This window comes from Phyllobates terribilis, unplaced genomic scaffold (genome assembly GCF_046119375.1).
Source record: "Phyllobates terribilis strain yellow unplaced genomic scaffold, ASM4611937v1 Scaffold_2__4_contigs__length_985480577, whole genome shotgun sequence".
Classification (NCBI taxonomy): domain Eukaryota; kingdom Metazoa; phylum Chordata; class Amphibia; order Anura; family Dendrobatidae; genus Phyllobates; species Phyllobates terribilis.
Window position 1 is genome coordinate 154,737,193 of NW_027362762.1, and position 72,089 is coordinate 154,809,281.

General features: G+C 43.0%; 2 protein-coding genes across 3 annotated transcripts; both read right to left on the minus strand.

The window, feature by feature from the left end:
* Nucleotides 1-6,696: 6,696 nt before the first annotated feature.
* On the minus strand, nucleotides 6,697-43,205 carry LOC141198805 (gametocyte-specific factor 1-like). The gene is made up of 10 exons (XM_073663162.1): nucleotides 43,121-43,205; nucleotides 38,084-38,172; nucleotides 32,765-32,891; nucleotides 29,623-29,720; nucleotides 29,355-29,481; nucleotides 26,745-26,825; nucleotides 19,443-19,500; nucleotides 14,889-14,977; nucleotides 12,159-12,183; nucleotides 6,697-10,084 (listed from the first exon to the last, which is right to left on the minus strand). The coding sequence occupies exons 2-9, from the start codon at nucleotides 38,162-38,164 to the stop codon at nucleotides 12,170-12,172; spliced, it is 675 nt and encodes a 224-aa protein (XP_073519263.1). The 5' UTR covers nucleotides 38,165-38,172; nucleotides 43,121-43,205; the 3' UTR covers nucleotides 6,697-10,084; nucleotides 12,159-12,169.
* A 6,240-nt stretch (nucleotides 43,206-49,445) lies between these two features.
* Nucleotides 49,446-64,459, minus strand: LOC141250613 (protein D7-like). 2 transcript variants are annotated; one of them, XM_073670036.1, is made up of 9 exons: nucleotides 64,394-64,459; nucleotides 57,999-58,096; nucleotides 56,016-56,142; nucleotides 54,681-54,755; nucleotides 54,517-54,607; nucleotides 54,368-54,426; nucleotides 53,856-53,916; nucleotides 52,124-52,182; nucleotides 49,446-49,524 (listed from the first exon to the last, which is right to left on the minus strand). In XM_073670036.1, the coding sequence occupies exons 1-8, from the start codon at nucleotides 64,416-64,418 to the stop codon at nucleotides 52,143-52,145; spliced, it is 576 nt and encodes a 191-aa protein (XP_073526137.1). In that variant the 5' UTR covers nucleotides 64,419-64,459; the 3' UTR covers nucleotides 49,446-49,524; nucleotides 52,124-52,142. The 2 variants fall into 2 exon arrangements, with proteins under 2 accessions (XP_073526137.1, XP_073526139.1); XM_073670038.1 differs by lacking the exon at nucleotides 64,394-64,459 and adding an exon at nucleotides 60,365-60,465.
* Nucleotides 64,460-72,089: the final 7,630 nt, after the last annotated feature.

The window sequence follows — 72,089 nt, forward strand, 5'->3', positions numbered from 1 at the left end:
TCCACACTGTTTCGGGCAAATGCCATACTTTTTAGGCCACATTCACAAGTTCAGTATTTTACCTCGGTACTTGTAAGCCAAAACAAGAAGTGAGTGAAAAATACAGAAGTAGCGAGGTGTTCTATTATATTTTTCTTCTGATTGTTCCACTCCTGATTTTGGTTTACAAATACTGAGGTAAAATATTGACCAAATACTGAACATGTGACCATGGCTTTAGAAGCACTATACGCCATGTTTTGTTGGGAATATTCCAGGTATATTTAGTACATACAGGAAAATGTCAGAAATTTGAACAAGCTCATAGAATATCAGCTTAGTAGTTTGTTTATTCTCTGACTGCGGGGACCCCAACCAAACCCTGATGCGTGTTTAGACCCCCAACCGCCCCTTTCCCTTGCCAATAATATACCAGACAATGTGAACTGAGGTCTAAGATGGCAGACATACAAGAAACAGAGGCATGTTCACACTAGCAAAAAAGAAGCAAGACAAAAATATATCTCATACCCTACCATAATTATATATAAATGTAAAGCAAAATTGCATAATAAATATAGGGTACTTAGTGAACTATTTTTGATCAAAAAAAGTATACAAGCCGTCCCACCAGCGGCAAGGTGACCCTAAATTGGGACGGTACCTATACTGCCTATATTAAAAACCTTACTGTATATCAAAGTTGAAGTAATGCATATAAAAGGGTAGACAAATAGGACCCTATATTTATTATGCAATTTTGCTTTACATTTATATATAATTATGGTAGGGTATGAGATATATTTTTGTCTTGCTTCTTTTTTGCTAGTGTGAACATGCCTCTGTTTCTTGTATGTCTGCCATCTTAGACCTCAGTTCACATTGTCTGGTTTTTTGACTTGTTTGCATTCTGTGCAATTTAAGGGTGTGGCATGCCCTTGGTTGAGCTGATTGGTATATATGTAGCTTACCACGGGCCTAGGTGGTCTGGAGTTGGGACCCGGTCCTATTTGTCTACCCTTTTATATGCATTACTTCAACTTTGATATACAGTAAGGTTTTTAATATAGGCAGTATAGGTACCGTCCCAATTTAGGGTCACCTTGCCGCTGGTGGGACGGCTTGTATACTTTTTTTGATCAAAAATAGTTCACTAAGTACCCTATATTTATTATGCAATTTTGCTTTACATTTATATATAATTATGGTAGGGTATGAGATATATTTTTGTCTTGCTTCTTTTTTGCTAGTGTGAACATGCCTCTGTTTCTTGTACGTCTGCCATCTTAGACCTCAGTTCACATTGTCTGGTTTTTTGACTTGTTTGCATTCTGTGCAATTTAAGGGTGTGGCATGCCCTTTGTTGAGCTGATTGGTATATATGTAGCTTACCACGGGCCTAGGTGGTCTGGAGTTGGGACCCGGTCCTATTTGTCTACCCTTTTATATGCATTACTTCAACTTTGATATACAGTAAGGTTTTTAATATAGGCAGTATAGGTACCGTCCCAATTTAGGGTCACCTTGCCGCTGGTGGGACGGCTTGTATACTTTTTTTGATCAAAAATAGTTCACTAAGTACCCTATATTTATTATGCAATTTTGCTTTACATTTATATATAATTATGGTAGGGTATGAGATATATTTTTGTCTTGCTTCTTTTTTGCCAATAATATACCAGGCACAACTTGATGGGTGAAGATCGGTCACAACTTAAATTATCCGTTTATTTTCGTTAGAAAGGCATTTAACTTCTCAAACCCGCTCGTTGCCAAATGCCATGTGTTTTGTCACAGGCAAGTCATCCAACAAGCAGAACTTTCCAACATGTCCTTTATTTCCAGACAGCTGAGACATGTAAAGTCTCAAAATTATCCATTTATCAGTGTTGTCAAAGGGGAGGGAGGGTGGGACAAGTGATTCCAGGACCACAGGGGAAAGGAAGGAGGTTGGGACATCTCTAGATTTATATACCTATGGGACGGCTTGTGCCAGCTGTCCCTTTTACTTTATTGGTCCCTTCGGGGACTTACCATTTTTCTCTGGCCAGTAAGGGGCGGCGGTGGGGACCACCAATCGCCACGGCCTGCGAAGGGGCACCACAGTCAGAGGCACTCTCCTTACTTAGTGCAGTGCCTGCCAGACTGCGGGGGCCCCAACCAAACCCCGACGCGTGTTTAGACCCCAACAACCCCTTTCTCTTGCCAATAATATACCAGGTACAACTTGTTGGGTGAAGATCGGTCACAGCTTTATTAAATTATCCACTTATTTTTGTTAGAAAGGCATTTAACTTCTCAATTCACTCGTTGTCAAATGCCCTGCTTCATCACAGGCAAGTCAGCCAACAAGTGGAACTTTCCAACATGTCCTTTATTTCCAGGCCATGGAGGATCCTGGATCCTACTTGTATGCAGGACTCATATCCCCACCCATCTCCTGTAGTGCTTGTTTGACTCAGTCTTGGAGTCCAGACAAGAATATGTTAAGTCCAATGTCCGTGAGGTGTACTCCATCGGGCCTTAGAAGGTTAGCGTTGTCCCCTTCCAGTTGGCGGTGCCGTATCACTACTCAGCCTCTGTCCCTTACGAATTTTGCCATCTGTGCATTGATTGTCCACCTCGTGCGTTCGATGGCCGTGCTGTCTCGTGCTCCTTGCCACACCGCTCTTGGCACGATCTCGGACCACACTATTGTCAGTTTGGGGAAAAAAATGCTCCGTATCTAACTTCATCATTGTGATCAATTCTGCGATCTTGTGATGTCTGAGGTAATTTCCCCTGGCATGGATGACCGGACCTGTTGCTTCCCTCCCAATGTCGACCACCTCCAGGAGTACCTGTGGCCACTGCAGGCCTCTTATGCCTCTCCAATTAGTTTTCCCAAAACCCCAAATTCCTCCCGCCTGGGCGGCCTTTTGCCTGTTGTTCTGCCCAGTATACGAATGAGTGGCCTACTACCCAAACTGTTGGCCTTGTGTCTCTCCTGTAAGAAGACAAACCGCGTTAGGCTAACAAGTCCGGTTTTATTTATCTTGTGAAACACCATCTTCTGAACTTCCGTTTCTGGCAATCCTGCTTTTGTTGCTTCCATGGCTGCGCCTATGCGGAATGAGTATGTCCCATAATCTTTGGGCTGGTTTCCTGCCGTTGTTAGGCATTTATTAAATATTAACTGGTACCTAGTTAGTGGAGAGCCGTCGAGATGGGCTACGAAGAAACTGCCTTGTGGCCTAATAAACTAGTCAAAACATATCTAGCTATCTGGGCAAACTCCCCAGTTTGTGGGGTGTAATAACACCCAAGTGCCCCTGCCGGATGGATCCACTCTGGATTTGTGTAAGTGTATACCGTTATTGGCTATGACTACATCTTTGTGGATTAACCCTCTGCTGGCGCTGTTCTTGGATCAAGGGACTAATTCGCTTATGCGTAGCGCCCCGAAGAAGGCAAATCGCAAAGGCGACAGCTAGGAGTGTCGCTTCAAATTGGGAGTGGCATGTTACCGACGTTATGGATATGATGTGGGTAAGCAATCTTAACGACACGGGTCGTCTACACTCCTTGCTTGGTTGAGTCCTTTTAATGCTTGTTTTATGATGAATCTTTCTGTCGCGTGTCACCAATTCAGTAGCTGGAAATGAAATGCACTCCGGCCAGTCACTGCTGTGCCAACGCCCCTGATATGCCTGTCTTTACTAGCTGGTGGAGAAATTCGATGGTGACTTCTAATCTGGCTTGGTCACACTGATCAACTCGTCTGCCTGCCACTAATCGTTTCCACTTTTCCCATGCCTTACCCTATGCTTGCACGTCGATGGCGCGACTAAAGCTCAGATAAGTGGCAACAGTTGTTTTTAACTAGATCCCAGAGGGAGCCTGATGGAATGGGCGTTGGGGAGGAGCTCTCTGAAAACCTGCCAATTAAATTGCGGTGGTGCGTTAACTACATTCGCAATAGCGCTATTCCTCTCCGGGTCGTGGGTAGCGTGGAACCATATATTGTGGTTTAGGCACAGGAGTGCTAGCCGTCGTAGGAGGCCTAGCACTGGGGGGGGGGGGGGGGGACAATGATGCCATCTTGTTTATGCAGTGGGCCAGGCTGGCATTTTTTTTTGGAAACCGATGTCTTTGTTAGCCAGGCGCAAGCCTGAGAGTTCTAGTGCTTCCACTATCGGAAAGAGTTCGAGGAGCGTCTGTTTTTATGTCAGTCCTTGCTCTGCCCAATAGGGCGGGCATAGGCCTGTCCTCCACTGGGTGTCTAGTATTGCTGCGTAACCACCCGATTCTGCCACCCCGGCGAGTAGTTTTAGGTCATGGTTGGATGTTTCTACTGACATAAATAACATGTGACCGTTGAATGACTGTAAGAAGGTCTTCCATACTTCTAAGTCCGCCCGTAGCTGCCTGTTGATTCTGATTTTATGACTCGGTTGAGACGAGCCTTTTGCGAGAGATAATCGACGAGAAAAGACCCTACCAACTGGCATCACCGGGCTCACGAACACGAGGAGCCCTAGTAACGCTTGCATCTGTTGTAGGGTTACTTTCTGTACTGCACAAAAACCTTCGATCAGGTGCAATGTTTTTTGTATTTTTCCCGTGGGGAGGCGGAACAACCTTGCCATGGTGTAAATTTCGATGCCCAAGAACGACATCTTTGTTGTGGGGCCTACGTTTTTTGTTGGACAGTGTGGAACTCCGAACCTTTGCAAGAGGTTTTTAAATTCATTCAGTAGTGATTGCATTGGTTTGAGTTTTTGGGTCCAACAAATAGTAAGTAGTCTAGGTAATGGGGTGACTAACCTATTACTAGTTTCGTGCCTCAGCACCTATTCCAGGAAGGAACTAAATAGGTCGAAGTAAGAGCAAGATATTGAACAACCCATTGGGAGACAAGTGTCGTAGTAGTCGTCCACTTGGCATCTCAACAGGTGGTAGCAATCTGGGTGTACCGGTAGTAGGCGAAAGGTGAATTCTGTGTGATTTTGCAGCGTTACTGCTCTGTCGAAGAACGAGTGGGAGATCGAGGCATCTTCCGATGAAATCCAGTCATTCATGGAATCTCATGTGGGGTACAATAGATGGTGGATCAGGCAGAATGAACCTGGCTCTTTTTTGGGGATTATTCTCAATGGGGAAACTCACAGGTTGCTGAAGGGTGGGTTTGGGAAGGGGCCCGCTATTCTGCCTAGGGCTACTTTTTTGGATTTTTTTTTTTTTTTCCAAGTATTTCAGGGTGTTCTCTTGCGGATTTTAGGTTATTTGCAAAAGTGGGTGATTTATTGAGCTTGAATGGGATTAAAAAAATGTGTGTGAAGCCAAAGCGTAACTGTCCCGCCACATCTTTAAGATATTGGTCTAACCAGGGGCCCATCTCTGCTATGCTCTTCGGGGTCCTTGGATTCTGACTCTGGGAGTTTAGTTGATGCATTGCTTGTCGGGCGAGAACATCTTGCAGCGGGGTGGGCGCCCCTGCAGGCTGAGCATTCGTGTTTCAATCTGCATCATCCGAAAAAACGACAATGTCCCTCGGTATACAGCCAGCAGGCCCCTGGTCTACGTACAACAACTGAATTTTGACCTGCTGTTGTCCAGTAGCCGCTGTTGGAAAGGGATGGTGCTTTTGTGACATCAGTCGCAGAAAAGTCGGTTGCTTTTACCCGCCAGCCCAGCTGGACCAACCGCCTCCGGAACTCTTAATCGTAGCGCCACCATGCGCCGTATCTTGGTATATGAAGTGTTCCAAACAGCATTCCGGATGCTTTTTGCCCATAATGCAACCCAACACAGAGCTTGTAACCAGTTGCTCAGTTTTTACGACCTTTTGTCTGTCGGATATCTTTGTAGATTGTATGCTGGTCAGTGGATACGAGTGACCATGTCGATGTACTAGTCGTTCCATATTTTTGTTTTGGCTTCCACATCTGTGTAAGATCCCAATAATCCCACAAAAGAATGCGTCCATGCTCATGCCTGCTAATTGGGGATGTTGCTTTCGTGGTATTATTTACCGTGCCTAGTGGCACAGATATTTGGTCCACTAGGACCTTAAGTAGGTGTTGCTATTTCCCATTATAGCGCACTCGCCAGTTCCTGCAGCTGGAGGAGGGACTCAGACATATGGAGGAACTCCAACACCAGTATCATTTGAGGTGTGTGGCGTGCCTTGGCTTGAAGCCCTGGAGGGTACCCTTCGCTCGCTTCTGGCCCCCAAAGGACGAGATTGATGCAACCGGTTGTCGGGGCTCGCCGATGTGATCGACCTCTCTGATGTAGAAGATGGAGAGCGCCACCTCAAGGACAGAGAATTGAATCTCACCCACACAGATCATGGCAGCATAAGATGTACAAGGTAGTAATGCCACCCTAAAGGGAAAGGCATTCTTTTATCTAGTGAGCATACAGATGAGTTGTCTGAGCCTGGAAATTTTTTTTTTTTTTATATTGTAGGGTTTCTTGTGTTACAATCTCCCAATATACTCAAAGAAAAAAAAAGGTGGCCTTCTAGGCTCAAGTTTCCAAATATTTTACTAGCCCTTGTGAATATTGATTAAAAAAACAAACAAAATCACATCACTATTTTACAAAGGTTGGAATAATATGGAACAAGAAAAGTCTAATCAAACTCAAAGCCAAAACAAATTTAACAAAGGTTTTATTTTTACAGAGATTTTTGACAAACTTGTAATGCAATCAAGTAATTAAACCAACCAGTCAGTCACAAACTACAATAACATACTTCAGTAAATAAATGACTATCTTTGATAGTGCTAAAACTTTCTAATATAGACATTGCTAAAATTTGGACCAAGGAGCAGTGGATAGTGTGATCAACAGTGAACAGGTAGTGTCAGAACAATTTTAAAGTGGTTGTACAGTATTAGAAAAACCAGGCAGCTTTATTGTAGAAACAGTGCTATACTTGACAATGAAGCAAAAGGGGCTGAACTACAATACCACAAAAAACTAGCATGCAGAAATGGCACAGTTTGAAAGTAAATCTGGCAGAAGGATCAACCCTCCTAAGAAGTCTATATGGGCATATAGGTCATAGACAGCTGTCTGGAATCAGGCATCGAATCAGATATCAAGGTATCATTTTATGCAGAGAAATCTACATTTTTCTTATATGTAAAGGGCTGTTAAGAGCAATGACCTGAACACTGATCTGGCATGAGAATCTGCCCCGAGCGCTTATATTAAATAAAAGGGGCGTTACCAGCGTGAGACATGTAACTAACACAGAACAGCAGAAGTGAACTTTGTCTCCTTACAAACACATTTTCTGCAGGTCTCACAGCTCTGCTGTATTGTAACCCTATCTGCCTGTGAGATGAAAGCTGAGATGAACCTGCAGATGTGTCAGGTATAATCACACACAGCTCTGCAGTGAGATCACATCACACTGGTAACTCTCCTTGATGTAAAATAATCTTTGGAAGCAGAGTCTCATACAGATCGGTATCTGGCCCATAGTCCTAAACATCTCATTTACATATAAGAAAACATTGATTTCTCTGTAAACAGACATCAGATTGCAGATATCAAGGTGTCACTTTAATCAGATTCTTATGACTACATAGATAGCTTAGGAGGGTTGATTCTTCTGACATTCACTTTTAGAAAGCACTTTTTTTTTTTTTTAAACTCTGCAACTTAGAAGGGGCTGTCCATTCTTGCTAAAAGTGCAGTCATTCTACTGCAGATTTAATTCTCACAGCGCACGCACACACACACACAGTCGTGATTCTCTGGTGAACGCAGTGAGACTTAGGCGGTCACGTAATAGTGAGTAGATCATTTGCATATATTTAACCACATTCCAACTACACGTGCACAGCCTCTCTCAATACAAGTAAAGGTCAAGCACATCTAGTTGCAAGTGAACTGGTGTCAGGGTGACTTCAAACTTTTAGGAGAAGACAACCTTTTATAGACAGGACTATATAAACAGACTTCTATGCAAGCGCAACAAAGCCATGCGTATGCGTACAGCTCGCATGTTGCAGTTTTTATTTTTATTAATGAAAAGATTAACTTTGTCCTGTTATAGGACAGAATTTCAACAAAAAGGAAAGTGACCAGATTCATAAAATCAAATATAATTTATTTCTTGGCTGTAAACTAAAATACTGCTTGAAGCAGAAATATAGCTATGCAAAGCCAACATATACATTACTTAACTGTAAATACTGTATTAGTGATCAGGACCCAAAGTAGTCTAGTTTTTCTAAAAATTCACATATAAGAGGCAAAGAATCTGCCATGCTTTAAGACATGTTGAATAGGGATGAGTGGACCCGTGAAAGTTCAAAGTTCTGGTACCAGACCAGAACTTTATCCCAAAGTTCAGTTTAGGTATAAGAGCTGTACCCAAACTTGAACCAGAACCATGTGGACCCGAACTTTTGATCTGGAAAATATTCTCTCCCCTCCCAGACTTCCCCAGAACTCCAAACATTGCAATTCACTTCCGTGAGAAGTCAGTGTTCGACTTTTAGCACCGGACACCAACTGTCCAGTACGACCTTGAACTTTCAAGTTTGGGTTTGCTCATCTCTAATGTTGAATTATGGCAGATCCTAGAAGCTCTTGAGGCGCAGACTGCCCACATGATATTAATTTAGCAAGGATTATATTAGAAAGTGAAAGCATTAGAAGTAAACACATTTAAACTTTGTTTTTTTTAAGAAACCACTCACCCTTCCACCCACAAAGTGTCTGTAGCTTCAAGAGCTCTACCAGAAGATCCTAAACTCACAATGTGCACTAGTATGAAATATTAAAACTTCCCCTCGCACATCTCTCTATATGATCCACTTCTGGTTTTGGGTATACAGTCAGTCTGCACTGTGAGTTAGGCCACCACCGAGGGTCCACCTGCAGACACTAGTAGCTCTAGAACATGTTCCAGATGCATTAATTTAAGGAGCTTTGAGTGTGCTTCAGCCATCTTTTAGGACAAACTCAAAAACAGACCGGCTTGGAAATACTTCCACATGACAAAATTCAAATAATCATCTCCTCCTGCTGTGAGCTTTTACACATTAGTCTTTGTGAATGGGCAGGATCAAATGAAAGCAGATTTAACATACAGAAAAGGGAAACATATTGCATCATAAATGTGTCCTTAAACTGAGGCAAAAAGTCTCATCACAAACCAAAAATCATTGACTGCATTTGTGACAACCCCCTGCCTCCTGAGGCCATGACAACTACAAACAAGTCCCTGGAGAATTAACAGGGTATTTTAGCTTTCTCTGCAAAACAGGAAAAATAACCTTATTCCTTCCTGTGAACTCCATGGACGTCTTTTCCTGTTCTCCTGCAGGCAGGATCACGTCTGTGCAGTGTGCATGACTCCGCTGCTCCCTGACCAGCCTGCTATTGCGGTCAATTGCTCGCACACCATTAGATCTGCTTGCTTCTTTGGCTTCAATAACAAGTTTTACCAGTACAATGAAGATATGTTCTGAAGACCAGAGTCATTGTAGAAAACAAAAATTTGTTTGTTTGTTTTAATTAAAATAAAGGGTACTGATCACACAATTTATAGGCTGGGATATATGCTAAATAATGATATGCGACTCCATGCATCTACAACATGGAAAAGTAACTGATGTGTATGTCAAAGCAGCATCAAATCAGTGTCTGATCAGTACCAATGGCATAAGTCACCATCTAGTCAAGGCCTAACATGCCCAAGGTATACAGGTGCAGAGCTACACCCCGGCTTACAAACATGTTCAGAGGCCAAATCAGAACCGAAATGTTATAGTATGCAAACGAACGAACTAGTCCTATAAATCATATGTAACATTGTCATACATAACAGGCAAGGACCATGCTCCAGAGGAAACTAAATGATACCGCAACAGACTTGCATACAACTTACAAATGTGTAATCTGGAGTGAACAAGTCTCCATTGCTTTAGCCATCTGTATTTTAATCTGCCTATTGCTCTGCACCAATAATGCAATGTGGTCCAAAAAACATCAAGATCGCCCTCTAAAACACAAACCATAACAGATCTAGAACAACAAATTCACATGTTAACGCAACATGCCAGAAGATCAACCTTCTCCTTACAGGTCCATGGATCTGAAAAAACAAAAATATACGTATCAAACAAGAAATGCAGCATCTTACATCACTATTACATAAAAAAAACCTAAATCATGTTACCGGTTATATCTTATAATATTGAGTGAGGCTGGCCATTCACATTAGACAGCCGTCTCTTGTTAGGCCAACTTTTATCTACTGTGTATGGGAGTAAGGGGGAGGTGGCCTTTACGTTAATAAACTACTATTTTTGCAAAATAAAGGTTGAACAGTAGTGGACGACCACTTTACTTCTCAATCAATAGAAGATAAAGGCAATGTATACTCCCCCCTCTTGCAGTGGCGCCATTCCAGCAGGTGATCACATTGTTGTGTCAAGTGACCGCTGTAGCCAGACAGACTGAATACTGATTAGCTGCAGGTGATCGTCGTGTTATGCGACTGTAGCAGCCAATCTCACATCAGCCGAAAATAGCACCAACGAGATCGTGCCAAGGTGGGAGGCAAGTATAGATTGTTTAATCAAAGAAAATTAAAAACAAAATTTCAAGGAGCTCCATGACAAGTTTTTAGAAAGCATTTGTATTTTTAATTACTATGTAAAAAGGGGTTGCCCAGTAGCTGGTGCATAAATATCAAATCAGTGGTTGGAGGGGGGAGGTCTGTTTACAGACACCTCCACAAAGCAGCATATTATAAATCTGGTCACCTTAGGAGCTGCACAGTTGTGCAGAGCAGAATTCGCACGGCACCATACACTGTAGTGGCCGCCTCAGGAGCTGCATTTCAGCTGCTACCCAAGGGATCGGGGATTGGTAAGGCTGTGTGCCCACTATGCGTTTTTGCCACGGAATTTCTGCAGCAAAAAAAAAAAAAAAAAAAAAAAAAAAAAACACGCTTGGTAATGTGTGCCCCATGATAATCCGCATGTGCTGTGCGCATGCTGCGGAAATTTCCGCTGCGGATTATCATTGCGGAAAAATACGCAGCATGTCCATTAATTTTGAGGACACGCAGTGTAATTGCAGCCATTGAATCGCATAATATCCGTATGAGCACATTTGCACAAGTGGATATCATGCGGTTCAATGTGCGGATGGTACCAGGGTCTGGAGAAGAGACTCATCCAGACTCTGGTACCATAGAACCTGTTAAAATAATTTACAATGAAAAATAAAGATTATACTTGCCTTCCTATGGCCCCCGGTGTTTTCTCCGCTACGTCTGGTCTGTTGTATGGGTCGCGGTGGGGTGAAAGGACCTGCCATGACGTCATTTAGTCATGTGACAGGTCACGCGACCGCCGACCTGTCACATGACTAAATGACGTCATGGCAGGTCCTTTCACCCCACCGCGACCCATACAACAGACCAGACGTAGCGGAGAAAACACCGGGGGCCATAGGAAGGCAAGTATAACCTTTATTTTTACCATTCTTTTTTTTTTTTTTTTAACTATTACTTGGTCACTCTATATAAATCCATGCCGGTTGCATGGATTTATATAGTGTGACCAAGTTGTCAAGCACTTTTCCAAGTGATGCTAAAATCGCTTGGAAAAGCGCTTTATAAGCCGCATGCAGAAATCGCATACAAAAACGCTTGACAAACACTTCTACCTAGTGGGAAAACCGCATATAAAATCCAAATGCCTTTTTCCTGCCAGGGAGAAGAGGAAAAAATATGCAGCATTTCTGAATCGTGGGCCCTTAGCCTAAGGGTGCCAGGAGTAAGACCTCCACTAAAGGGATATCAGTATCTAAGTATTTCATATTGGTTCCAAACTATGGATCTTGTAGGTATGGACTTATCATTGATACAAAAAAAGTTTTAAATGGCGTTGGCCTCAGGAGCTTTCAAGCAGGTATAAATGGGAGCATTTTTGCACCCATATTACAGGACCCATCACCCAGACTTTTCATGCTCAGAAACTGAAGTTAAGGCATCATTGGCTTCTATGTAGCATTTGTGACGCCTGGGTTTATCTGTTATGCAGGATCAAAGAACACCAATATAGAAGAGAAAAGGCAGAGAAAATTCATTTCCAGACACTTGTCAGTAGGAACTCCATGCCATGGTTTCATGCCACATGATCTCAAAGTATACTTACATAATACCGAATCAAAACGGGTTATCTGCAAAGAGCAGAATGTTCTGTTAGTTGGTTAAAGAAAACAAATGCCAGATTGTTTCCAAAGATACAGCTCCTATTTACATTGATCAAGCCTCACCACTGCCAACATATTTTACTAAATGATTGCGGAGCATCTAACGCCATGATCCAGTGCTCTTCCTTCTGAATACAGTGACATGGTCACCACTGATTGCTCGCTGTCAGGAGTATAGAGAGGAACAGCAACAAAGGCTCCAGCAACGTTATTATTGAAAATACAATTATTTAATAAAACACGCATGTTCGAGTGGATTGGTGAGAGTTCAACACCCGACAACCCCACAAATTAGCCAACATCTGTTCCTGCACTTTATACCCCATTCAATTAAATGAGACAAAAAGCAGTACTTTGGCACGTGTAAGACCAAATAAAAGTAAAATTTATATTTAACTTATTTTAGCTAAGTATTGTGTTGGTTAATATTCTATATCTACAAGAACCATCTTTCGCCTTTAAAGCCCCTCCATAATTTAATATAACTTAATGACATAGCATTTAAAATAAACAGAACAAGCATACTCGTGAGATGTACAGATATGGCAAACTTCAATATCTGAATTTATGAGCAGAGATTGTCTGGATTAGCAGTAACAATCCATACAACAATACTCGGCATATAGAGGAGGCACGGCAAACCGCATCTACATTGTGAGAGGTCTGCACTGCCATCTAGTGGATAAAACCTAAACATATGACTAACCCAACAAACATATTCCTCAAGAAATGCAACAATTCTGGAGCATAGAACTATATAGTCCAGAGCAAATTAAGATTTCATCATATAAACTGCCTATGCCATCACAGTGGATGAGGCTGGTGCAGCTCTTTTCCAACCATTGTGCCAGCCACAGGTGTTCAGGACTACAGAGAGCAGATAGTTTCTGCAACTACTATACACTTCAATGGAAATTTCCTGCTGAAGGCCCCCCATTGCAGCCATCTTGGAAATCCTGATTTTAAGAGTATGTACTTCAAATACTGGAGCATTGCAGCATGTAGACCAGGTAATAAAAATAGCAGGTTTAAGTCCCCAATGGGAACTAAGCAAGAAAAAAAACAAAAAAAAAAAAACAAAGAAGTCCATAAAAGTGTGATTATAATATAATGCCTTGTCTGTCCATGAAATGTTGTAAAGTGAAAAAAAAAAGTAATCAAAACTCCAAAATTGTGGTGCAGTGACAAAAAATAAATAAATAAAAAGCTAAATTAATACATACCCCCAAATAGTATAATCTACTGATCGGTATGTAAACATCTCAAAATGGTGACAAAACCAAAACATTTTTTTTTTTTTTAAATTCTGAATTTTTTTAATGCTCTGAAATTGTAAAACCATGCATGTTTTATAACTGAAAAAAACAGCCTGATCTTCCAGAGCAGTACGATTACGGCGTTACCAAACATGGCTCACAGAAAAGGACAAAAATGAAAAGAAACCACAAGGAGAAAAAAAAAAAAAAAACAGCCTTACCAAAACCAGGTCAGATTACCAATGCACTAGCAGGACGCAGCAGACCCCACGATAAAGGCGGGGCCTGCACAGGTGCGAAATACTGATGCGACAGCCCCCCCCCTCCATGAATTGGCAGATATGAGTGGCTGTGTAGTATTAACACTGCACACAACTGCAGCTTGTATAGGACGCTAGTTTTTTCTGTGATTTTTTACATTTTTGTCCTTTTCTGTGAGCGTAGGGACTCGCAAGTATGGGGACCTGTGACGTGGGTTGCGAGCTTGTGTATTTTGGCCAAAATATCGACAAATACCTCATGTAATGTATTTATCTTATACATTATTTTTCATCTTTTTTGCACATTTTCCGTTTTTTTTTGCAGGACGCGGCCAGGCCCTTCATTTTTGGGTGGGTGTATTGGGGAATCTGTCCTGTGTGGTGCACGTATATAGTGCCAGGCAGCCCGCTCGATTTAAAGTTATGGGCGTCATTAATTGGCTGTAAGCCAGACACTGTGCACCACACCTATCTGTGTGACTGGCGTCCTATATAAGCTGCAGTTGTGTGCAGTGTTAATACTACAGTCACTCACATATCTGCCAATTCATGGAGGGGGGGGGGGGGCTGACGCATAAGTATTTCGCACCTGTACTGCCCCCGCCTTTATCATGGGGTCTGCTGCGTCCTGCTAGTTCATTGGTAATCTGACCTGGTTTCGGTAAGGCTGTTTTTTTTCTGTGAACCATGTTTGGTAACGCCGTAATTGTACTGATCTGGAAGATCAGGCTGACAGGTCAATTTTACTGTACAATACACTGTAAAAGAAATAAAGGCTGTGTGTGTTCATCTGTACATCGGACAAGTGCAGGAGCAGCCTCCTACTTACACTAAAAGTATTGCATACAGTGATTATTTCCACGCAGGCCATTGGTGCATGTGGAAAATCAGCTATGTGCACTATCACACTGGCTATGATGGGTGCATCCATGAGACACGCGCCCATATAATCTGCCTTTTTGAATGAGCCCCAAGATCTTGGGTCATTGTTGCAGACATAGCATAGCAGCCATATAATTCGGGAATAGTGCATTATGGGTTATTGTTTGTTACTGTAACTTTTATAGATTATTCAGACACTGAACGTTATACATATATGAGCGCATAGTCACAAGACTCTGCTCCACTTCACTAGAGGTAACAAATAGCGACTTACTCATTTTCCAAGGCAGGACATAGGGCAGAGATTTAGGAGCACGAAGATTATCACCAAGAGCATTTTTTGGATCCATCAAAGTACTGTTACTAGAAAAAAAGAAAAAAAAAAGAAAACACTGTTTATTGGTGTTATACAGCAAGAAACCACATGCTTTACATTACAATTTTGAGAAGGTTCTGTTCATAATCACATTTGTACTTCTGGTTTGGGCTACAGTAAAGCTCCCTGGGCTCATGCAGAGCATGCACTCCGTGCCCCCAGCATGTCTATTCTACACTGGTGTAACGAGCAATTACACATAGGCATCCTATTTTTAATTTTTTAAGGTACATGTTGGAAAAATGCTTACAATGTATAGGTCTGATGAAAGGGGGGAAAAAAAGAGCCTAATAGATAAAGAATAAATGTGTAGTGATGGAGCTAGCAAAATTTATAACAGGCAGGACAACTCTAAACATGACAGACAATACTTAGCCTGGTGGTGGACTGATCTGCTCAAAGGATTGTTTTAGAGCATTACTGGGAAGTATTTTTTTTACATCCATATTAGTCACAAATTCCTACATGACATGATGAGAAGCATCACGCACGGCTCTACAGCTAGGTCAAATCTGATCAATGACACCACCTTCTAACAGTATTTGTCACAGGTATTGAAGTTCTTCTATGCCACCCCAGTGATCGGAGGATGCCGTACAGAACCACAGTGTTGTATAAATGATGCACGGGAGAACAAGCCTGTCCCTCCCTATCTGCACTGAGCATAGCAGTACAAGAGTTGTAAGGCTGTGCGCACACGTTGCAGATTTGGTGAGTGTCAAGTTTTTTTCAGCGCCGATTTGTGACAAAACCTGATGCCAGCAAAGTGAATAAGAAACCTGAAGTGTCATGCACATGTTGAGTATTTTTGACTTGCAGATTTTGTGCAGAAAATCTGCAGCATATCAATTCTCTGTACATTTTTCACCCATTGAATGCACTGAAAAACCGCAGGCAAAAATCGCAATGTTTTTGAGGCTGCGTTTTCCTGCCAAGAGATGTAGAAATTTCTGCACCAAATACTCAATGTGAGCACATACCCCTAAAGCCTCTTTCACAGATTTTTTTTTTCCCCAAATATTTCATGTTTTTCCCATAGCATTTTTGGTAGTGTTATTTATTTATTCAAATGTAACAAAAAGTTGAAAAACAATTTATAGAGAGGCCCATGGACAAAAAAACCCTCCAATACCCACAGACAGAGGAGGAAAAAAACAAAAAAAAACACCCCCTTGCTGACAACTTCAGAAACCAAAACCACTTGTAGATAAATGAATTTTACATTTTAAGAGCTCTTTCACACGTCCTGATATTTCATGTACTGGAAAAAAAAAACAGTACCAGAGATATCCACATGACAACTGTGTGCCGCATTCAGTATCACACGTACCAGCGCCTGGGAATCAGCGGTACAGTTAGAGCTGTTCCAAAGCGCCAAGTACTAAACACTGCCCTCATCCTTGTCCCCTGCAATCAGGGGACAATGTTGAGAGTAGTAGTAGTCTGTTCCCGCAGTCCAATTGTAAAAATAGAAAAATCCATAAACTCACTTGTTTTAAGTGTCCCCCACTGTAATCCGTGCGACCGCTCACTCCGGGAAGAATGATGCGCTGCAGCGAGCTTCCCCAGACCTCTGCTGAGCTCAGTGCGCGGTGTCCTGTCACTCAGTGAGCTCAGCGGAAGTCCGGGGCATGCTCGCTGCAGCACGTCATTCACGGATTACAGCGGGGGACATGTGAGTAGAAGGATTTTTTATTTTATTCTAATTTTTACAGTTGGACACGGCAGGAGCAGACTACTACTCTCAACACAGACTCCTGTTGGTGCTGATTGCAGCGTTTAGCACCTGGCCTTGGGAACAGCGCTAACTACCGCTGATTGCCAGGCATCGGTATGTGTCACACAGATGTCATCCGTGTGTCACTGTGGGACATTTTGCGGACCGTGCAGCGGATAAAACGGTCATGTCAGCGTGTTCTGCCCACGGACACACGGTCCGTGGAAACACTGACATGTGCACAGACCCATTCATTTGAATGGGTCTATGTAACTCAGTGTCTCTGGTATGTGTGGAAACTGTCACAAGCGTGTGAAAGAGCCCCAATATAAACATTGACATAAGTTAACTGAGTTTTTGTAAAGCAGGGCTAGAGCAATGTTTTTCATTATTATTTACATGGTATGCCATTTCTGAGGCACCTGCCATCATAATTCCTTTATTCCACCTCACAACGTAGCCTATATGTCCCAGCATGTCACTGGTTTTGCAGAGGGGCAGAGACTGCAGTCTGTGCTCTGCTTCAGTTAGTATGTGCAAAAAAAATATTAAGTTACTTTCAATTATATCACCTATTTTATACATACAGAACAGACCAAAAGTTTGGACACACCTTCTCATTTAAAGAAATTTCTGTATTTTCATGACTATGAAAATTGTACATTCACGCTGAAGGCATCAAAACTATGAATTAACACATGTGGAATTATATACTTAACAAAAAAGTGTGAAACAACTGAAAATATGTCTTATATTCTAGGTTCTTCAAAGTAGCCACCTTTTGCTTTGACTGCTTTGCACACTCTTGATGAGCTTCAAGAGGTAGTCATCGGAAATGGTCTTCCAACAATCTTGAAGGAGTTCCCAGAGATGCTTAGCACTTGTTGGCCCTTTTGCCTTCACTCTGCGGTCCAACTCACCCCAAACCATCTCGATTGGGTTCAGGTCTGGTGACTGTGGAGGCCAGGTCATCTGACGTAGCACCCCATCACTCTCCTTGATCAAATAGCCCTTACACAGCCTGGAGGTGTGTTTGCGGTCATTGTCCTGTTGAAAAATAAATGATGGTCCAACTAAACGCAAACCGGATGGAATAGCATGCCACTGCAAGATGCTGTGGTAGCCATGCTGGTTCAGTATGCCTTCAATTTTGAATAAATCCCCAACAGTGTCACCAGCAAAGCACCCCCACACCATCACACCTCCTCCTCCATGCTTCACGGTGGTAACCAGGCATGTAGAGTTGATCCGTTCACCTTTTCTGCATCGCACAAAGACACGGTGGTTGGAACCAAAGATCTCAAATTTGGACTCATCAGACCAAAGCACAGATTTCCACTGGTCTAATGTCCATTCCTTGTGTTCTTTAGACCAAAGAAGTCTCTTCCGCTTGTTGCCGGTCCTTAGCAGTGGTTTCCTAGCAGCTATTTTACCATGAAGGCCTTGTGCACAAAGTCTCATCTTAACAGTTGAAGAGATGTGTTTGCTGCTAGAACTCTGTGTGGCATTGACCTGGTCTCTAATCTGAGCTGCTGTTAACCTGCGATTTCTGAGGCTGGTGACTCGGATAAACTTATCCTCAGAAGCAGAGGTGACTCTTGGTCTTCCTTTCCTGGGGCGGTCCTCATGTGAGCCAGTTTCTTTGTAGCGCTTGATGGTTTTTGCAACTGCACTTGGGGACACTTTCAAAGTTTTCCCAATTTTTCGCACTGACTGACCTTCATTTCTTAAAGTAATGATGGTCACTCGTTTTTCTTTACTTAGTTGCTTTTTTCTTGCCATAATACAAATTCTAACAGTCTATTCACTAGGACTATCAGCTGTGTATCCACCTGACTTCTGTACAACACAACTGATGGTCCCAACCCCATTTATAAGGCAAGAAATCCCACTTATTAAATCTGACAGGGCACACCTGTGAAGTGAAAACCATTTCTGGTGACTACCTCTTGAAGCTCATCAAGAGAATGCCAAGAGTGTGCAAAGCAGTCATCAAAGCAAAAGGTGGCTACTTTGAAGAACCTAGAATATAAGACATTTTCAGTTGTTTCACACTTTTTTGTTAAGTATATAATTCCACATGTGTTAATTCATATTTTTGATGCCTTCAGTGTAAATGTACAATTTTCAAAGTCATGAAAATACAGAAAAATCTTTAAATGAGAAGGGGTGTATAAACTTGGTCTGTACTGTAGTTTGGATTAAAAATAAGTATTCACAGTCCGTTAAAAAAAAAAAAAAAAAAAAAGAAATTACCATTCATTTATGGGTCAGGAGGGGAACATTAATTTTCAATGACAGATTTTTTCCTAACAGCCCAATTGACATAAAAGTCACATTGGTTACAACTGATCCATTCCCTGTGTGCATGTATTGAGTTGTCCATTTCTAAGAAGCATTCAGTAAGAACCGTAAACGCATGAGAAAGCTACTATTAAATACTACCAGGGTCAACTAGAAACATCCCATCTCCTTTTACTCCTCAACGCTGACGAATAAATTTCCTGCAGCAGCTGTATACTCTTGTCTATGGGCATACAGTGGGGCTGTGCCATACACCGCCTATTCGGGAGCAACCCTCACCTCCCCCTAACTTCCTATACTGTATAACCCCATGTGGGCTTGTCACTTTTTTTCTCTTTATTTTCCCATGTGCAGCACAGTCGGGAGATTTGCATGCTTTAAGCACCAAGACCAGCCCTGAAAAAGAGGAAATGCATCACACGTTCACTTACCATGGTCCTGCATAAGAAGGTGTACCCCACACAAATGTGGCTCTCTCACTCTGCAAATCTAAGAGATAGTATTTCCATAAGTAGCTTACACAGAGGTAGAAATTAATGTACCGTATATTCCGGCGTATAAGACGACTTTTGAAGACTGAAAAATCTTCTGTCTAGTCTGGGGTCGTCTTATACGCCGGTAATGCTTTTGAACTTTCAGAAATTGACATGCGGGGATACTCTGGGGGTGTTAATAAGCTGCCGTGGCCGTATCCCTGCCATGTTGGAGTTAATATAAGGTGGAGGGAGTTAAAATACGGCGGCGGTAGGTCCAGACAGTCAGCGCTTCTGTGCTGAAACGGACACATCGCTGCGTATTCCCAGCTCCGGACACAGCGCAGGGCTTCTGTGCCGACAGTTTTCACTTGTCACAGAAGCGCTGCGCTGTGTCCGGAGCTGGGAAGTTCGCATCGCTTCTGTGACAATATATGAAAAGCCGGCAATTCAGCAGCGGCATAAGCCGGCACCCGACAATTTAGAATAGAAAGAATAGAGCATCACACATAGATTAGATAGATAGAAACATGTCAGTCACATATATATGAAGTACAGTGACAGTATTGCTTACTGTACTTGTCATTTAGTGTAAAGGATTTATTAAAACAAATATTAGTGTTTTCATGCACCGTCTCTTTAAAAAAGCCGGCCGGCAATTCAGCATCTGTACCCGACAATTTATAACAGAAAGAATAGAGAATCACACATAGATTAGACAGATAGAAACCTGTCAGTCACATATATAAGAAGTACAGTGACAGTGCTGGTTACTGTACTTGTCATCTAGTGTTAAAATAACGGATTTATTTAAAAAAAAATTGGCGTGGGGTTCCCCTTAATTTTAGTCTCTAGCGGAGGTTAAGCAGACAGCTGGGGCAGATGTTTGAAGCCTGGGAAGGGGGTAATACCCACGGAGCTTCCCAGGCTACTAATATCAGCCCCCAGCTGAATACTTAGCCTTTACTAGCTATTAAAATGGGGGACCCCCCAAAAAAAAGGACGTGGGGTCCCCCCTAATTTAATAGCTAGCAAAGGCTAGGCAGACAGCTGGGGGCTGATATTAATAGCCCAGGAAGGGAGCCATGAATATTGGCCCCCTCCCAGGCTAGAAACACCAGCCGCCCCAGAAATGGCGCATCCATAGGATGCGCCAATTCTGGCACTTAGCCTCGCTCTTCCACGCTGCCCTGGTGCGGTGGCAGGGGGTAATAGTGGTGGGGTTCATGTCAGCTTATAATGCCAGCTGACATCAAGCCCAGGTTAGTAATGGAGAGGCGTCTATAAGACACCCCCATTACTAACCCCATAGTCAAAGTTAAAAAAAACACAAACACCCAGAATAAAGTCCTTTAATTGAAATAAACACACAATTCTTTATTGTTCTAAATTAAACCATACTTACCATCACGCCCATTCCAGCTGAAGCCAACGATCTCCTGCAATAAAAGTAAAATAATAAAGCAACCTCATCCTTACCTCTCCATGGTTCCCAGGACCGGTCCAGCTCTGCTACATTCACATGACAGGCTGGACCGCAGCAGAACGCTGCCATCCAGCCTGTCATCCCGCAGACACTGAGAAGCGCAGGCATGCTTGCGCTCTGCAGTGTCTGGCTGTGACGGCATCCAGATGAGCCGACAATGAACTCAGCTCACCTCCTGGACGTCCGTCACTGACAGCGTGGGAAACTTCTACTGCGCATGCGGGGAGCAGGAGAATTTTCCCACGCTGTCAGTGACGTGCATGAGGTGAGCCGAGTTCATTGGACATGATCTCGGCTCATCTGGATGCCGTCACAGTCAGACACTGAGGAGCACAAGCATGCCTACGCTTCTCAGTGTCTGCCGCATGGCAAGCTGAACGGCAGCGTTCTGCTGCGGTCCAGCCTGTCATGTGAATGTAGCAGAGCTGGACCGGTCCTGGGAACCATGGAGAGGTAAGGATGAGGTTGCTTTATTATTTTACTTTTATTGCAGGAGATCGTTGGCTTCAGCTGGAATGGGCGTGATGGTAAGTATGGTTTAATTTAGAACATTAAAAAATTGTGTCTTTATTTCAATTAAAGGACTTTATTCTGGGTGTTTGTGTTTTTTTTTAATTACTTTACTAGAAATTCATGGCGGTCATGTCTAATATTGGCGTGACCCCATGAATTTCGGGCTTAGGGCCAGCTGATAATGCCAAGCTGGCCTTAACCCCTTTATTACCCAGTGAGCCACCGCACCAGGGCCCTGGATGAGTTGGGTACAGCGCCAGAAGATGGCGCTTCTATGAACGCGCCATTTTCCGGGGTGACTGCGGACTGCAATTTGCAGCGGGGGGGGCAGAAAGCTTGGGCCTCCCTGCGCTGCAGATTCCAGCCCCCAGCTGCCTAGTTGTACCTGGCTGGACACAAAAATAGGGCGAAGCCCCACGTCTTTTTTTTTTTAAATTATTTCATGAAATAATTAAAAAAAAAAGGGCTTCCCTATATTGTTGTGTCCGGCCAGGTACAAATAGGCAGCTGGTGGTTGGGGGCAGCCCGTTCCTGCCTGCTGTACCTGGCTGGACACAAAAATATGGCGAAGCCCACGTCAACATTTTTGGGAAAAATTAATTACAAAATTAATAATAATTTAGGGACTGCATCTTTATTAACCCCTCAATTGTCATTTAGTGTTAAAATAAAGGATTTTTTAAAAAGAAAATTGGCGTGGGATCCAACATCATTATAGTCTCTAGCGGAGGTTAAGCAGACAGCTGGGGCAGATGTTTGAAGTCTGGGAAGGGGGTAATACCCACCGAGCTTCCCAGGCTACTAATATCAGCCCCCAGCTGAATACCTAGCCTTTACTAGCTATTAGAATGGGGGACCCCCCCAAAAAATGACGTGGGGTCCCCCCTATTTTAATATGTTTATGAGTGACAGTTTTCCTGCTATATACCTGCATGTCATAAGAATTTAAATTAAAAAAAGGACCATGTTAAATTCAAATCTGTTTTTTTTAAATTTTTACCGGTGTTTGGTATGCGTTGGAAAAGGGGTAGTCTTATACGGTGAATATATCCTAAACTCTATATTTTAACAGGAAAGTAGGGGGGTCGTCTTATACACCAGGTCGTCTTATACGCCGGAATATACGGTATATACACATGCACAAATCTCAACTCAAAAATATAAGACATCAGGCAAGTTACAGAGTAGCTATATTGTTATAAATACACAGCACTTTTTATTCCTTCGTTTCTGCAATTAGAGCGGGTCTCCGCTAGAGTAAACATGGGTTCATGGCTAACCATGTCAGGGGGCATATAGTAATATTGTAAGTAACAAGGGGTGGTGCGCAGTGCAGGCACATTGTCCGGATACACCCACAGTTATTACACTCTGCAATAGGCAAACTGCAATAAAAAAAGATCAGCAGCGTTGGTGACTTGAAAGTTAGAGGGATTTTCTCAACATAAAGCTTCAGGAGTGCTTTCTAATTTTTCAATAACCAGTTTTACTTACCCTCCCCAAGTCCAACACCGGCTCTCACCATGGCCTGGTCTTTGTGGTCTGGCTGCAGTTAGTCACTGAGCTCACGTACACACATGCAATCTATATTTTCCCCGATGGGTACACCTTGTCATGGTCGGATGGCTTTTATGCAGTTTTGATCAAAATAGCGTTTGGATACTTAGCTATGTTATTTACATGTACTATTACTATTTACTTGCTGTATGGTATATACTGTACTTTTATGACTATAACATGCACTCCATTCCTCCAAAATTTTAGGAAAGTGGGAGTGCATCTTATAGTCCAGATGTAGATGGGAAGGGTGGTGGGGAAGGGTGGTGGTGAAGGGGGGGGTGAGAGCAGCAGCGCCAGAGGAGCAGGTCACAGGAGGCGGCTGCTGCAGCTCACACTGCCTGCTGTTAAAGAAAATGAATATTCACAGCTGCCCACCTCTGCACTGATGGCAGCACCTAGAAGTAGGAGGGACTATGGGGAGCAGTGAATATTCATTCACTAACAGCAGGTACACGTGATCACCCAGCAGCTGCAGCTAACAGTGTGTCCGCTAATGGAGAATACTCACTGCTCCCCACATCCATAGTCCCAGGTGTGGGGAGCAGTGAATATTCCAGCAGCTGACCTCATCGTGTGAGGGCACATGTCAGTGACATCATCAGAAGAGGAGGCTTCGGGAGCAGAATACTTTATTTTTTTTAATGTGTGCGGCTCATGTATGCCAGGATGGGCCCCCCCCCCCCCCATGTATACCAGGATTAGGGGGAGGCATATATGTATATATACACACACCAAGATGGGGGATATTAGTACAGGAATGGGAAACATTACCCCTATAGCAGTGTCAGCAGCAGACCGAAGATACCCCCCCACCTTCCAACCCAACAATAACACTACATCATGACCACATTTTTGAGTCAATTTTTTTCTATTTTCCACCTCTAAAACCTAGGTGCGTCTTATACGCTACTCACTTTGTTTATTTGCTTTTTTTCTTGGCTTTTGTAATTTTGCTTTATTATCTAGATGTTTATCATGAAATTTTCTGAAAGGGGACAATACTTATAGAATCTTGTGGTGAAAGGTTGGCAGTAGAGGTTTATGCATGCCATAGCATTAATTTTAGGTCCAGGATTCATTATTTTGTTAAATTTCCATTAGGACAAACATTTCAATACAAGACAGACATCAGTTTTCTTTCTGGCAATCTTTTGAGGGGTTTCCAACCAAATCATGAATTAGACCATATACAAGTACACCAGAGGCTACTAAAATCTGGTAATTGTTTAATTAATCTACTCATAAAAGTTGACAAAATATATCTACAATCATCACCTTTGCATTAGCTTTTGCAGTTTTGTTGCTTATTTTAAGGTTAATTTCCGAGAAGCTACTGTACTTCTGCAGAAACAAAAATAGCTAGCTGGTTACCACAATGAAAAAAAAACAACAACTCTGGCTGTATGTTTTGCATAGACATCCTCTGTAAGGCTAAGTGCCCACGATGCAGAAATGCTCCGGATTTTTCCTGAGCGTTTCTGCATCTCCCTGGCAGAAAAACCACATGCGGATTGTACATGCGGATTCCTGCTAGGGACAAGCAGAAGTGAAGCGTTTTTCACATGCGGGTTGTCAAGCGCTTTCCCAGTGATTTTAGCATCACTTGGAAAAGTGCTTGACAACTTGGTCACACTATATAAATCCATGCAACCGGCATGGATTTATATAGTGTGACCAAGTTATAGTAAAAGAATGATAAAAAAATAAACACTCACCTTCTGATGGCCCCCGGTCTCCTCCTCCGGTGGTCTAAAAGGACCTTCCATGATGTCAGTCATGTGACAGGTCACGCGACTAAATTACGTCATGGAAGGTCCTTTTAGACCATTATGAGCTGCCGGGAAGACAAGGAGGCATCACTATGGAGACCGGGGGGCCATCAGAAGGTAAGTATAATGTAATTTTTTATTTAAAATTCCTTTTTTTTTTTTTTTTTTTACAGGTACTATGGTACCTGGGTCTGGAGGAGTCTCCTCTTCTTGTGCACTTAATATCCGCATGTGCACATGTAGTGATGCGGATATTAAGCGATTTAATGCAAGTCAATGGCGGCGAAAACTCCGCGATTCCGCAAAATAATTGGTAGTGCTGAGGTCAAGGGGTAGCGTTTCTCCTTATGGAGAGTGACACACCAGCTCTGGCACGTCAAGGCAAGGAGGCTTATTCGCCATGCAATGCTCCTCTGGGAAATTTAATATGTAAATTGCCTCTTCAGAGAAAAAGAGGACTTGTACTCTATAGCGCCACCTATTGGAAGTAGCAATCCTACAAGTCACAGTCAACCCTTTAACGAGTCGTGCAATATGACTTAGGACAAAAGCCAAATCAGAATCTCAATTTGCAGACACGGTGTTTCGGGCTGTTGGCCCTCGTCAGTGCAAAGTATGAGAACTGATTTGGCTAGGTGAGAGGCTCTGGACTGAGGTCTAAAGGGTAGCGTTTCTCCTTATGGAGAGTGACACACCAGCTCTGACACTGTCCCAAGTCATATTGCACGACTCGTTAAAGGGTTGACTGACTTGTAGGATTGCTACTTCCAATAGGTGGCGCTATAGAGTACAAGTCCTCTTTCTCTGAAGAGGCAATTTGCATTGGTAGTGCTGGGGATTTTTACGCAATGATAATTCGCAGTGGAAATTTCCGCAGCATGTGCACAGCACATGCGGATTATCATTGGGGAACATAGCAGACCTACCAAGCGTTTCTGCTGCGGAATTGCCACTAAGGAAACGCTTAAAATACGCATAGTGGGCACACAGCCTAAGTGTATGTGCACAGTGTCTTTCAGGCGTTTTAACACACACAAAAAAAACATATGCACTGCAATGTTACTTGCTGTGATATATTCAGTCTTTAACTTCATTTAGCTCTTCAAAAGCCGTGAAGCAGCTAAAAGAAGCAGACTATGAAAAAAGAGCCACAAATGACCAAAAAGACAACCAAGACACTTCAGGAGTTTTCAGCTTTAAAAACTATACAGGCATGCCAGCAAATGAAAAGTTTGGGGCCAAAACAACTTTTTTGGGAGAAAAAAAAGTAACTTTCATGGTATAATGTTACAAACATTCATGATGCACCTGTGGTTTCAAGGCTGCTCAACACACCTCTAGATAAAATTCCTTGAGGGGTATAGTTTCCAAAAGAATTTTTTTTCCTTCCACATTGCTTTAACCCTTTAGAAGCATCAAAGGAATTAATAAATCATGTCTGCCTGAATGTGTTTGAGAACTTTGAGGGGTGCAGTTTTTAAAAGTCACTTTTGGGTATTTTCTGTGACACAGGCCCCTCAAAGCCACTTTAAAATGTGTTGCCTAAAAAATAATAGGTTATTAATTATTGTGTGGTATAACTATCCGATTTAAGGGCATAAAACTTTAATGTTTGAATGAAAAGTGCAAAATTTTATAATTGCCAAATTTTCGGTATTTTCATAAACTTAAATCATATTGACCAAAGTTTACCAGCAACATGAAGTACTACAACAGGTCAAGAAAAAAACCTCAATCACTGGGATATGTTGTTGAGTTCCAGAGTTAACACATGAAGAGCCGCTGGCCAGAATTGGGGGGGGGGGGGGGGGGGGGGGGGAGAGGCTCGGTCCCATAACGTTAATCAAAACAACTTACAACCCCACTGCAAATGGTAATTTTGTATGCCTCCCATCCCTAGAAGCAGGATGAAGAACAAGTTATTTTGCATACCATTATCCCAGTCCTCATTGCAGGGAGGAGAGTTCCATCGACTTGGGCTCACATCCCTCTTGTACATGCTCTTTTCATCAGCTGTAAAAATAAGTTTAACATGACAAAAGTATTAAAGTCTACAAAGTGACAAAATGTATGAAAACACATCAAATTCCAAAAGTTGTAACAGAAGTAATTTAGTAAATTTCTACTTGATATGTCCAGAATCAGTAATTGCTTAAACATCTGTAGCACTGTTCAAAAGTCAACCTTAAGGCCAAGTGCCCACGATGCAGAAATGCTGCATATTTTTTACGCTTCTCCCCGGCAGGAAAAACGCATGTGGTTTTTACATGCGGTTTTCCCTCCAGGTAGAAGCGTTTGTGAAACGTCTTTGCATGCATTTCTGCATGCGGGTTATCAAGCGCTTTTCCAAGCGATTTTAGCATCACTTGGAAAAGTGCTTAACAACTAGTTCACACTATATAAATCCATGCAACCGGCATGGATTTATAGTAGTGTGACCAAGATGGTGAAAAAAAAAAAATAAAGTTTATACTCACCTTCCGATGTCTTCCCGGTGTTTTGTCTGCTGTGTCCAGTGTCTTGCACTGCTAGCGGTGGTGTGAAGGACCTGCGGTGACGTTATTGAGCCATGTGATGGGTCACATGACTCAGTGACGTCATGGCAGGTCCTTCACAACAACACGAACATTGCAAGACACTGGACGGAGCAGACAAAACACCGGGAAGACATCGGAAGGCGAGTATAAACTTTATTTTTTATTTTAAATTCTATTTTTTTTACAGTTTCTATGGTACCCAGGTCTGGATGAGAGTCTCCTCTCCTCCAGACTTGGGTACCATTAGCACATTGAAACGCATATAATTCGCGAGTACAAATGTACTGACCCGGATTCTATGTGTCTCAATGCAAGTCAATGGCGGCGATTACGCCGCGCTACCGCAAAATTAATGGACATGCTGCGGATTGAGAGCAGCATAAACGCTGCGGAAAAAAACGCAGCATGGGCATTGACAGTGCGGCTTGTCATTGGGGACCATGGGGGACGTATTGCCAAGCATTTTTGAATCGTTTATGCTGCGGAAATTCCGCAGCATAAACGCTTGAAAAACGCATCGTGGACACACTGCCTAAATGTTTTTTCCCAAAAACAAAGTTACATTTTAAAGTTGATTTTTTGAACAATTCATCCTGAAATAATTAAGTTCCACAATTGGACGTGTTTAACCCCTTTACCACCTTGGATGTATGAGTACGTCCAAGGTGGTATCCCTGCACTCCATGTGGGCTCTGGCGCTGAGCCAGCATGATCTGATTAGCTGTCATATGCCTCTAACAGCCGTGGGTGGAATTGCAGTCCACCCGCGGCTGTCAACATGTTAACTGCCCATCTCTGACAGCAGAATTTAACATCGCCACGCCGGAAGCGCATCACTAGTCCCGCTCATCGGCACCCGTGTCACATGACCGCGGGTCACAGATTGGTTGGCATGACAACCTGGGTTCTGCAGGAGATCCCTGTGGTTGTCATTGCTGGGATTCTATCACTGCGTTCAGAATCGCCCGATCCATCAATGTAATAAAATGCAACAGGAGATCAAAAGATCATACCTACCCCAAAATGGTATCAAAAACTTCAGCTCAGCACGCAAAAAATAAGCCCTCACCCAGATCACGAAAGTGGAGCCTTTCTTTTCTTTTGCACCACTTAAATAAAAAAGAACCTATACATGTTTGTCAGCATCTAAGAACTTGTAATGACTTGGAGAATCATAATGATAGGTCAGTTTTAGCATTTAGTGAACACTGCAAAAAAACACAAACAATTGTGGTATTGCTTATTTTTTTGCTATTTCACCACACTGATTTTTCCCATTTTCCAGTACACGATATGGTAAAACCAATGGTGTCGTTCAAAAGTACAACTTGTCCCGCAAAAAAAAACTAGCCCTCACATGGCCATATTGACCAAAAAATAAAAATGTTATGGCTCTGGGAAGATGGAGTTAAAAATGAAAACGCAAAAACTCAAGGTCGCAAAGAGATTTAAAAAACAAACAAACAACAAAACACAGAAAAATGTTCCTGTGCTGAGACAATCTTATACATGTGCCCCTGCTGTGTATCTGATCGTGCAGGAACATGATATGATTATACCACATCTCCTGGGCAGGGGAGGAAGGGAAAGTTTCTGCAGATAGCTGTGATCCCATGCTGTGCAAATTCTGTGTGTGAGAAAACATTTCCCAGTCTGTATTTAAAAACATGTTTTACCTCAAACAAAGATTTGAGATCCCGTGCTGTCCTGTTTGTATATATATATATATATTTTTTTTTTTACTTGCTCCCCTGCCCAGGAGCTGTGGTATGATCAGACCATGTTCATGTACGATCAGACACAGCCATTACACAGTACACAGCAGGGGCACATTTATAAGATTATCTCAGCACGGGAACATTTTTTTTTTAAATACATCCAATAGTAGAAATAATTATTTCAAAATCTATTGATTAAAATGAACTTTGTTCATGGGAAATACCCCTTCAAGTCCACCATAAGCTCTGAGCATAACTAATGAAACGAATGCTTTGCACTGACTTACCAATGTCTTGTTCAATGCAGCCTTTATCGTCACATCTGGAAATGTGGACACTCAGCTGTCCTCTAGGTACCATATGACGGGCATTAAAAGGGCAGGTGACAAGCTGATTGGCAAGGCCACCGTGATTCTAGAAGAAAACCTCCCGTTACATACTTACAAACCAGAACGTATATATAAAAGTAAACTAAATAAAAATAGCTGTGTGAAATGGGTCCACCTCCCAGGACTTCCCGATGACCAAGAGTAAGATATTCTAAAATGCACTAACCTTCCTGCATTTTATCAGGTGATAAGGAAACCGACAAGCTCTTATTTGGTGATTGGAGTCATACGGGCATTGGAGTAGTCTATCGGGATCCTGTGGGTCTACAGAATTAAAAAAAAAATATTTAAAAAAATCATAAGACATTGTTGCCATCACTGATCTACTGCAGGCTGGCATGACTGCTGAACCCAGTGATTGACTACAACTTATGTAACCGCTGCAGCAATCACGTAACTGCTACATCTTCTCAATAAAAACAGGGGCAGTAGTAATAAGTAAAAGGATTTTTGGCACTTTCTCAGGGTAACCATGGGTGCTGTCTGCCGACCCCCCCCAAAAAAAAGCAAACAAAAAAAAACAAGTCAGCTCCTCAGCATGCTAGAGCTACCTCCTGGCACCAAACTACTCAATAACAAAAGTAGAATTACACAGGAAACCAGGTGGCATCTCACAGCAGTTCCAGGGGTGAGAAAACAAGAGATAATTAACAGCAATCTTTTAGGACACTGCCGCTTGCAGCATCATAAGAAGTCTGAAAAGACTCATTTGCAGACTTGAAAGTGTCAGTTTTAGGGGAAAAAAAACAAAAATGGATAAAACACCAAATAACAGTCTTCCACCTGATGGACTAAATCTCAGGAAGCCCTTGCAGGGCTGCTTTAGACTTGGCAAAATAAGATTCCAAAATTGGAGCTGGAACTCTATAAGTAATGTTTGCCTTGAAGCCACCAGCCGCCTGCAGAGGACCTTTCAGGAATGAAAAATAAGGCATCTTTGGGCTGGGACTGGCTGCAAAACCACCTTCTGCAAGTGAAGGACAAGGAAGGGAGAGCAACAGGAAAAAGCCAACAGCTCAAATACTCGCCTGATGGATGTGATCACTGAGAAAAGTCACCTTAAAAAGGAGAGCCGTGGCAGAGAGGTGTCCCTAATTGGCTCAAGAGTTCAAAACCAAGTTGAGGTCCTATGGAAACAGGAGGGGAAAGAGGGCAGTACAGAGTTGACCACTGGACTTGAGGCTCGGAAGTAAGGTTCCTCTAGAAGAGGATAGACAAGTCAGAGACATGTCCATTGTAGTAAAAGAGCAGAAAGAAACAGAATCGTAAGGGATAAAGACATATGAAAAATTTGTTGCGATTCGGAAAAATACAAAACCTTCCCAGTGCGCAGATGATATGCAACAAGGTAGGTTTAAGAGCCCTAATCATATGCTGAATAACCTGATCACAGGCCGAAAGCATTCACAAATGTGGCCTCAACGGCCATACTTTTAGATTAAGTGATTGAATGAGGGTGGAAAATGGGACCCTGGGAAAGCCAGTCTGGACAATCCAGGAGGCACCATGGGGTGTCTGCAAGGAGGTAGCCCACTTACACATACAAGGCTTATCTGGGCCAGTCTGGAGCGACAAGAATGTGAACCCCTTCCAATTTATCTTCTTGAGCAGCTTGAGGAGCATAGACAGGGAAGGGAGAATCGAGACCAAAGCATCAGAAGAGCTAGAGGGCCGCAGGATCTGGACGAGCTCTGGAACCTTGTGGTCAAGTCTGAATGCCATCATATATTATTGTCCAGGGTGCCTTACAGAAATCAGACCGAGTTGAAAGTACCACTATCCCACGGCTGACATCTTCCAGATTAGAAAATCTGCAGCTTAACTTTATAACTCCCGGCAGGTGGATGGCTGAAATAGTTTTGACTACTTCGTTCTGCCCAGGCAAAAATCCGTGATACCTTGTCATCTTTAGGCCACCTCCTAATGCTTGATGCATGCCACAACAGTGGCAGCTTCAGTATAGATCTAAATGGGAAGACCCGACAGCTTGTCCTGCCAGTGATGACAAGGAAAGACGGATGACTGATCTCCAGCACACTGATGGGCAGTAAAGCTACATGGACTTTCCAATTATCACTGTACGGCAAACTGACAGAAAACCACTCCTCAGCCTTGGAAGCTGGTGTCCGTCAACACAACATGCCTATGAATGGGAAGAGCGGCTCTGGCACACTTAAGGGGAAGTCAGACGTCAAATAAGAGACTGCTGGACGTGGGTGGACTGGTATGAAAATGAGCAATGGGGATCACCATCTTGCCTTGAACTTTCATTCAGAAGTGGAGGGAGGTTGGCAGCAATAATCTTAGTGTGCAAATGACAGCCTGGAGAACAGACTTGTCTTCTGCAAGAAAACTCTCCTGGCAGTGTCAAATATCCCCAGAAAAAAAATGAAAAAGCTGAGTAGGGATCAGGAAGGACTTCAGTTTATAGATGACCCATCCAAAGTGAGCTGTAGACTTTCCATATTGTCTGAACAGAGAGGGCCCTTGATAAAAAATATCATGGCTAGCCCAAAGGGGAGAGTAACCAGCTGAATTAAGACTGGTCGACCGCAAAACTTATATTAGAGTAAGAAAAATGGGGATGTGGAATAGATTTGAATGAAACCCCTTAAAGCGCTCGAGGAGCAATGACAATACAATGATGCCCGACTAGAAGAGAGAAATAAACGTTTGCCCAATGGGTTCAAGATATCCGGAAGATTCTTTGACGTTCAAATATTGGTTTACAGCTTGGACAGAGTCCAAATTCGAGCCTGAGCAAAGGTCTGGTTTTTGCACCGAATGGGTTTCAGGACAGAGGGCTTGAGACAAGGAATCCATATGGGAAAGGTAAAGAGAAAGCAATCTGGAGGAGAACTCCCTCAAGGCCACTTGGATTGGTCAAAAGCATTAGAGGCAGCATGATAGGCAGACACTCCATCACATTATTCAGGGACTGGGACACCTTTTGCAAGCTCAGCCACCGACAAGAGCGCTACAGCCCAATGGCAAGGTGGGGGCACGCTGTCATTTTGTGAGTGGAAACTCCTGCAATCTGCGCATGTCGCATCAGACTAGCTCGAAGGATAGCTGTGCTTCCATGTGAAGCAGGCAAAATTATTTAACATGGGTCTCAGCCGGCTCACATGCGCAGTCCTCTCTGGAGTTCTATGAAGCAGTGAGGAAAAACAGAAAAAAAGAATTTGTATACTGGACAAGTCAAGGCACGAAGAATATTCCTAAAAACAAAAAAAACAAACCACAAAACAGTGCATAATGCAAGTGAGCACAGATCAAAATTCACTTGCAGTACTGTGGAGACATACCAAATGTTTCTATATCCCGTTCCAACCTCCTCTGTTTCTCCTCCTCTTCCCTTTTTAAAGAAATGGCTACCCATTTTGTCTTCTGCTTGGTCTGCTGATTACTTGCCGACTTTCCTGTTACAAAGCTCTAAAATAAAGTATAAAAGTTAATGAAACTAGAATTCAAAACAAGAAGGGAGGGTGGACACTGCTATAAAGGAGTATGGCGGGGTGCTACAATAACCTAATATGACTAGGGCACAATAGTAGAAGACACAGGGTATAAGAACTGTGCACACCCACAAAAATGTAAAGAAAATATAGCAAAATCTTTATTGTAGTTTTATAAATGTCCATCGACAATGGTACATAAAATAAAAACATTTAAAAGTAGGCAAAACATTGCACTACACAATATCAAAAAGGTGAGGGTATCAGTATGGTGACCCAAAGCAATAAATCCCCTTAGAGCTGCAGCACCATTTATCATTTCCCATAATACACAACATGGTTGTCAAGCATACCATCTATTCAAAATTATGAATGACAAAATGTGCACAAATGCAAGTAATGAACCAGGTCTCCCTGAGTAATTATGTCATGAGTAAAAATGTGTTAAGAGAATGAATTGGGATAGTTACCTGCCAGCACTGAAGACCCTACGCGTTACGCTGCTGAACCGCAGCTTCGTCAGGGGTAGATTGTAAGTAGGCATACATACTCTTAAATATTGTCTCCAATTTAGCCTGTCCGTACCTCCCACCAGGTAAAACTTTCACAAATCCCACCGATAATAAAGTCCCTCAGAAAGTACTGATGATTAACTGCAAGTCCACTAATGTTGTATATGCATTAGTGTGCCCGTCTGAAAGTTTGTGGGTAAACGTCCCAGGAGCTTCGCAGGAGAGTGCAACAACATGTTTCCAATATTAATCTGGCCGAACAGGACTTGAAGAAGGGCAGAGCAATTTCCTCTGTAGCTCTGCACTTTCTTCAGTTCCATTATAGCAGTCCAAAAAACTTTCGTGTGACGGGCTTACAAAAAATGAGACCCAACTCACGCAAATCAGATTACACTAGTGATCTTGAGAACAGAATCCAGGTGGATTTTTGTTCTTGATTCGGTGGCCCCCAGGAGTATAAGTGAGGACTTTTCATTCACTGGCATTCACTTTTGGAGCATTCTCAGCACATTTTTTGTTATCCTCCCTTCCTCGCAGTTTGGGGAACCTCTCCTGGAAAATGCTGACCTGGGACAATACGGGCACTATCAGTTTCAGACGTAGTGGGACCCTCATCTTCCTGAGTGCCAAACATTAGGGTTTTGATGACTACCTCCTGAAACTGAAGGAAGGTCCCCGTATTGCCTGCAGATCTAAACAGCACAAAAGCATTGTACAGTGCCATCTGTACAATGTGCAGGGCTAATTTTATGTACCATACTTTAGCTTTTCACGTGGCACTGTATGGTTTGAGGACCTAATCTAAGATCTACACCCCCCATGAACTACTTATAGTCCAAGATACAATCTGGCTTTGGGACTTGTGTTGGTGTACCTCTGGGACTTGTGTTGTTGTACCTCGGACAGTGACAAGTCAGCTGTTGTCATGATGTATGGTGGACAAGATAAGGACATCCCTCTTGTCCTTATACTTGACCACCATGTTATCGCAGCACTGGACTCTGCTTTCACCGTTTCTCAGCGGTTGCCCAATTAGTGGCTTAGGGAGGCCTCTGATTTTTTCGCTGTGCCGCATGCAACTGTACCTCTGACAAAGAGGGTCTTGAAGAGCGGGATGCTGGTGTTAAAATCAATATAGGAGGTGATAACCCTTATCCAGCAGTGGGTGCAGCAATTCCCACACAATTTTCCCACTCACCCCCAGGACAGAAGGGAAATCAGGGAGGGGCAATCTGGGTGTCCTTCCCTTTGTAGACCCTAAATCTGTGGGTGTACTCTGAGGTATTCTAGCACAGCTTGTACAGTTTTATTCCGTACCTGGCCCTCTTACTGGGCAGGTATTGTCAGAATTAGTCTCCCTTTAAAATGAACCAGAGATTCATCTATAGCAGTGTTTCCCCAAACCCCATCCTCACGGCCCCCCACAGGTCATGTTTTCAGGATCTCCTTAGTATTGCACAGGTGAGAGAATTCCTGATGCCTTGATGATACTTCAATCACCTGTGTAATACTAAGGAGATCCTGAAAACATGACCTGTGGGGGGCCATGAGGATGGGGTTTGGGAAACACTGATCCATAGCGATGTCCCTTTGGGGGTTTTAGTCTCCCTTTAAAATGAACCAGCAGGAGAGAGGGAAAAGAAAGCAGAGAGCGCAACGATCTAAATGTAGTTGTATGGTCAGATCACAGATAGGTGTTAGTTGCACTCACCTTTATTAGGCCTTGGTCACTTGCTTATAGGTCCCTTCGAACCACAGAACATCCAGTAATGATCTTTTTTCAGCGGTATGCTGCAGATCCCTGGTGGCTATTGTTTAACTCGGGCAGAGTTATCATAGGAAAAATATACGAAAAAGATTTCCTCCAGGCTATTTGCGCTCCCGAATAACTTGTAAGTACAAGCTATAGTATTATCCTGTATGGATCTTTATTATTTCTCCAAAAACATGTACATACAACGCGTTGAGACAAATAAAATGTCTTCCTCAGGTATTTTGTTATAAGTGCTACTTAGTTCTGACCAGCTTTTATAAGAAGTGTTGCTATAATGGTCTGGGTGTGGAGCACATATGGTTAATTTTGACACACCCATTCCAAAAAGGCACTACAAGTCAGTAGTTAGTAAAAAGGAAAAAATCCCTATATAAAAAGTGAAAATGTGATATATAACTGCTTACATGATTGTTGTATGTTACGAAACTTTTTAAAATACTGTTAAAAAACAATCATAAAAAATATATTGGAAGACTCATAAAAACTAACATATATAAAACCATTAATAAACAGTATCCAGAGGTATATTAATTCTTCCTATATCCCCTCAATAATATCATTCAGCCCATCTGGGTGTAAAGTGCCCATTTTAAATATCCAAAAAGATTCTTTACGGTTTAATCTCTCAGTGCGGTTTGGACAATTCTCAGGGATTTGTTCCACTGGTGTAACAGGCATAATGCGAAAAACGGCTTTATAAAACACAGCCTATCTAGACACTTGTGCTTGAAACACAATAAAAAATTCAACATAAAAGTTACACCAGTGGAACAAATCCCTGAGAGTTGTCCAAACCGCACTGAGAGATTAAACGGTAAAGAATCTTTTTGGATATTTAAAATGGGCACTTTACACTCAGATAGGCTGAATGATATTATTGAGGTGATACAGGAAGAATTAATATACCTCTGGATACGGTTTAGCATGGAGGAAATCTTTTTCGTTTAAAATGAACCAGAGATTCATCTATAGTGATGTCCCTTTGGGGGTTGTACGCCTTAGCAAATTTTCTGCTGAAGTGTTCAACTACTGGACGAATTTTGTATAGACGACCAAAGTTAGCATCATCTCTGGTAGGACACTGCGCATTATCATTATAATGCAAACATTTTTGGACCGCTTCAAATTGGGACCTTGTCACGGCCATACGGAATAACGGTGTGCTGTAAAGAATATCAGTACTCCAGTATTGCCAAAGCTGTTTTTTTGATTATGCCCATATGTAGCACAATGCCCCAAAATGTCAATCTCTGCTGCATTTACATGGGGTCCATCTGGCGTATGAGGACGTTGGGTTTTGGGCGAAAAATTGATAGGCATACAAATTTGTCTGAGCCACCATAACATGCATTGTTTCCTCGTTGAAAAAGAATTTGAAGAAGTCAATTTCAGTGAGGCCTGTAACATCAAATTGGATTCCTGAGTTGCCGATGAAATCCGGAATTACAGGCTGATAATTTTCAGGGGGTGCAGTCCATATGGGATCAATTGCTGTAGGAGTTTGACTGGGTCCTAGTATGCCTTGCTGGGGGTTCATCCTCACTAGATGAGGAGGAAGAGGAATAGAGGAACGTGGGATCGTCCTCACTGCCTGAATCTGTGTTGGAGGCAAGGAGTGCGTATCCCTCCTCTGGCGAATAGCGTCTTCTTGATGAATGGGCCATTTTTATTTTAATTTTCAAAACACTGGGTATTTGTGTATAATCGGTGCTTTTACAAGTGTATTGTGTGGGGCCTGTGTAAGGGGTACTATTTATTATAAAAAGTAGAAAAAGAAGAGAGAAAAAGTAAAAATTTAGAAGAAGCACAAAGAAATTTTTTTTAAAGAAAAATAGATGTAAAAAAAAAAAAAAAAAAATGTACGTCTAAAAAAAATTTCAGTGACGTTCACTACACTAATGCCCTACCTATAAATTTACCCGACGCTAACCATTCTTTTTTTTTTTTTTGCAAAAGAAAAACGGACGTCACCAACACTAACGTGCGCTCCCCTAATGCCCTCACTAAAAATTTACACTTCATATACGAGCAAAATGCTCGTTGGGTGCAATGATTTCTAAGCAAACTTAAAAAAATATTGTTCTCAATCACTTTGTCTTGTGTAAGCAGAACATGTGCTGCTGATAACATTATTGAGCCATCTGGTTGACCAGTTCTAACAGGTCTTTAGATGACTAAATATTGGCTTGCATGTAGACTGGCAGTCGTTTAAAGGGAACCAACCAGTCATGCAAAAAAAAACGCTAATAACCTGCAGATATGGGGTTAATCTAAAGGTTAATAGAATGCGGCCAACACACTGCGCCTAGTCTTCCGGGCAGCCTCAGGTTTACAGAAATAGTGGCTTCAGTCACTGCTCAGAGGATAGTAAGTTGTGGCAGTAACCACACCCCGACACTGACCGACAGGTTCCCTTTAAAGTCTGCGATTCTGCTAAGCCCGCATATGTCACATCAGGTTACTGGAAACATCACCTGTTTACAGCACACTCCTGGATATACCAGGGCTTTGGAGTCGGTAAGCCAAACCTCCAACTCCTCAATTTCCATGACAACGACTCCGACTCCCTCATACATGGCTTATATTTAAGTGATAAATTTACTGTAGCACAGATTCATTTCAGCTAAAAGTCTAGACCCTTAGACCAGGAATAGGACATTTCATAACTTTCCCAAAAATTATTCCCCACAAACTGCATTGAACTACTGTACTCAATTTATTATATACTTTAGGAGTTTGAGTCGGTCCATTTTATACCGACTGACTCCACAGCCCTTGGATATACAAGCTGATAGTCCTAAGAATGCTCGCTTCCCGACTATGAGATGAGTTTTAAAACTTACTGCATCCCAATAAAGGCGAGTTAACAAGAATGAGTATTACCTCACAGTCCCTAAGATGCATACTCATCTCAGTCCCGCGGACTTTGTGCTCAGGGTTATATGGACATGTTATGTAATCCATGGTTAAATCTGCAAACAGAAAATAAATGTCAATGTGATAAAATAAGAGCAGTATAGGGTATTCTGTAAGGTTGTGACCACACCAAATCAATTCTAAAAATAGGTATCTCCCCCATAACGGAGAAACAAAACTCTACTAATATATAGTGCTACAGCAGAAGGGTCGGAGGGTTGGTGGCCATCATCAATGCATGGCACCAAACCACCTGCGCTTTAACCCATTAACCCTTAAGGACCGAGCCACTTTGTACGTTAATGACCGGGCCAATTTTTTCAATTCTGACCACTGTACTTTGTGCGGTAATACCTCTGGAACGCTTCAACGGATCCCCCTGATTCGGAGATTGTTTTTTCGTGACATATTGTACTTCATGATACTGGTAAAATGTATTTGATATGACTTGCGTTTATTTGTAAAATAAACAAATTTGTCGAAAATGTTTAAAATTTTGCAGTATTCAAACTTTGAATTGTTATGCCCTGAAATTATAGAGATATGTCACACAAAATAGTTAATAAATAACATTTCCCACATGTCTACTTTACATCAGCACAATTTTGGAACCAACATTTTTTTTTTTTTTTTTTTGTTAGGGAGCTATGAGGGTTAAAAGTTGACCAGCTATTTCTCAGTTTTCCAACAAATTTTTTTTTTTTTTTTTAGGGACCACATCACATTTGAAGTCACTTTGAGGTGTCTTAGTGAGTATGTTCTATTAACCCTTTCGCCGAGTATGCTCGGGCCGAGCTCCGAGTATTTACAGCTGCTCGGTGATATGGTTGAATCGCTCCCGTGTGCATGATTTGCAACTGTTTGACAGCTTTATTACATGGGAGGAATGTCTATTTCTTACACATTCCTCACATGTAATAAAGCTGTCAAACAGTTGCAAATCATGCACACAGGAGCAATTCAACCTCATCACCGAGCAGCTATAAATACTCGGAGCTTGGCCCGAGCATACTCAGACAGAACATACTCTCTCAACCCTAGGGTCTATATGACAGAACATACCCAAAAGTGACACCATTCTAAAAACTGCACCCCTCAAGGAACTCAAAACCACATTCAAGAAGTTTATTAACCCTTCAAGTGCTTCACAGGAACTGAAGCAATGAGGAAGAAAAAAATTAACATTTAACTTTTTTTCACAAAATATTAAATTTAGACCATTTTTTTTTTATTTTCACAAGGGTAACAGATAAAAATGAACCCCAAAATGTATTGTGCAATTTCTCCTGAACATGCTGATACCAAATATGTGGCGGCAAACTACTGTTTGGGCGCATGGCAGGGTTCGGAAGTGAAGGAGCGCCATTTGACTTTTTGAATTCAAAACTTGCTGGAATAATCAGCAAATGCCATGTGTTCGGAGAGCCCCTGATGTGCCTAAACAGTGGAAACCCCCCACAAGCGACCCCATTTTGGAAACTAGACCCCTCAATGAACTTATCTAGATGTGTGAAGAGCACTTTGAACCCCCAAGGTGCTTCACAGAAGTTTGTAACAAAGACGTGGGGAAAAAAAAAAAAATCTTTTAGCCCCCAATTTTTTATTTTCACAAGGGTAACAGGGGAAAATGGACCCCAAAAGTTGTTGTGCAATTTCTCCTGAGCACGCAGATGCACTATATGTGGCAGAAAATCACTGTTTGGGTGCATTATCCGGCGCTCTACACTGAGCACTTACTTTGGGGTTTCCATCTAAATCTCCAAGTGACGCGATTCAGGCGAAACCCTGGAGGGATCCATTCATTATAATGAGATGAGGCAGCAGAGTTACTCTGGACTCCGTCTGGCCTCTGTTCAGCGTTATCCTTTTCAGAGGTTCACAAAACTGTGGCTGAGCGCGCTTTTATTTACGCCTAAAAAGATGGACACCGCCAAATCATAGGTCAGACGGCGTCCACAGTGCCTCCATCTGTCTAATTACAGGGAATCTTCCGTCAGGGGTTTCCTTCTGAATAACGTATTTCAGAGATTTACACGGAAACCCCGGTGTAAGCGCTCAGGGCAGAATAAATGTGCGCCGAGCCTTACTGCGATCTTTGGGAGGCAGAATACATAAATCAGCAGCAGGGGAAGAATTGGTTTTATATATTTTTTACGTCATTCCTCGTGCAGTATAAAAGTTATAATGTTTGCATCTCCATATTTAGAGAGCTATAATTTTTCAATATTTCGGCCGACAGTCATGTGATGGCTTGTTTTTTTGCGGGATGAGTTGACGTTTTTATTGGTACCACCTTTGGGCAAATTACATTTTTTGATCGCTTTCTATTCAGATTTTTGGGAGGCAGTATGAACGAAAAACAATTTAGGAATTTTTTTTGCTGTTATTTGTGTGGTAAAATTGATAAGGCAGCTTTATTCTTCGGGTCAGTACGCTTACAGCGGTACCACATTTATGTAATTTCTTTATGTTTTTGCGCTTTTACGTAATAAAACTTTTATAGAAAAAATAATTATCTTTGCATCGCTTTATTCTGAGCTCTGTAACTTGAATTTTTCGGATGATGGAGCGGTATGGCGGCTTTATTTTTGCGGGACAAGATGACGTTTTCAGCGGTACCATTTCTATTTTCATCCGTCTTTTATTGCGTTTTATTCCACTTTTTTCACGTATGATAAGTCAGTTTCTAATTTTTTTTTTGTTGTTTTTTTACGCTGTTCACTGAAAGGGTTAACTAGTGTGACAAGTTTATAGATCGGGTTGTCCAGGCGCGGTGATACCAAATATGTGTACTCTTGTTTATTTTTCTTTACCTATAAATCTGTATTTATTAGTGATATATATATATATATATATATATACATACATACATACATTTTATTAAATTTTTTAAAAACTTTTACTTAGTCCCACTATGAGACTTTCACTTTTTCATAGATATAATGTATTGCAATGCACTAGCATTGCAATACATTACACCTATATTGAAAGCTCCTGAGACCATACTGTGCATTGGTCTCAGGAGCTTTCTGTAGCTTGGTGACCTGGGGGTCATCATGACGACCCCTGGTCACCATGGCAACCGTTGTGGCCCCCCCCCTCCCGATGATGTCACGGGGTGCCGACCTGAAGGCAGAGGGAGCTCCCAGCTCTCTGCCTGCCTTCTGAACACTGCGATCGCAGCACTCAGAGGGTTAACAGCAAGGGGCGGAGCTGACACTCCTGGCTGCTTAGTGCCACATGCAGTGCTGAGCTCCAGCACTGAGAGCCACAGACATTCAGCGTCTCCTGCTCCATCATGCTGTGATTGGTCAGTCAGATTGACTGACTGATCGCAGTGATCTGAGTACAGGGACCAACGGCATGGGTCCCTGCACCCCTTCTCGTGCCACTCAGCTGTCAGACAGCTGTCGGCACTGAACTGGCACAGCGTGTTTACACACTATGCTAGTTCAAAGCTATGACGGACACTGCACGGCAAGGAGCATTAACCTACACCCGCTCATGCCGTGCAGTGTCCATCATTGAGCACTATGGGGTTAAGGCAAAGTCACGAAGATGTGATTTTTGGGAGTTATAACGTGAGGTTTATGACCAGAGTTAAATCCACATGCATCTGATGCAAGCTAGATTACATAGCTGGCCAAAGCAGCCATTACCACATATGCAGCTGTCATGTCTGACAGAAGTGTTTTCACGGAATGCACACATCGACTCACATCTGCCCCCCAACAACGCAATAGTGGGGAATTTATGGGGTACAATGACAGCTTGGGACCTGCTGGAGGACCCCATCCCTGTCATCTTCGTACTTCTGTGAAGTTCAGCCACAAGCTGAGCATTATGTGAGACCAAGATTTTTACTATGCACTGAAGTATTACAGAACATAGTATAAGAAATCAGATGATAGCAAGTCCCATAAAGATAACTATAAATTTTAAAAAAAATTGTTTGAGGGCAGTGCTTGAAGCTGTGGAGCGGCATTGTTGTCACTCACTGCCATCTCCACCCCAAGCCACGTCTTCCATGGAATCTAAGGTGGCACTAGAGTGCAGGCGCTTCACTCATCTCCCACCGCCTCCATCACCCAGGGTCCAGAACATCTTCAGAGGGAGGCAATGCAAAAAAAAAAAAACTGTAGTAATGTCCTGTTCCAGGAGGGACGATTGATGCTCCAGGAAAAAGTGCAGTCCCAGCCTACTCCTTAAGAAATTCAAGATTGTATCATCTCAGCCACTCAGTCCTAGCTAGCTGTGTGGCTCAGGCCATTTGATATTATATTTTTTCAGTTACATTGCTTAGAAACCAAATATAATTTATTATGGAGGGCGCGGCAAGACAGCTGGCCAATCAGTGAGCCCTGCAGTAGGGGGCGCTCAGGAGCAGTGGTGAGAACACAGAAGTATGCGCACAAGACCATGGGCCTGTACACATGGAGCTGCACCCACAGCTTATGGCCGCACTCTGCACAGAGGAGCCGCTCCTCTATGGGAGAAGGCAGGAGAGAAGAGCTGCAGCGGTACTGGGGCAATACCTGTAATCGCCGACCTAATGCTCTCTCCCCCGGAGTACACACCCAGTCACCAGCCACAGGCGCCATTAATGGGACACGTGGGATAGAGCTGGACCAAGCCATAAGTCACCCAACCCTCTACCACCTCAACGTGTCCCGCACCAGCCCTATACCGACCAGCAGGCCGCCTGCAATGTGTCCCGCCCCAGCCCTATACCGACCAGCAGGCAGCCTGCAATGTGTCCCGCCCCAGCCCTATACCGACCAGCAGGCCGCCTGCAATGTATCCCTCCCCAGCCCTATACCGACCAGCAGGCCGCCTGCAATGTGTCCCGCCCCAGCCCTATACCGACCAGCAGGCCGCCTGCAATGTGTCCCTCCCCAACCCTATACCGACCAGCAGGCCGCCTGCAATGTGTCCCGCCCCAGCCCTATACCGACCAGCAGGCCGCCTGCAATGTGTCCCTCCCCAGCCCTGAGCAACCATTACCGCTGTCCTGTCACACGTCCTGTCTCCTCGCCGGCTGCCGCACTTCTCCCGGGAACGCCCCGCCCACTCACTATAAGGCGCCGCTGAGGCGGAGACCACGCCCCATGAGTCAGCACAGCCAGTGGCGCGAAAATGGCCTGACATGGCGGCGCCCGCTCACTGTGTTCTCCTGAGGGCGCCATCATATATCTGATGACTTTTATCTATAGACATATACTTTTTACACCCATTAAAGTGATTTTCCCTACATGTCATCATTTGATGTTATTAGCCAACGAACATGGCCACATTGCACAAATGTATGCCACTGGCATAGTGTGGTGTTACAGTGCCTCACTTACAGCCTCTGTTCACATAGGAGTTTTTCGGTGCATTTAGAAAAGACTTGATGAAACGCTCAGTGTTGAGGAGCTTCCTTTTTCCTCAAGGTTTTGGATGTATTTTTAGTTCTTTTTGTAGCCCCTTGACATCACAGTGTCGGTGTCTGGAGAGGTTTCCTTCAGGAGATGCTTCAGAGAAGTGGCGTGCACTTTCTTTTTCTACCAGGTGGTTTTAAATCACTGCTTTGGGGGAAAAAAACGAAAAAGGTCCCACATTTAAGGGGTTTGGTGTCATTGGACGACCCCTCTACTATCTTGGCTGTACTCCTTTTTCAACACTTTAAAAACAAAACTGGGGAGACAGAGTCGGGGTAGACAAAGCCGGGGTACAGCCCCACAACACAGCGGCCTGTGAAATGTTAACATTTGGAAATTGTTGAGGGGATCTTCCCAGCTGCATTAGAAAAAAAAAAAAACAATCCTGCGCTTTACTCGGCCTCTGGCACGGCCCCGACGTCTGTAACTGCAGCGCTGACGTCACGTACACAACACTGCAGCCAATAACTCCGCTCACGGCTCTGCCCAAATAGACCGCTGAGCTCATCGATTGGCTGCAGCGTTGTTGATGTGATCTCAACACTGCAGACAATAACAGACACCAGCGGTAGCATCATCTCATCTGTAGGGCACGTACCCACGATCAGGAGCCGCTGCGGGTTTATGCAGCATCCAGATGTTACAGCATAGTGGATGGGATTTCTAGAAATCCTATGTCTACTATTCATGTCCGGGCACCTGCGGGGCACCCGCGGAAACTGACATGCGGCACGTCTTTCCAGACCCGCAGCATGTCAATTTCTCTTGCGGGTCCGCATGTGGACTTTCCCCATGGACTAACATCAGTGAGGAAAGTCCACATGTGAAAGTGATGGTCTGCAGCAGCAGAGACGCTCCTACCAAGGAGATGGAAAGCAGGAGGGCAAAGGGGACTATGATGGCACCGTGTGAAAGAGTGATAGCCAGCACCACTACGCTTACACCCTGCCAACAAGTGTAGCACCTTCACATGGAGTGCCATTAACTTGTAGCTGATAGCCCTATTGCTGGCATGTGGCAGACTATTGCTTAACTCCTTCACCCCCTCGCTATTTTCGTTTCCCTACTTCCCAGAACCATAACTTTACTTTTTCATGAATATGGCCATGTGAGGGCTTATTTTTTTGCAGGAAAAGTTGTACTTTTGAACGACACCATTGGTTTTAACATATCATTTACTGGAAAAAAAATTCCAAGTGCGGTGACATTGCAAAAAAAAAAAAAGTGCAATTCCAGAGTTTTTTTTTTTTTTTACCATGTTCTCAAAATGCTAAAACTGACCTACCATTATGATTCCTCAGGTCATTGCGAGTTCGTAGATACCAAACATGTATAGGTTCATTTTTATTCAGTTCAGCTGTCGTGTCCTTGGAAAGGTGCGGGCTCATCGCCAGAGCCTGCACCAAAGGGACAAACCCGACATGTGTACGGCACATGTCGGAAAGGGGTTAAAGGTACATTGATAAAAAGAAAAAAAACACACAGACATGAAAGTACTTGGTGCCACCATATGCCTCACCAAATACTAGCCCTGGGGCCCTATTCAGGCAGCCATGATTTTTCTTGTACATAACATGGACTGTCATTAGTGTTTTGCATCAACTTCATCGCGTTGAGCAATTTTCACAATTTTTTTTTTTTTTCAAACTTTTTTTTTGGGGGATTAAGATTTCATTCAGATATCCGATTTTTCACAAACCATATTTTTGTGTAATTGTTCTTAAAGGGAATCCGTAAGCCCGTGGGACTTTTCAGACCGCTAATATGGGCATATAGGTGATAAGTAGTTTCACATTTCTACCTGTATGGCCCATATTAGCGGTCTGATTTCTGTGTAATAGCTTTTTATTAAATTATTTCTGCTAAGCTTGGCGTCCAGGGGACACCAAGAAATGCCCGCCTACTAGCCCTGTTTCCATACTCACCCCACCTCCCCTGCACGTCACAGGTCCCTGTGACGTGCAGTTCCAATGCACGTCACAATGAATAACAGAACCATAGCAAGGTATTGATATGGCTATATATATATATATGCGCCCAACTAGTCACAAATCTATAGTCATATTGAGGTAGGTGTATATTAACAATATCAATACCTTGCTATGGTTCTTTTATTCATTGGAGCAATTGTTGCTTTTTAATATGTGTTGTGGTATGTTTAGTCTTTAATAAAGTTATATATTTTTTTTATATTACTTGGTGATCCCTGTCATTGCATACTCTCCTTGTTTATTTGCTCTCCCATCATTCTCCCTGTGGATCTTTATCTTGTGCCACACTGCACCAGGCAGTAGAGCTGCAGAGACTCTCTGCAGTGACCAGAGCAGCGGGGGAACAGGAAGGCGTGTATGTATTTTTTTTAAATCAGTGATTACGTGGTAGCCATAGTACTGAAGGACTATGGGGAGTGCATTATACTATATGGGGGCTGCATTATACTGTATCAAGGACTATGGTGTGTGCATTATATTATGTGGAGGACTGGGGTGCATTATGCTTAACGAACAAAATGCTGCATATTCAGCGAGTGATTGGATTGTTTATACCAGAACAAAAATCACTCAGCGGCGTATCGTCCGGAGAAAACGCAGATGTGCTGCTGATATGATACTGTATGGAGACAGATTGATCTTCTAGTGATCGTTCTGTGCCCATCATTCTTTGTCATCCTGGGTAAAGCAGACGGCACACAAGTGAACTACATCAATATTGAGACACTCGTTTAACGGCCTGAACTCAGTGCATGTAAATACAACCAAAATGTTTGTGTGGTGCAATATGTGAGCATTTGGGGCCCCATTTTAATCTTTTGCCCGGGGCCCTGACTTTTTATCCCAAGTCATAGAGCTAGGCTCATTAAAGGGTCGATGTTAACTGTTAGGATTGCTACTTCCAATAGGTGACAAGCATTCAATTCCTCTCTGAAGAGAATTCGCGTATTCTGTGAAAATCCACATAGGACATGTGACTCATGGATGTCTGAATGAAAGTCAGTGAAATTCCTATAGGAGGGACCAAGCAAAAAAAAAAAAAAAAAAAAAAATAATTATATATATATATATATATCTATCTATCTATATCTCTGTAATCGCACTGACCCAAAGAATAAAGTAGTCTAATCACTTACACCACACAAGGAAAAGCGTAAAAAATAAATCCAGTTCTTGACCTATTGTGTTTTTTTTCCATTCTGCCTCCCAAAGATCACAGTAAAGGTTCAGCTCACATTTATGCTGCGCTCTGTGCTTACAACAGGGTTTACATGTAAATCTCTGAAATACATGATTCCGATGGAAGATTCCTTTTAATGAGGTAAATGGAGGCACTGGACGCAGTCTGACCTATGATCCATCAGTGTTGTCTTTTTAGGCTTCCATAAAAGCCGTCAACCAGTTTTGTGCACTTCTGAGAAGGGACACCACTGAACAGAGGCCAGAGTAACTGCTGCCTCATAGTGAATGGATCCCTTGAGAGTTTCATCTGAATCACATCATTTGGAGATTTAGAAACCCTGATGTAAGTGCTCACCGTAAAGCACAGGGTAAATGTGATTCCAGACGTTATGTAAAAGGATTACCAATAAAAGCTTCAACTCAATCCTGCCCTCAAGAAAAATTCAGTGATTTCTGTGCTCCTAGATCCAAATCCCCCTCCCTTCTGCTATGGGACCCCATGACTTATGTACACCCATGTAGCACAGCTACATACAGTGACACCAACTTTTACTACCAGAGACCAATACAAAACATTTACCCCTTTACTGCCTTGGAACACCAGATCCAGCCCTAGGACTGACAGTTCAATACTATACCATGTGGCTGTATCTGTTCACTTTATAGTTAATTAGGTCAAGGTACATTTGATTCAGTGCTGAATTGCGTGTGAATTTAGCATGGATTTCCCTCCCAGGTGTGTTGATATTTTTTAAAACGCACAAGTGTCAGTTCAGAGAGGGGTAATAGGGGTTGGGGGTAAAGGACATTAGATATCAGTAATTCTTAAAGGGAATCTGGCACCCCCTGGGACTTTTCAGACCTCTAATATGGTCATACAGGTGATAGAAATTTGAATCTATACTTACCTGTATGGTCCATGTTAAAGGTCTTGTGGCTGTGAAATTGCTGTTTATTTCTTGTGGCTTCCGAGGTGTTCCTATCTGGGGAAGGGAAGAAATCCCACCTACTTGTTTAACCACTTTTCAGCCTGTGCCTTATTAGTACGCACAGGCTGTAATTCCCCAGTTCAGAGAGGGCTCCGGTGCCGAGCCCGCACTGAACCCAGCACATGTCGGCTGACATGTGCCCGCAACAGCCACGGGTGGAATTGCGATCCACCCGCAGCTGTTAGCGGCATTTAATAGTGAGTCACTTACCCCACCCATTGGTGACCATGTCACGTGATTGTGGGTCACCGATGGGTGGTCATGACAACCCTGGGTCTGCAGCAGACTCCAGTGGTTGTTATGAGCTGGTCGCTATGAGTGCCACCTAGTGGTCGGCGCTCATAGCACAGGACCATTTCTGCTACATACAGGGGGATCTGCTCATCTGTATGTATCAGAGGCGATCAGACAAGTGCTGCTTCTAGTCTCCTATGGAGACTATAGGAGCAAGCAAAAAAGTGAAAACGTTTAATATAAAAGTTTAAATCACCCCTCTTTCGACTCATTCAAAATAAAATAAAAAAACCCTACATACACATATTTGGTATCGCCGCATTCAGACTCGCCTGATGTTAAAAAAAAAAAAAAAAAAAAAATTAATCCGATTGGTAGACGGTGTAACGAGTAAAATTCTAAGCGCCAGAATTACGTTTTTTTGGTCGCTGCAACATTGCAATAACGGGCAATCAAAACATTGGATCTACCCCAAAGTGGGGTCAATAAAAACTTCAGCTTGGTGCCCAAAAAAAAAAAAGCTTTTTTTTAACCAAACTTTATTATTTTTTTTAAAATTTATTTAAGTGGTGAAAAATTCCACACATGTTTGGTGTCTACGAACTCCTGATCACTTGGAGAATATTAATGGCAGGTCAGTTTTAGCATTCAGTGAACGTGGTTAAAAAAAAATAAATTTCACTTTTTTGCAAATTCACCACACTTGGAATTTTTTCCTCGTTTTCCCATACATGATATGGTAAAACTAGTAATGGCGTTGAAAAGTACAACTCATCCTGCAAAAAAATAAGCCCTCACATGGCCATATTGCCCAAAAAATAAAAAATGCTATAGCTCTGGGAACCAGGGGAGCAAAAAATGAAAATGCAAAAATGGAAAGTCCCAAGGTCACAAAGGGGTTAAACAGGTAGGCAGGCTTTGACAGAACACACACTTTAAACTGTTTGCAGTACTTCTCTCCTTGTTCCTCCACTGCCCAGTCTCTTCCATGTCTGACGGACATCTTAGAGAAGAGGGTGCAATAATGTCACTACAGAGCCAGAAAACAATGAGTCCAGAGCAGCAGCCGCTGGCCAGCAGGGAACAAGGAGAGGTGTTTATTTTTAATCTCTGTATAGAGCACTATATGGGGCCATTATACTCTATGGAGACCTATACTATCTGGTTCTAAAATGAAACTTTTGGATCTCCAGAGCACATACTGTGCGCTACAAGGATTTGCTAGTTTGACATCCATTGTAAATTCTACAATACCCCTCATGTAATGCAAGTAGGCATTGTATTATACCGATATTTGTGCATCATGAACCATGGTGTGTGTTAAGGGGCCCACGAAAGCCTGGAGCTGTCCAGGTATTCCTGCCAAAGGTTGGCAACAAATTTTTGTGGGAACACTTCCTAAGGCCCCATTCATGAGGCCTTTGAGAGAGCACATGCACAAAATCCACACATTTGTTTAAAAGTTTTAAAAAATTTGTTTATTAGTTGATAAAATGTATTAACATTGAAATCATGTCACTAATAAAATTGGGTTTTTAAAAAAGTTAAGGCTGGTTAAAAATGTTGCTCAGGTCCTCATTCACCTTAAAAGCCTAAAGAAAGAAGTAGAATTGTTATGATCAGTACAAAGTAAAGACACAAAATGTCAGATCTTCTCACACTAGTTTTTATGATGCAGCCAAAAAAAAAAAAAAACTGAATTGTGGCATAATTAAGAGGGGAGCCAGCATCTCTTTAGGGAAGATGGACCCTTTGTTATGTCACAATCACATCTTCTTACCTATAAATATGCACATGTGAGCAGGATATTGCCCTACTAGTGTGGAAGCAGGACCCACAAAATGCCAGTTTTAAGCCTGAATCGGATCTTGAAAAATTTGGATACTTCCCATGCTGCTGATTTATTGAAAAAGTCAATTCAATACGGTTTATTAAATTGTGGTTTTTTTTTTTTTTTTTAAGTTTTTTTTTTAGTTAACACGCTTCAAAGTGACTAGCACTTCAGGAAACAACCACATACCCATGTCTGTTGTACCCCACCCATAGACGCAGGGTACTCTCCCAAGGAGTGCAAAGTTTCGGAACATGGTGAGGGAGTATCTTGCCGACCGTCCCACCGTCCTCTGTGCCTTATAATTATTGGGTATCCAATTTGGACATGTGGCATGAACTGGCTCTCTACGCCTTGGAGGTCCTGGCCTGCCGCCAGTGTTTTGTCAGAGTGGGTATGCAGTCACTGCATACGCAATAACAGTATAGGAGACCCACTCTTTAATAGGAACAAGTCATAGCCAGCTGATGGCTCTAACAATAGCGAGGGCCGCCTGATGGCCCTATAAAAATAGGCTGTGACTTTGAGTCCCTCCATCATAAATGAAACAGGATGTGTTTGATGATGTCACACACAGATAAAGTTGTAAAATGTTAAAATGACATTTCCTGGTGAATGCTTTCAGCCAAGACAAAAGCAATGTACAAAAAAAAAAAAAAAAAAAGTGGATCTTTCTTTAGTATAAAAACCAGAGTCACCAAGCTGAAAGCACTTCCTTGGCCAAGCAGCAATAGGCTGTGCTGAAGATAACATGCTTAAGTGCCAAACCACTCACTGCTGCAGAGTTGTTGAAACCTGTAACAGCAACCTGATCTGTGGCTCTCACCGCTGAACATACAGCCAGGCATGGTCGTGTGTGACAATGGGTGGAACCTGGTGATGGAGAAATGACAGCTGGAATAGATATGGTTTCCCTCCATGCCAGTCCTTTCACAGAGCTGAAGAATATGGCTATGGTGACATACAACTCCCACTGAGAAGCTGTGTCAGACTGAAAAACATTGGGCCCACCAGAGGATTTGATTCTGAGGGCCCACCTTTCTCCCTTGCTCAAGAGCCCCATAGCAGCTGCAAACTTTGCACCCATCATGAACTCTACTGATTGAGAAGCCAGGGTCCACCCGAGGATTCTCTGGTGGGCCCATCCAACCCTGCCAAGAAGTAGCCCTAGCTAAGAAAAGTGTGTGGGAAGGTTTGGGGACACTAAAAAGGTTGCCATAATGTGGACTGCCTCTGTACCATCCCTGGCCACATTCACCAGTCCATGTGTTTGTGGTTAGGCGGTCCTTCCCAGTAAGTGCATGAGTAATATTCTGGGACCTGTGCTTGTGGAAGGCAGAAACACAGGGAGAAATAGTGGCAGCTGGGGACAGTATGGACACCCGGCTGCCGCCATGAGGTTGTGAAAAGCTTCCGCCTCCATGAGCCTAAAAGGCCACATTCCAAGTGCAAGCAGCTGCCCAGAAATCTGACAGTTTACTATTGCGACCTATGGGTGTCTGACTGCATAATTGCGCTTGCATTCCAAGGAATGGGGTAGGGTCAACTGAACGCTGCACTGGGACAAGGATGTGGACGGTGATTGTTGCAAGTCTGCAAATGACAGGTGCATGGTGGCAGGCATCTTTGCATGCACCAAGGATCACTTATGATGGGCACACTTTTAGGCAGTGACCTGGGAGTCAGATGCTTCCAGAGGTCTTCTCCATGCTGTTCCCATGTCTTCAGCACTGTATGCATGTGTTTAATGATGTGTCACACACCACATGGCCAGATAAGGTTGTAAAATGTTAAAATGACATTTCCTGGTGAATGCATTTGCCTTGGTTGAAAGCAATGCAAAAACGCTACGTGTGAACATAACCAAAACTACTCCTCCACACCTTGGGCTATTTATTTTGCCTTGTATACAAGTCATTATCCCAGGAAGGATGTTCCTTAACATTTTCCAGGAAAATCCATTTTGGTTTCGTTTTTGTATGTTTTATTTGCGAGTCCGTAAAAGTGGCATAATAGCTCTGACAACGTTGTTGACAGCAGTGACCTGGGAGTCAGAAATGCTTACAGGGGTCTTCCCCCATGCTGTTCCCATCGATTTGGGCAATTTTTTTAGGCCTTCTGCCGACCGCCAGAAAAATGCTTGGAGTTTCCCATAGATTTACATCGGGCTCGTTACTCAGACCGAGCACCCAAGTATTTTAATTTGCTCGACTTGAACGAGCATTTTAGTGCTTGCTCATCACTACTGTGCACTTCTTAATGAGGGAAGCACTGGAGTAAGATGCGCCTAATTAAAGGCTGGTGTATAGTTGAACACTATGGGTTTTTTGGCCAAGCAAGTGTTACGTTTATAAACTTACTTCTTTCCAGTGCCCAAAACTACTTCCGGGGACGAGAAGCCCTTCCATCACTGCCAAGGCTGTAAGATAAAGGGGATTATGAAATACATGTAGGGCCACAGTAAAAGGGATGAAGCCACTGCTGTGCTGGTCTAACACCAGCATCCATGCATGATCTGATATCAGGAATGACAGCAACAAATAGGAATAAATTAATGTTAAAATTTATCATACAGCAAGATATGCATTACAGTAGTGCATTTTTGTAGTTTAGAGTTTTTTTTATTCCCATAATACTTGGCTTAATTGTAGCAATTCTTTAGTGAATTTTAGAATACAAAATTTGATCTCAAGCCTGTGAGAGGAGATGGCATGTAGTTTCAGGCAAATACAAAATACTCCTCTAGACCAGCACCTCACAAGCCGAGGCGTGCCTCAGAGTCACCAGCTAGCTGTGGGTGCAGTGTAGCAGAGGAGGTAGTTCTCCCAGGCCTCTGTCTGCAGCAAGATTTAGTTTTGAATCCTGTACCAACACATTGTGTCAATTGGGATTTTATTGGGTTCAGATAAGAGTTTAAAGGGAACCCGACATCCGATGCATCCTGCCCAATCCATGGGCAGGACGTATGAGACACTGGCTGTATGATCTTAGCAAGGCATATTTGACTCAAACTGTGGAGTTTTAGAGGGAAAAATAAAAAGCCTTAGTTAATTTGGCCACTGCAACATTGTAATAAAAAGGTTTTATTATGGCATCAGAAAAAACATCAGCTCAGGCCACAAAACATAAGCCCTCACATAGCCCCATATCCCAAATAAATAGAGTGTTATGGGTCTTGGAAAGTGGTGACAAAAGCAAAATTCTTGCAAATTTTCACAAAAAACCCTCATATGGCTATATTGCTGTAAAAAAAAAAAAAATTATGGCTCTTGGAGGAAATGTGAAGACATTGAAGATTACCGTGGGGTGAAGGGGTTAAAAGCATGTTTTTCTGAGATCACATAGCCGGTGTCTATGGATTGGGCACCATGCATCAGATGTTAGGTTCATGTTAATGCGCAACCGTTTTAATTTCATAAATCAATAGTTCACATGAATATAAGAAAGTTTGTACTATATCATATCAGAGAAATCTGTTTCTCTCTGAAAACTGGTCATTATCAAAATTCTGATTTTAAAGTTAAAAAAACAAAAACTATTTTAGTGAAGACTGACTCATTACAGATAAAATTAGATCAGTAGCAGCTGTCATCTCTTATTTAGGAAGGAGGAGTTCTGCCTCAAGCTCCTCCGTCTAAATAGAACCTCATCAGTAGCAGCCGCCGCCATCTCCTCTCAGTAATGGGAGATTCTTCACTGAATAAAGATTTGAAATCAGAATTGAGAACTTTGATGATTGATCAATTCTGGCAGAGAAAGAAGCCAATTTCTCTGATAAGGAGCTTTGTAATATTTTCACATGTGCTATTCAGGAGATTAAAACAGTTAAGTTTTAAGTTACTTTTCTACTCTAGCATGAACTTTCACTATAGACAAGTCTCAGACATCTTTGATGTTTCAGAAGAAAGTTTGAGAAGCCCTGCTTTAGAGGATGGCACATATAGGGGGTGTTTTCTATCTAGATTCCAGGGTAGGTAATAACAGGAGGGCTACATAAGTTATGTAGAGGCAAGTAGATAGTTGTAATGCAACTTCTCTACAATACAGATTTCCCTTCTCAGCGTATTACAAGTTTCCAGTACAGTGCTTTACCTTGGCCATTCTTCCACATTTGAGTAGACATGTTCTTGGTCTTTTACAGCTTTAGCTCCACCTTTTTAAAAAAAAAATTATATAAAAGTACAAAGTCTTATTCTAGAAATAAATCGATACCTCAAAAAACAAAACAAAAAACCTGTCTAAAGCCTCCTGACCTCCCTGCCAACACCCTTCCCTCATTGAAAAATCTGGTCTTGACTAATGTATACTGACCCACATTCCAACCAAAGCCATTTCATAACCCCCCCCCTCCCGTAACAAGTATACACTGGGATTAAGGAGTATAAAATGTGTGGAGGTGCCAATAAGACATTTGGTCTTGGATTGAAGTCAGAAGTGTAGGTCTTTAGTGTCTGAGGCCATTAATGGGAAACCATATTCTGAAGAGGACAACCTCATCCCTAGAGAACAGTTTTATGGCAAGGTTTCACTGTATAGGATCCAGTATTTTATGGTGTAAGCTCCATATTAAGTTAAGATACATGTCTAATATCAGAAACACATACCTGCGTAGCAGGGTGACAGAGGGCTTCTTGGCACTGCAGGTTTCCAGGTATTTTTTGGGCTATTGTGACAAGACAGATTAATGAGGGAATGAAAAAAAAAAAACAAAAACCCATCATCTCCTTCCACTCCATAACCAAGTTATACTGACCTGGTTGGAGATCGCACAGCTTCATGTGTCATGTAAGGCTGATAGTTGCCAAATTCATTTAGAACAAATGGTGTAGAAGATGAAGGCTCTTCTGTTATAAAGACAAGATTATACTATGGTAAAGTGCTGCATTCTCTGGACTGTTAGTCATTGTGCATGCTTACCCTCATCCCAGTTCTCTTCACATGGAGGGCTCTGCCAGTTAGAGATGGGCTCTGCTTTCTGCATCACTGCATCATCTGTCAATAAAATACAATTGTGTAGAACTGAAGAGACATTACTACATTAACACGAGTTTTAAAGAATAGGAAGTCAAAAAAAAAAAAAAAAAGTGAGTAATGTTAAAAAAAACAAAACATGGAATCAATCCTGTAAGATGTACAAAGACATTAGGATCCGAGGTCAGTTCCAAGCACTACCAATGCTTTGTGTCCCCTCGGGACCGCAGAAGTTCAATTCACAAAGCTTTGCAGTGGCCCTCTGTATTGACAAGAGTGGTTGTCCAGGACTATACACATTCCCACCCCCCTCCCCACCACCACCATGGGCCCAAGAGCTAACAGGCAGCTACATGCTTACCTTTACTTAATTTAGAAGAGTATATATCTGACAGTCAATTATATTAGAAAACTTTATTGACCACAGCAAACAGTTTAAAGTTAGAGCCCCTAAAAAACCTGAAGGGGTACTGGGCAGTGTGGTACTGGAGAATATGGCACATGATCGGTACCAATTTTGTATGGGACTGTTTAATGTTACTACCAAGTCACTATTGTATATTGACTTATAGCCAGGCTATGTCCACTCATTTTTAATTCTGTTTGCTGTGGTCAAAAAAAAGTTTTTTACTTTTCTAAAGTAAGTCACCATGTCAGATATATACTCTTCTAAATTAAGTAAAGGGGGTGCATTCTGTGACTCCCACTGATTTCACAAAAGGAGTGGCTTTTCTTCTGCTCTATTGATGGGATGACTGCCAATGTCATGCGAAGCCTGTTGACTGCTGTCTAACTGTGGGAAGCCAGCAGTCAATCAGCACGACCCTATGTAGTCTTGGCTAACCCCTTTAAACTGTCTGCAGGACACTGACCAGACACTTTCAGCCTCTGTCTGGTGAATGGTTGCCTATGGGGATGTTACAGTGTGCATCTGGAAAAGCTACTAGACATACTGTAGCTAGAAGCACAGACATGGTGGGCACCTAGCCTAAAAGGAACTAATAAGAAGAGACCACAACACAAGAAGCAATGGAATGAAATGGAAAAAGGGAGAAGATACAGATTAGATATTAGAGAAAAAAAACTTTGGTGGCAGCCTGTTCCACTCATTGATCACCCTCACTGTCAGAGGTGGCGAGTTCTCCTTCAATGGAAGTCTCCAGAGGCTGGAGAGACATCTGTCTGAGATGGTTTAGTGAATTCTGCATAGAGCAGGGGGTTGAACCAGATGACCCTGGGAGGTCCCTTCCAACTCTAACAATCTATGATTTGAGCATTTACCAGGGATAGGCGCCAGAGGACATTTACTCTCACAGCTTTGCATGTGCAAGTCAAGCTCCTGCTTGGGCATCCTATGACGAGCATTAAATGGACAGATAGCCAGCACCTTCGCTACGGCTTTGTTATTCTGCAAAGGAAAAAAAAAATAAATATGGGATTAAGGGGAGGTATCCCTCCTGGCAGTATCCAAGTACATAGGTATTTGGCCAAAAACTAACATTTCAGTTAGCCTCCACATATGGGGCAAGGCCAAAAGTATCAAACATGCTAGTTGTAAGGAAACACCTGTGCATAGTAGTCAACTTGTGATCTACTTGGGCAAAGCTTTTCATGCAGTAACATGAAGCCATTGGCATACCCAATAGGGGCAGATCACAAGACTGTTAGCCTGTGTGCACGTTGTCTCAAATCTGCACTGCAAAAAAAAAAAAAAAAAAAAGTGTGTAAAACCTGAGGATGTTCCCTGATGCCAGCAGAGTGAATGAGAAGCCTGAAGTCTCATGCACATGGTGCTCATTTATTCCTTGCAGATTTAAGCCTGCATATTTCACCCACACTAATAAGTGGGGAAAGTTCTACAGCAACATTTTTCTTTTTTTTTGCTGCAGTTTCCTTTTTCTTGCCAAAATATGTAGAAATTTCCACACCAAGTACTTAGTGTGCCCGCATACCCTTATGAGGTGTAAAGTGAGGGGGACTGCACAGTTCAGAGAACCATTTTTAATTTACATGGCACTTCTTGAATAAAAGGTGTATAATATCATACTTTATCTCCAATTAGAAGATTCGTGGGAAGCCCTGGAGTATCAAACCGAGGACTCCATCTCTTTTCAAATAGAGTAGCGTTTAAGATATAGTCTGGTTAAAAAGAGGAGTCTAGCCATCTTTCGTTCTTTGATAGTTGGAGGTTGAGTGTAACGCTACAAGAGATACCTAGGAATAGGGGCAAGTCAGGATCCACTCCATCTTCAGATGATCCCAATACACATACAGGGATCTGTTAGAGAGGTTGGCGAGTCTAAAATGAAGACAGTGACTGCAGAATTTTAAATACCCCCAGTGCATGCATTGTGCGCTGCAAGGATTTGCTGGTTTCTGAGCTAGGAACAGCAGTGACGCATGGCATATGCATATTCCTAGGCAGAAGCCACCTAGTGGGCGCAGCCTCGCTCCAAGTGTATGGGGTGAAGGCACGACCTTGCTCAATACATGTAGCATAGGATCACCTTGATAAAATTTTCTCCACCGATAACAGATAGTGAAAGTCTGTACCACGCATGATGAAACATTTCTGCCATTTTGCCAGCTAGAGGACTTGTGTCACCTTTAGTGCATGGCTGATTTACCATGTGTAGGGAAGAGGCGGTAGAACACCAGTTGCAAGACCTCAGTATTAGGATATGCTCACACGTATAAATAATCAGTCCCATTCTCATCCAGGAGAGTGGGATGTTCTTTTTCTCACTTGTCTTTCTTGCGCACTTTTTTTTTTGACTCTGCATCTATTAATCCTTTACAGTTTCCTATGCTACAGAATTCTAATGCATCTGTAAAAATCACATGCTGTATCGATTGTATGGTATGCAATGTCTCTCGTACAGATTTTGGAGTGAAGTTTCTGCATGCTGCAATTTTTTTTTTTCTTATGAATACAGCTGAGGAAAAATCCACAGATCTGCACTGCCTCATTCAACAACATTGAGTGCAATCTGTTTTTTTTTTTTTATCAGATTGTACTTGTCGAGTGTGAGCGAGCTCCTAGTAGAAGTTTCTCTGCCTGAAAACTGAGGCAGTACTCTGTAAAACCTTGTTATGACGTTAAAGTGGGGATTAGCTACAGTACAACTAGGTGGTTTATTACACTATATAGTGTAGTTTACTGTATATAACACTGGGTGTTGGCCAACACGAGACCTTACAAAGGCAAAGTTATTCTCATTCACAAAAACCTTCGATATAAAGACATGGTTAAGTTACAATTACCTCTCTGCATTTCACAAGATGATATGGAAACCTGCTTGGACGAATCATGTGATTCTTATCATATGGGCACTGGAGAAGAGCTTCCGAATCCATGAGAACTAAAGGAATATAGCATATAGAGAGTCATTAATCCACACTCAAAAGTATAGTATGTGCAAGTACATCTACAGCACACACACGTTTAATCAGATATGCCAGGGCACTGATGAACCTGGGGCCCTAGTGTTTTAGCTACTCCCTCCGTTCTGAAGAAACTTAAGTTTAATCGAGTCAGCTCACTTGGCTGCGCCGTACACCCTGTGTGGCCCAGAGGCTCAGTGCACTGATCCGCATGTCCCTGCCTCCCTCCTGATAGCACTGGATCAAGTACTGCCTGCAGAGTAAGCCCAGGCAAGCCAGCACTATCAGTCACCAATGAGGAAGCCAGCCAGCAGATCAGTGCACAAAGCCTCTTGGCCATAGGGAGTATGGAGCAGCAGAGCATACTTAACTAAACGGAATGGAGGAACCAACTAGAACCCAAAGGCCTCAGCTCCATCATGGCCAGCCTCGTGGGGCACATTGGAGTCAGAGATGCCTGATCATTAAGAGTCTTAAGATTTGTGGTGTTAGGTATGTCACAATGCATGAATTAAATGAGCATGCATCACCATGCTTCCACCCATTCTGGAATGAAAACGCCGAGAAAAAAAAAAAAAAAAAAAAAACCCCAACCCTCCTTGATTGTAACCCAAAAAGTGGAAGTTTTTTTTGTTAGGGCTTCCCCTACAATGTTCAGTTTATACAGTTAGTTTGAGCTGACAAATTCCATGACTGCTATATTGATCATGAAGCAAGTCGGGTGTGTGGAGCGGGCTCAGTAGGCAAATTAAGTAGCCAATGCTGAGCACCGCACCCACTATTGTTAACCCATTTAGATGCTGCTGATTACTAATTGACAGCAAGGTTTAAGTGATGCAATGCTGGCACTGGCTTCCATTGGCTCTCAGTATTATGAACCAATTTGTTGCCAAAGCCCTGCCATCTTGGTACTCCTGTGAAGCTCAGCTTATGGCCACAGCCCCACTATCAGTATTTTCTCTCTCAGGAGTGGGTGATAAATGCAGAATTGGTGACTGGTTTCCATTATACCTTTTCTCTGTTCCTCACCTGGTTTTGGCTCCCTCTCCGGAGAAAAATACTGACAGAATACTGACAGTTGGGCCATGGCCTATGGGCAAGTCTCATAACACTGGGATTTACAATATATACACTGCATTATTGCAGCACATCGTATAGATTAGACATTTGCAGGTTCAAGTCCTCTGAGGGAGGGTTATATTCTTCAGCTTGCACAGACTCAGGATTTCGGTCTCCTTTGTATCCAACATTGCAGAAATCCCCCCTCAGTCAGACTTGGGTTTCAAGGATATAACACGTAACAATTGTAATTTATGTGGTTAACAATGATGCCACACAGTAGAAGTGGACACCTGAACCACAAATGTTAACAGTGATGAAAAGCTGGTTTTCCCATCAGTGTGCTGCCTCATTTGTATCCATTTTTTTACTAGGGCTATGTTCACACTAGGAGGTTTACAGTACCAGCAAAGTCTTAGATTCTAGAAATCTTATGCACACACTTTGATTTATGTTTCATCAGTGTTGTGCTAGGCATTTTTTTTTTTTTTTTTTTTGCAGAATAGAGCATGTCACTTCCGTTCCCCTCCCTCCTTCATTGAAAGTAATGGGTGGTGGGGGGGAAAAAAAAAAAAAAAAAAAAAAACCCCACACACACACACCTAGTGTGAACATAGCCTAATGGTGTGGCATCATAGACATGTTAACCCTCTACATTACAATTTTAATTTTCATACCTTATATTCATGAGAAGCAAGAGTCTGAATAAGGCCACGTTCACAATTTTACATCAATATTTGAATCCAAAACGGAAGGAGTGGGTGATAAATGCAGAAGTGGTGACATGTTTCTATTATGCTTTTTCTCTGATTGTTCCACTCTTGATTTTGGCTTACAAGTGTAAAATACGGACCACATACTGAACGTGTGAACATGGCCTAAGGGGAATTTCTGTAATGTTAGATGCAAAGGAGACAGATAAACCTTGAGTTCATGTAAGGTGAAAGATGCACAGGCATTCTAGCCATGTTATATGGCCTAGCTAGGAGCTTGAAAAACCTGCATGTAATAAGTGAAAATTGCAACATGCACCTCCCAATAGTTTGCTATTGCAGGCAAGACAATACATAGGAGAACAACAGGGTTTTAAACAGGGTCATAGACTGTATGAATGTATCTTAAAGAGTAGCGAAACCATATAATAACCACATGTCAAGTTCAAAACTTAGGAAACAGTTTGTGCTTACCTAGAGGGGAGGACACTGAGCAAATAAAAACAGGATAGTAATGAAACAGAGGGGCGCTGCTCAGCTATAAGCTGCTGCCCTCCTGCTCATTGGCTGCGCTTGAATTACCATAATATCCAGAATAATCCCTCCAGCCCTAGACCTCTGTCTATGGGTCTTGTGCCGTATTTCTTGTAGTATTGAGTATAGTTTCACAAAGTATCAGACTAGTATATATCCAGATAGACATTATAATTAATTTTTTATGAAAGCTTGTATTTTTTATTTTTGCGTGATGAGTTGTATATAACATATTGATCACATTTTATTAAAGGGAACCTGTCATCATGTGATTCATACTACCCAAACCATAGGCAGCATGACGGATACCAATAGAAACAATTGGTCAAGGTCAAGGTACTAAAAAATCTAAAATAAATATACAGAAAAAACTGCAAACAATGTAACGTACCATCACCATACTATTACTAAAAAGGATGAAAGCGAAAAAGAAAAAAATAATACATATTGAACCGAGTAAATGTTTATTAAATACAAAAGTAAAAAATATACAAAAGATATAGAAGCCAGAAAACATAAAAGCAATAAGTGAAACAGCCAATAGATGGCACTACACCACAAGGTAAAGGACTTCCAAAATACAATGTAACTGTAAGATGATTGTTATAATCTGTTTTATAGTCCATATAATATATATCTGCATGATTAACACATGTGGAAATGTAATGCTAATACAGAGGAAACTATACTGAAAAATACAGCATGGTAACTCACGAGGACCAAACAGTGGACAGTATAACAATCACAATGACAATAGACAATCAGAGCATGATAAAATTAGATACCTAATTACCTATGTGGGTTAGAGCCAGGAATCCCCAATGCGCAATTCGGCACTGTGCCTACTCCTAAGCATATATACACATCGATATATAATATAATGTAATGGCGTCAGACACAGGCTTGACACAAAAATCTGCAGTCATTCTATGTGACTGTAGATTGCCGAATTGTGACAGCGTGCGGTGTGCAAGCTGTCAGGATTCACCAGAGAAAACAGGCGTTCATGTGGCTGCATATATGCGATTTACATACGTGCCGTCTTGAGAAAAAACAGGTACGTTTAGTCAGCACGAGTCCGCAAGTATGTAAATCGCATAGTGTGTGTATATATGTATATATATATGTAAGGCCTCCTTCACATGTCTGTGTTTAAAAGGGTTGTCCGGTCCAAATCGATAAGTCTGCAGTCACTTTGTGTGTCTGCAGACTTATGAATCCCCCCCAGCGCACCCACTGTGCGCTGCGGGATTTGCTGGTTCTTGAGTTGTATGAGTTATACAAATCCCATATTTTTGTATTGAGCGAGATCGCGCCACGACTAGTGACGTGGCCGTCCAGAGGGCATGGCCAACTAGAGGGTGCTGCCTCGCTCCATACAAGTGTAATGCCCCAAAGTTGTAATGTATGTGCCTTTAAGATGTAGCAGAGCTGCCAGCTACCTTATTATGTTTTCACTATGTTAATATTTTCCTTTGCAGATAATGTCCATGAGGATTCAGTACATAGAAGTAGTTTATATATGCACAAAGTGATGTACTTATTATGTTCTGCTATCAGGAGGTTGTAAAGAGTTAAAGGGAACCTGTCACCAGTTTTGTCATATATGAACTATAACTATGATCTTATACAGCGCCTGTGCTGCATTCCATAAATGCTCATACAACCCCCTGGTTCCTCCTGTAAACCCCCCAAAAACCTTTTTAAGTTGCCCCATGCTATATGGTAATCGGGTCGGTCAGGTCCGATGGTCGTGGTTTCCGGGCTCTCTATCCCTCCCCCCGGCTGCTGCTCACCGTCCTGCTTCTTTAATGGAATAGTTATAGTTCATATACAGTGTGGAAAATAAGTATTTGATACACTGCCAATTTTGCAAGTTTTACCACCTACAAAGAATGGAGCGGTCGGTATTTTTTATCGTAGGTTTATTTCAACTGTGAGAGACAGAATCTTAAAAAAATCCAGAAAATCACATTGTATGATTTTAACATAATTAATTTTAATTTTATTGCATGAAATAAGTATTTGATACAATAGAAAAACAGAACTTAATATTTGGTATTGAAACCTTTGTTTGCAATTACAGAGGTCAGATGTTTCCTGTAGTTCTTGACCAAGTTTGCAAACACTGCAGCAGGGATTTTGGCCCATTCCTCCATACAGATCTTCTCAAGATCTTTCAGGGTTCGGGGCTGTTGCTGGGAAACATTGAGTTTCAGCTCCCTCCAAAGTTTTTCTATTGGGTGTAGGTCGGGAGACTGGCTATTCCACTCCAGGACCTTGAAATGGTTCTTATGGAGCCACTCTTTAGTTGCTCTGCCTTTGTGTTTCAGGTCATTGTCATGCTGAACCCAGCCACAACCCATCTTCAATGCTCTTACTGAGAGAAGGAGGTTGTTGGTCAAAATCTTGCAATACATGACCCCATCCACCCTCCCTTCAATATGGTCCTGTTCCTTTTGCAGAAAAGCACTCCCAAAGTATGATGTTTCCACCACCATGCTTCAAGGTTGGGACAGTGTTCTTGGGGTTCTACTCATAATTCTTCTTCCTCCAAACATGGCGAGTGGAGTTGATACCCAAAAATTCTATTTTTGTCTCATATGACCACATGACCTTCTCCCATGCTTCCTCTGGATCATCGAGATGGTCATTAGCAAATTTCAAATGGGCCTGGAGATGTGCTGGCGTGAGCAGGGGGATTTGCGTGCCCTGTAGGATTTTAATCCATGACGGCGTAGTGTGTTACTACGGTAATGTTTGAGACTGCGTTCCCAGCTCTCTTCCGTTCAGGACCAGGTCCTCCCATTTAGTTCTGGGCTGATTCTGACCTTTCTCAGAATCATCCTTACCTCATGAGGCGAGACTTTGCATGGAGCCCCAGACAGAGGAAGATTCACAGCCATCTTGTGTTTCTTCCATTTTCTAATAATTGTGCCAACAGCTATTGCCTTCTCACCAATACTGTATATCTGCATTACTATACTGGAAAGTAACTGATTGCTGCATAGGAATTGAATCTCTGTTCAATTATCGTTATTTGGATATACCTGTGTATTCATGCAACAAGTGAAGTTTATCAAAAGCCCCTCTGGCATCCCTGCTTTCTGAACTATTTGGAAGGCACCACATTACATCACACTACCTGGAACCAGAGGTTAATTAAGTACACCTGGCATCATGAACTGTCTTTTATATTAATTTTGTCACTGCTATGGAAGAGTAGTAACTTCCGCACACCACATGGCATAGTGGACATGACAGAAATGTATGGAAGCGAGGCTGCGCCCACTGGCCAGGAGTATGTATAACTCAGACATAACCTACGGTCCCCACTCAGAAACCGGCGAATCCCCACAGCGCACAGTGCATGTGCCGGGTGGATTCATAAGTCTGTAGTCACTCAGAGTGACTGCAAACTTATCGATTTGGATCAGATAACCCCTTTAAACACGTAGGTGAAAAAACAGTACTGGTGTCCTCAGTGTTTTCCATCAGTGTGTCATCTGTGTGTTATCCGTGTGTCATCAGTGTGGTGTTTTTCTAGCATGCATAAAGAAGGAAAGAAAGAAATTACAAAGCTTCTCCTATACTTTACTATGTTAAACACGTACAGCACACAAATGGCACACGGATGGTACATGGATGCCATCCGTGTGCTGTACATGTTTTTCACGGACCCATAGACTTGTATTGTCCCTTGTCCTCCATGCTGCTGGAAAAAAATGGCCTGTCTCCATGTGTTCATGGACACACGGTTAAATTATAAAGAGTATGTGGGATCTGTGAAAAAAATAGATACCACACATACTGGAAACACAGACGTGTGAAGGAAGCCTTATATATACTGTAGGTGTCATTTATATATTTGTAATTCTGCAAGTTGACATTGACATGCTGCGTCCTAAAGGTGTATAATATGCCCTCTGTTAGGATGTTGCTCTACTTCCTGATTCGAGCGGTACTCACATGCAATTTGCAGACTTGTGGTCATCTGACGACTTACGTCTCCTCCTGCTTCTCTCTTTGTTCTAATTTTCAATTGAGAGAAGCAGGAGAAATGTCAGTTATCACATGACCACAAGTCTTCAAATTGCATGTGAGCGATCACGTGACAACCGCGAGAATCAGCAAGTAGAGTGAAATCAGAAACAGAGCACATATTACACACCTTTAGGACTCAGCATGTCAGTGTCAACGTGCAGAATTACAAACACAGGAGACACTTGTCTGTCTAGGGGAGAAAAGCAGGGAGCTGAGGTGGGTATTGGGATGTTCTGTGGCAGCTGAGGTGTATTATGAGGTTCTGCCACAGCTGATGTATGTATTATAATGTTCTGCAGAAGCTGAGGTCTATATTTTGAGGTTCTGCAGCAGCTGAGGTGTATTATGAGATTCTGCAGTAGCTAAGGTGTATATTACGAGGTTCTGCAGCAGCTGATGTGTGTATTATGAGGTTCTGCAGTACCTGAGGTGTGTATTATGAGGTTCTACAGCAGCTGAGGTGTATATTATGATGTTCTGCACCAGCTGAGGTGTGTATTATGCTGTTCTGCAGCAGCTAAGGTGTGTATTATGCTGTTCTGCAGCAGCTGAGGTGTGTATTATGCTGTTCTGCAGAAGCTGAGGTTTGTGTGTGGGCTAAAATACATATACATATACTGTAGATATACACGCGCACATATTTACACTCTTGCACACACACATGACTATAGACTTTTCACTTCCCAGTATTCCTATGTCAGGAGTGATGTGGGGGACATGTGACAGCTCTGTCACCATGTGGATGTCATGTGGGGACATGTCATGGCTCTGTCACCATGTGGATGTGATGTGGGGGACATGTGACAGCTCTGTCACCATGTGGATGTCATGTGGGGACATGTCATGGCTCTGTCACCATGTGGATGTGATGTGGGGACATGTGACGGCTCTGTCACCATGTGGATGTCATGTGGGGACATGTGATTGCTCTGTCACCATGTGGATGTCATGTGGGGACATGTGATTGCTCTGTCACCATGTGGATGTGATGTGGGGACATGTGATGGCTCGGTCACCATGTGGATGTGATGTGGGGACATGTGATGGCTCTGTCACCATGTGGATTTGATGTGGGGACATGTGATGGCTCTGTCAAAATGTGGATGTGATGTGGGGACATGTAACGGCTCTGTCACCACTGTGGATGTGATGTGGGGACATGTGAAGCTCTATCACCACTGTGAATGTGATGTGGGGATATGTGATGGCTTTGTCACCATATGGATGTGATGTGGGGACACGTGAAGCTCTATCCCCACTGTGGATGTGATGTGGGGACATGTGATTGCTCTGTCACCATGTGGATGTCATGTGGGGACATGTGATGGCTCTGTCACCATGTGGATGTGATGTGGGGACATGTGATGGCTCTGTCACCATGTGGATGTGATGTGGGGACATGTGACGGCTCTGTCACCATGTGGATGTCATGTGGGGACATGTGATGGCTCTGTCACCATGTGGATGTCATGTGGGGACATGTGACGGCTCTGTCACCATGTGGATGTCATGTGGGGACATGTGATGGCTCTGTCACCATGTGGATGTCATGTGGGGACATGTGATTGCTCTGTCACCATGTGGATGTCATGTGGGGACATGTGATGGCTCTGTCACCATGTGGATGTGATGTGGGGACATGTGATGGCTCTGTCACCATGTGGATATGATGTGGGGACATGTGATGGCTCTGTCAAAATGTGGATGTGATGTGGGGACATGTAACGGCTCTGTCACCACTGTGGATGTGATGTGGGGACATGTGAAGCTCTATCACCACTGTGAATGTGATGTGGGGATATGTGATGGCTTTGTCACCATATGGATGTGATGTGGGGACACGTGAAGCTCTATCCCCACTGTGGATGTGATGTGGGGACATGTGATTGCTCTGTCACCATGTGGATGTCATGTGGGGACATGTGATGGCTCTGTCACCATGTGGATGTGATGTGGGGACATGTGATGGCTCTGTCACCATGTGGATGTGATGTGGGGACATGTGACGGCTCTGTCACCATGTGGATGTCATGTGGGGACATGTGATGGCTCTGTCACCATGTGGATGTCATGTGGGGACATGTGACGGCTCTGTCACCATGTGGATGTCATGTGGGGACATGTGATGGCTCTGTCACCATGTGGATGTCATGTGGGGACATGTGATTGCTCTGTCACCATGTGGATGTCATGTGGGGACATGTGATGGCTCTGTCACCATGTGGATGTGATGTGGGGACATGTGATGGCTCTGTCACCATGTGGATATGATGTGGGGACATGTGATGGCTCTGTCAAAATGTGGATGTGATGTGGGGACATGTAACGGCTCTGTCACCACTGTGGATGTGATGTGGGGACATGTGAAGCTCTATCACCACTGTGAATGTGATGTGGGGATATGTGATGGCTTTGTCACCATATGGATGTGATGTGGGGACACGTGAAGCTCTATCCCCACTGTGGATGTGATGTGGGGACATGTGACGGCTCTGTCACCATGTGAATGTCATGTGGGGACATGTGATGGCTCTGTCACCATGTGGATATGATGTGGGGACATGTGATGGCTCTGTCAAAATGTGGATGTGATGTGGGGACATGTAACGGCTCTGTCACCACTGTGGATGTGATGTGGGGACATGTGAAGCTCTATCACCACTGTGAATGTGATGTGGGGATATGTGATGGCTTTGTCACCATGTGGATGTAATGTGGAAGACATGTGATGGCTCTGTCATCACTGTGGATGTGATGTGGGGATATGTGAAGCTCTATCACCACTGTGGATGTGATGTAGGGACATGTGACGGCTCTGTCACCATGTGAATGTAATGTTGTGACATGTGATAGCTTTGTCACTATGTGGATGTGATGTGGGAGACATGAGATGGCTCTGTCACCATGTGAATGTGATGTTGGGACATGTGACGGCTCTGTCACCATGTGGATGTGAACTGGGGACACGTGACGGCTCTGTCACCATGTGGATGTGATGTAGGGACATGTGATTGCTCTGTCACCACTGTGGATGTGATGTGGGAGACAGGTGATGGCACTGTCATCACTGTGGATGTGATGTGGGGACATGTGAGGGCTCTGTCACCATGTGGATGTGATGAAGTGGGGACATGTTACGGCTCTGTCACCATGTGGATGTGATGTGGGGACATGTGATGGCTCTGTCACCATGTGGATGTGTTGTGGGGACATGTGACGGCTCAGTCACCATGTGGATGTGATGTGGGGACATGTGATGGCTCTGTCACCATGTGGATGTGTTGTGGGGACATGTGACGGCTCAGTCACCATGTGGATGGGATGTGGGGACATGTGATGGCTCTGTCACCATGTGGATGTGTTGTGGGGACATGTGATGGCTCAGTCACCATGTGGATGTGATGTGGGGACATGTGATGGCTCTGTCACCATGTGGATGTGTTGTGGGGACATGTGACGGCTCAGTCACCATGTGGATGTGTTGTGGGGACATGTTACGGCTCTGTCACCATGTGGATGTGATGTGGGGACATGTGATGGCTCTGTCACCATGTGGATGTGTTGTGGGGACATGTGACGGCTCAGTCACCATGTGGATGGGATGTGAGGTCGACTATTGCACTACAGATAAGGACACAGGATCGCTCCTCTGTCATTTCCAATGCTGAGATGAATGACAGAGGACAGATACTAACACCCAATGAGTGTGAAGTGGGCGGGCAGAGGGCTGGACACTGAAGGCGGGGCTAGCTATGGCTGTGAGCTTACATAAAAAGCCCAGTTTGCTGCCTGGTCTGGTAGATCCAGATGTAAACAAAGTGGGTACAGGGAATGCAGTGAAATTCAGGACGAACGAAAGGTAGAAACAAAAAACAAAATGGATAGGGATGTCGTATATTACATTACAGCACGTATTAGCTAAAAAAATATATTTTGATATATGGGTCGGACAACTTCTTTAAAGGGATATTCCCATCTCCAAGATCCTATCCCAATATGTAATAGGTGTAATAATAATAATATTAGCAAATACATCCAATTAGAAATGTAGTATTGTTTTTCTGATTCGCTATGTCTTTTTCCTTATGTGCAGGCATTGCAAAACCTTAGGTATCCATGGTTACAACCACTGATATAGTGACAGCTAGTTGCTAGTGGTCGTAACCATGGATACCTAAGGTCCTACAATGCCTACACATGAGAAAAGAGACATAGCGAATCACAAGAACTATACTACATTTTTAATTGGAGGTATTTGCTAATATTACTGTTATTACACCTACTACACATTGCAAAGGATCTTGGAGATGGGAATACCCCTTTAAGCTATATATTGTTTTTAGCGGCAGAAATTTTGGCAACATGAATCAAGCGACTGGTTCCCTTTTACAGTTTCTGGAGGGAAATAAGACTCACATTCAATGTGAAGCGGCTGCTGCTGGGTACCACAGATCATCTTTTATTTAAGAGAATAGGAGGGGATGTGCAGCTCTCGGCAGCGGCAGCTACACATTGAATGGAGCCGTGCTGTCTCACTCCTTTCAATGTTTAAATCTGGCTGCTGCAGCTGATCGATGGGGTTGCCCCTCATTGTTCTGCTATTAGTAACCTATCCTATTGGCAGGTGCAGATGACCGTATGCTTTCTCCTTTGAGAAAATCGGGTCGATTATGCAAATCACACTCTATTCCACCTCTGATCAGAGTTAGATCATAGTGTGTTCTGATTCTCTGGGATGAGGAGAAGGTGGAGAAAAAATTTCTTCATCTTCGCCATTCTATCAGTCCGTGGTAATTGGAGTGTACACGGATGTCATCTGAATGCAGTTGGATGGTTTCCATGGATTCATTGACTTGCATGGCTGAGTGCAATCTGAAAATCAGATCAAACTCGGGCATGCAACGATTTTTTCCTTGGACCATGCTGGTCTGAGGAAAAAATATGACATTTGCACGGCCCCCAAAGACTAACATTGGTTCTAGTGCCATCTGAATAGGACTGAAAATATGCTTGTCTGCACCTACCCTCAGACTAGATCATCAATATTATACACCAGGACTTCCCATTTAATACTGTCTATAAGAGTCACAGTGATCCCAAATTCATATACGGTAGTTTTATATGTTTTTCTAGTTTTACCTATACAAAAAATTATATAGTCATATTTTAATATCCATAACATGTATATTTCTCCATCATTCATTGCCTTATTGAGGCTTGATATTTGAGTAACTAATTTTATTTTTAATATCATTATTTTAAATGTAAGTTCTGGGATTCTTTTTTTTCTCCACTCATTTAGAATGTAAGATAGTTCAGATTTGTTTGATCACAAAACAGGTGTTTTAGCTTTTTACACTTCCAGACAAAAATTGATGCTTGTATCTTCTGCATCCTGTTCCGCATGTTCATTTTTCATATCGGTATGTCATCTGGACTTGGACAAAAAAGCCTACCTCATGGTAAGTCTGTGAGTAGTGATTAACATAACATTGAGTAGCGACTAGTGTCACAACCATACTATATGCAAATTATCTCTTCAGAGAGGAAGAGGACTAGAACTCTAGTGCCACCTATAAGAAGTAGCAAACCTAAAAGTCAATATCGACTCTCCAACGAGCCTTGTCACATAACTTAGGATAAAAGCCAGAACAAGAATCTCAATTTGCAAACACTGTGTTTCAGGGTACTGTCCCTCATCAGAGCAAAGTGTGAAATCTGGTTTGGCTGGGTTAGAGGTGTCTGACCAGGATCCAAGGGGTGACGTTTCTCCTTGCGGACAGTGACATTTCACCTTGCGAGCCTTGTCACACGACTTAGGATAAAAGCCAGAACCAAAATCTCAATTTGAAGATACCACAAGGAGAAACATTACCCCATGGATCCTGGTCAGACGCCTCTCACCCAGCCTAACCAGATCTCACACTTTGCACTGATGAGGAGCAGTACCCCGAAATACAGTGTATGCAAATTGAGATTCTGGTTCTGGTTTTTATCCTAAGTCATGTGACAAGGCTCATTGGAGAGTTGATATTGACTTTTAGGATTGCTACTTCCTATAGATGGCAAAAGAGTTCTAGTCCTCTTCCTCTCTGAAGAGACAATTTGCGTAGTGTTACACGCACGCCACCTAAGATAAGATAGGGGCGAGACCGGTTACATGAATTCGTTTGAATCCTGGGGGAATCATTATTCCGTGCGACCATAGGCTGCAGCTTCTCTCAGGCACGGGACAGATTCAATTGCTGACCAGACACATTTGACAAGAGTCCTCATAAACGGTAGAACAGTACCATTTAATGAGGCACGGCCAGTGCAATGCAAATATCTCTTTGAGCAACAGTACAGTCTCCTTTGCAGCACAGCAGTACACAGTCTATTATCCTGTAGCACAGTACAACACAGTTTTAATGCATACACAACCACAGGCTTTTCCTTCACAAGGACTCAATTGTACACACCATTCTTTATCTTGCATGGAGATGGAGGGGGGTGGAGGGTTTGATGAGGGAGATGACAGGATTCCTTCCAGTCCTTATCTTCCTTTCCGACAAGACTCCATACTGTTAGCTCAGGGAGTCTAACTGACCTTTATTTAGCTTCCTTCCTGCCCTGAATTCTGTTCCCTTGCCTTCTGTGAGATACAGATCATAAGCCACCTTTCTCATCGGCTCCAGCCAAACAGTAAACAACTTCCCCACAATCCCCCTGGGGCTCTGCTAAAACACTCCCCTAATCCTGTGACTGTGTTAATCCATCTGTTACAGATCCGGATGGTGGAACCACTGTACAGTGGTACAAGGAGGAACAAGAGGAGCATAACTAAGGAACAACCTCGACCGACCCTGGCTACATGGCGGCTCAGTCGACTCCATGAACCAAGGAAGGACTGAGAGGGAGGACCAAGTGCCACTCTGGGACCGAGCTCGTGTGAGAGAGGCGACTCCCACGGGACTGGCGACAGGTGTAGACTGGCACGTCAGATAAACTCGGTAGTAGGCAAATTGATGAGCATGGCAGGTAGACAGGCTGGTGGGCACGGTTAATAGGCAGGCAGGCACGGCTGGTAGACAGGCTGGCGGGCATGGCTGATTAACCGGCTGGTGGGCACGTCTGGTAGACAGGCTGGCGGGCACGGCTGGTAGACAGGCTGGCGGGCATGGCTGATAGACAGGCTGGCGGGCACGGCTGATAGACAGGCTGGCGGGCACGGCTGATAGACAGGCTGGCAGGCACAGCTGAAAGACAGGCTGACGGGCACGGCTGATAGACAGGTTGGTGGGCATGGCTGGTTAACAGGCTGGCGGGCACGGCTGGTAGACAGGCTGGCGGGCATGGCTGATAGACAGGCTGGCGGGCACGGCTGATAGACAGGCTGGCGGGCACGGCTGATATACAGGCTGACAGGCACAGCTGAAAGACAGGCTGACGGGCACGGCTGATAGACAGGTTGGTGGGCATGGCTGGTTAACAGGCTGGAGGAGCTGAGAACTGACAGAAAGGTTAGGAGACCAAACTAACACGTTGCACTGGCACCTCCATATTGGGGGAGGTGCCTTATATATTACCTGTCCTCCGGCCATTAGCTGGGGACATCTTAGGATGACACGCGCGACCCCTT

Coding starts and splice junctions, on each gene's coding strand:
- LOC141198805 (XM_073663162.1), bottom strand. CDS start 38,164: ATGGATTACATAACATGTCCATATAACCCTGAGCACAAAGTCCGCGGG. Junction 26,826..29,354: donor CTGCATTGAACAAGACATTG/GTAAGTCAGTGC, acceptor TTATTTTTACAG/CTGATGAAAAGAGCATGTAC. Junction 14,978..19,442: donor CCTTCTTATGCAGGACCATG/GTAAGTGAACGT, acceptor CTTTTTTTCTAG/TAACAGTACTTTGATGGATC.
- LOC141250613 (XM_073670036.1), bottom strand. CDS start 64,418: ATGACCACAAGTCTGCAAATTGCAT. Junction 53,917..54,367: donor TCTGTCACCCTGCTACGCAG/GTATGTGTTTCT, acceptor TTTTTTAAAAAG/GTGGAGCTAAAGCTGTAAAA. Junction 52,183..53,855: donor AATGTGGAAGAATGGCCAAG/GTAAAGCACTGT, acceptor TTTATCTTACAG/CCTTGGCAGTGATGGAAGGG.